The following is a 64,296-nucleotide window of genomic DNA, read 5'->3' on the forward strand; positions in this document are numbered from 1 at the left end:
TTATACTCCATTCCTAGTCATCCTCCAATAATCACCTCATAACAATAACAATAATCAACAACCAATCTTAACTATTCTAATTATCTTCTTCTAATGCAACCATTATGCTAATCAAACTGAATCCCACAAATAGAAATTAACGAAGTCAATCCCATAACTCATAACTCGACTTCATACATATCAACTCCAACTACAATTATTATAACAGACTCCCAATTCTAAGATTATGACTTCCCTCACATCATCAACAACGACTATCCAATAAGAACGATACAACAACAACATAATAACAACAACACAAACAACAATAATACCACCTCCACCACCAACAATAACATCAAATAATAACGACAACCACCCAACATTCCAACAACATCCACCACAATTACCGCAACTCCTCCACAACTACAATAATAACAACAGCAACTCAACACCACCACTACAACAAAATAACAGCCACCACAACCATAATCCCAATAACAACAACAATACAACAACGACAACAACAAACAGTAGCAACAACAAATAACAACTTGGACTTGGAAAAATAATTCCATAATCTGAAATTCAAAGGAAAAAAAAACAAGAGGTGTATACCTCTGCTCTACTTGAGCAGGGACGAAAACAAAGCATATGAAGGGAGCTGAGCTCCGCCGAGTGGTGACGGAGAGCCGACGAGGCTAAACCGCACGATGCCATCGACAAGATTTCAGCGGTTTTTCATCGAGCAACAACTTAGATCAGCAACAGCACAGCAGCGCGACAACGACGACGGCACTTCGCGCGCAGTAGCAGCACGAACAGAGGAGAGAGACGAGAGTAGTGAGACGCAACTCCGGCGAGTAGCAGCGCTAAGACAACGCACATCACCGGCGAGGAAACAATCAGATTCCAGCTACGGAGAAAGCAGGGGACGAGAGAGAGATATTGGGGTTTTAGGGAATTTGGGTTTGCTCTTTCATGAAAGAAAGGAAATCAGAAAAATAAAAAGGATTTACTAGCCTTAGATTGCAAAGATTTGTTGAATCATGAATCGAACAACTCATGGTTTGGAATCTCCTCTGGCGTTTCAAGAGGAAAACACGAAGAGCGGGAGGGAGGAGGAGCTGTCTGGCTTGCTCCAAAAAAGCCACGCTCAAAGAGAAATAAAAATGATTGAGGAGAGAGAATAAGTAAATGTGTTTCCCTCTATATTATAATTCTTAATAAATAGACTCATTTAACTAAAACTCGAAATAAACTAATTAACATTATAACTTAAGATATAAATTTAACAACTATATTAAAACTCCAAATTACTCAAAAGAATTTCGGAAATATAATTGTATTATTATTCCTTCAAAATAATTAGCTTGTGCTTAAATGCACATTAAAATATTACTTGAAATATAAATATATAGATATATTAAATATAATATCAGTAATAGTAAAATAATAAAAGATTTTCAGTAACTATAATATTTGTTTTCAGAAATAAAATAAGAGTATCCGGAACATAATTAACTTAATAAATATAATTACCATTTAATAAGCATACTTAAAAATAGGACTATTACACCAAACCTTGGTAATATGATTTTCTTGAACAAATTCATGACTACCTTAGAGTCATTGGTAGGAAATGCTATGGCTTCAACCCACTTAGAGACATAATCGACCTCAATCAAGATGTAACTATTTTCGTTGGAAGATGGGACCGGTGCCATAAAGTCAATATCCGAAACAACAAAGATTTTAACATCTAGAATACCTATTTGGGGTATCTCACACCGTCTCAAAATATTGTTGGTCCTCTAGAAAGCGTCACATGACATGGTGAAAAATTGTGCGTCCTTGAATTTTATGGGCCAAAAGAGAGCCGACTCATTAAGCTTCAACAATTTTCGAAGAGCTATGATGCCCTTCATAAGGTGAGTTATGACAGCGATTCAAAATTCCATTGACCTTCCACTGAGGGACACATTTGCGAAAAAGGCCATCTAAACATTCACGAAATAAGAAAGGATCATCCCAAAAGTAGAATTTAACATCATTGAGGAACCTTTTCTTCTCTTGGTAGGACAAATCAGGAGGTAGTATATCGGCTACCAAGTAATTGGCATAGTTGCAAACCAAGGAATCTATGAGGTGACTGCATATAGATGATCGTCAGGAAAAAAATCATCTATAGGAGTTGAGTTCATAGCATCTTCATGCCGGATCTATGATAAGTGGTCTACAACTACATTCTTTACTTCTTTCTTATCAAAAATTTCTATGTCTAACTCTTAGAGTAAGAGAATCCATCGAAAGAGCCTAGGCTTAGCTTCTTTCTGAGAGAGAAGGTAATTTAGGGTTGCGTGATCAGTGTAGATAATGACTTTAGAGCCAATCAGATAAGATCTGAACTTCTTTAAATCATAGACAATAGCCAAACATTCCTTTTCTGTAGTAGCATAGTTGACTTGAGCCTCAGACAATGTCTTGCTAGCATAATAGATAGCATGCAAGACCTTATCCTTGTATTGATCGAGTACGACTCCAACTGCATAATCAATTGCATCGCACATTATCTCGAAGGGGAGTTCCCAATCGGGAGAATGGATAATAGGTGCAGTTATCAAACCTTTCCTGATCCTATGAAAAGACTCAAGACACTCATCAGTAAAATCAAATGGAGCATCCATAAGGAGCTGGGTCAGTGGTTTAGCAATTTCTGAAAAATCCTTGATGAAACGGCGATAAAACCACGCATGACCAAGGAAACTTCGTACCCCTTTAACATTATTTGGTGGGGATAATTGCTCAATCACTTGAACCTTAGCTCAATCCACTTTGATGTCCGTAACAGAAATAATATGGCCTAAAACAATTCCTTCAGTCACTACAAAATGACACTTTTCCGAGTTTAATACCAAATTACATTCTTCATATCTTTTCACGACTTTAGTGATATTAACTAAGCATGTATCAAAAGTAGAACCATACACACTAAAATCATCCATAAAGACTTCTATAATAGACTCTATGAGCTCAGAAAAGATACTCATCATGCATTGTTGAAAGGTTGCAAGGGCATTACACAAACCAAAGGGCATTCTACGATATGCAAAAGTGTCATAAGGGTAGGTAAATGTTGTCTTTTCTTGATCATCAGGATGAATGGGAATTTGGAAGAAACCTTAATACCCATCCAAATAATAGAAATATTTATAACAAGCCAACTTTCATGCATTTGGTCAATAAAAGGTAGAGGAAAGTGGTCCTTTTTAGTGGCCATATTGAGTCTCCTATATCCAATACACATACACTATCCAGTCACAGTTCTAGTAGGAATTAACTCATTCTTTTCATTTATCACAACAATCATACGACCTTTTTTGGTTACTACTTGTATAGGACTTCCCACTTGGAATTAACAATACACTAGTGAAAAAAAGCCCACCTGATGCCGTCAAAACTGGCCTTTCAGATGCGGTGGGGTCGTAGCAACTCACTAATAATTGATGCGGTACAAAACCGCATCAAAAAACAATAATATGATGCGGTTCATAGGGAAAACCGCATCAGATTAGCTGATAATCTGATGCGGTTTTCCCTATGAACCGCATCAGATTATTGTCTTGGGCCCAAGTTTCCTTCCTCCTTTAGGAACAAACTGATGCAGTTTTCCCTAGAACCGCATTAATTATATATATATATATATATATATATATATATATATATATATATATATATATATATAAAGCTTGTATTACCTACCATAATTGGAAAACGTTCATGCACGCGTCGTATAAAGTACTCAAAATGGTATTATATATATAATATTTTGAGAATGTACCACAAATGAAGTTTTAAATAAGTACTAAAATAAAAAAAATAAACATATATAGTGTAAGTAGCTAGTAACACAACCCTAACAAAGAAGCTCAAAGTTGCGACATCATCCTCGCATGCAAATGTCGGTAAGGTAGCGTGCTAGCAAATCTCGAACCTTGTCTATCTTGAAGGTGGTGAAAGAATCCTCCATTGGCTTGCCCTTGATGAATACCTTATAAAACCAAACATAAGGAAACACACATAAGAAGTCAATAATGAGACTAAGTGCGGGAGGTTAGTGAAAGTTGAGCTAAGAAGTCAAAAATCAGCCTGAAATGGCCTTCACTTACCCAAATTGAGTTTCAAAGCATGAAAAATAATTTAACATGACTTTAATGGTTAAATATGTTGTTATTATAGCTATACATGTTCTACCATGTGACTACATGCGGGAATTAAGGAAAATGAACATGAAAGTCTAATATCGTCCCTAAATGACCTTCATTTACCCAAATTGGGTCTCAAAGCATGAGAAATGGTTTTTCTTTACTTTGACGGCCCGTTTGGTAGTTGGTCATAAATGGTGGTAATGGGAATGAATTTGTGTGTAAATTTGTAAAAAATATCATTGCTCATTCCCATGGTAATGCTAATTTATCCAAAAGTGTCCACTTTCCTTCTTGAATTTTCATTCCCATCCAATACCACCTTGTAGGTGGTAATGAGTGGTAATGAAAAATCAATTCCCTTTGGGGACAAAAACACAAGTTATGGGTGAGATTGCTTACCCATATAGAAAAAATACCTCCCCATGGAGATTTTAAGGGTGCTTCCCAAATAAAATTACACTTAAAATTCATTCCCATTACCGCAATTTATTAACGACTACCAAACTGGTCATAATGGTTATATATGTCCCAAAATGTGACTAAATGCGGGAATTAAGGAAAATGAACATGAAAGTCTAATATCGGCCTAAATGACCTTCATTTACCCAAATTGGGTTTCAAAGCATGAGAAATGGTTTTTCTTGACTATAATAGTTATATATGTTGCTATAAGTACTATATATGTCCTAACATGTGACTAAATGCGGGAATTAAGGAGAATGGACAAGAAAATCTAATTTCGGCCCAAAATGAGCTTCATTTACCGAAATTGGGTTTCAAAGGATGAGAAATATTTTTTCTTGACTCTTATGATTATATATATATTTTTTAGTACTATATATGTCCTAACATGTGGCTAAATGTGGAGAACTATGTAGATTGAACTTGAAAGGCCAAACTAGGCCTGAAAATACCTTCATTTACCCAAAATGGATTGAGAGCACATGAGTGGAATTTACTTGAATATACTGGTTAAATACGTTGTTATTATAGCTATACATGTTCTAACATGTGACTAAATGCGAGAATTAAGGAAAATGAACATGAAAATAGAATATCGGCCCTAAATGACCTCATTTACCTAAATTGGGTTTCAAACCATGAGAAAAGTTTTTTCTTGACTCTTATGGTTATATATGTTTCTATTAGTACTATATATGTCCTAACATGTGGCTAATTGTGGATAACTATGTAAATTGAACTTGAAAGGCCAAAATTAGGCTCGAAAAGACCTTCATTTGCCCAAAATGACATTTATCTTAACAAAATGGATTCAGATCACATGAGTGGACTTTACTTGACTCTGATGGTTATATTTGCTTCTATTAGTACTATATATATCCTAACATGTGGCTAAATGCGGGAATTAAGGAAAATAAACATGAAAAACTAATATCGGCTCTAAATGACCTTCATTTACCTGAATTGGGTTTCAAAGCATGAGAAATGTTTTTTCTTGACTCTAATGGTTATATATGTTTCTATTAGCATCACTATATATGTCCTAACATGTGACTAAATGCAGGAATTAAGGAGAATGAACATGAAAATTTAATATCGGTTCTAAATGACCTTCATTTACCCAAGTTGGGTTTCAAAGAACGAGAAATGGTTTTTCTTGACTCTAATGGTTATATATGTTGCTATTAGTAGTATATATGTCCCAACATGTGACTAAATGCGGGAATTAAGGATAATGAGCATGAAAATCTAATATCGGCCCTAAATGACCTTCATTTACCCAAATTGGGTTTAAAAGCATGATAAATGGTTTTTCTTGACTCTAATGGTTATATATGTTGCTATTAGTACTATATATGTCCTAACATGTGATTAAATGTGGTAATTAAGGATAATGAACACGAAAATCTAATATCAGCTCTAAATGACCTTCATTTACCCAAGTTAAGGCTATATCTTCTCAATATCCCCGACTTCCTAGCAACTTGAGGCAATATCGAACATGAACCTCAACACATAGTAGCCACACCCGGTTCCCCTGGTTATTGAGCACACTAGTTATAGAATTGCATTAAAAAATCATCTAAGAAACATACATGTTTATTTTTTGTAAAAGAAAGAAGTAGAAATATAATATGAATTACCTTCATTATTTTCCACTGAGGAACTTTTCCTATTCTCCCAACCTTCTTCAAACAGCTATAGTTATGTTAATTTCATGTGAAAGTGGACAAAGGAATAAATTAGTGAAACGTGTTATGCTAATAATAATAAGCATTTTAATTAAGTAGCAAACATACCTATTTATGCATGATTTGAGGAGTAAGGATCGTGGTGGATCTTGAGATGCAGAGTCAAACTGATATACGATGTTGTTTGAAGGATAAATCACAAGAAGCGACCAATGGGCACTAATATCACAAAATAAAAAGTTAGGAAGCAATCATGTGATTACTTGTATTGTATAATAATTATTAAGTGCAAAAAATGGATACAAAGGTTAAGAACTATACTCTTCAAAACAAGGGGAAAATATGAACTTATATTGTGCATGTTTAGCTGTTTGGAGACATAGCCAAATATACTCCTTAACCTGAGCTGTCTTTTGCAAACAAGTGTCAACTCAGACGAAATTTGGACATAACCACCCAAACTGATCGCGTCCACAAGGTGAATCTTGGAGTAATCTTCAATTCAAAGCACAATCATATACATAACATACATAGATTATTAGATATTGCAAAGAAAGTTCATACATGCATTTCATAAGTACAGATGTTATATCTCATGAATGCTTGAATTAATGAAACTTTTAACATCTCTCCGCAAAGGAACTCCTTCACTTCATCCTTGGACACCCATGTCGATGCTTCCTCATGGTAGTTGAATTCCATGGTACCCAACTTAACCTCCACAGGTGCATCATCCGGCATATCACACATATTTGCATAATGTAGCCATGAGCATGCCTTAGTGAGATATTGAAGCGTTGATGACTCAATCCAAGTGTCTTTAGGAGGGTTTTATTGGCAACTTGAACCTTTGGATACTTGCATTCTTTTCCCCTAAATCGCCTTCTTTGGGTTGCTTGAACCCTCCTTTTCCTTCGCCTTTTCTAGAGGAGGTGAGTCCGCCTTGCTTTTCTTGAGCTTCTTTATTCTCCCCAAAACGTATTGATTGAAACGAAAAAACATTCAACTTACTTAGTTAATAATTAATAGATATGAATTAAATAGATCAAGATGAATGAATACTTTAGTTGCTTCATTTTACCTCGTCTGAAAACCTCACTCATGTCGATGGCCACAACACATAACCACCACGAGCGTCGGTCAAGACATTTGTATCCATCGACGGGGTAAGCAACGGAAGAGCAATGTCTTTGTAACCAGGAGTGATGGAGACTACACTAAGCGTCAAGTGCTCATTGTCCACCGACTGATGATGGATTATTGGTCGATCACTTTATGTTTGTGCATTTCCTTCATCCACTACAATCAAACCCTCATCTTTTACATCTAGTAAAAGCAAGCAAGGCGTTTCTTCCTTCAAAAGTATATGAATTGAGGTTAGTTTATATAATTACTTAGTTTTTGAACTTATAAGAAGAGTAGTAGTTACCTCTGACTCAAGTATAGATGGTGCAGATTTTTTGTGTGTTAGGATGGCTAGCTTTGTCCTCCAAAGGACAATCCAGTTTAGGTTAACATATCGCCGGTAAACCATACTCTGAAATGACCACGTTGAAACTTTCCATGAGTTTCTCCTTCCCTTCTCTGTAATTTCCTCCGTAAGCTTCTCCCGAAGAGCTTGTGCCATGGCTTCCATATCAAGTGGTGCGGAAACATTAGAGTTACTTTGTCTAGGTGGAAGAATCTTTACTGTAGGCTTTTGTCACACCGGGACGAATACCATCAAAACCCCTCAAATGTCCATTGTGGTCCTTTCCCAAAGTCACTTAAAGATCAATTTGTTGGCTTCGAGAGTGAACTCGCCGCTAACCTCTTTTGCTTGAGCCCCATCTACATAGATTATAGAAAAACAAGTGTAAATTTTAAATGAGAGCGAGTGAATGAGAGTGAGTATGCAAAGGGGGGGGTGCAAGTGAATGAGAGCGATTCTGCAAGGGAAGGGGGGCAACAAGGGGAGAGGGTGGTAGAAGGTGGGGCAGCAAGGGGAGGAGGATGGCAGAAGGTGGGCAGCAAGGGGACGGGGGTACGAGGGTTGATAGCAAGGAGGAGGGGGCATCAGGGAAAGGCAGCAGCTAGGGGAAGGGGTGGTTGCAACTAGGGGAGGGGCTGGCAGGGGTGGGGCAGCAAGGGAAGGGGTGGCAGGGTGCAGTAGGTAGGGAAAGGGGCTAGCAAGGTGGGGACGGGTGTAGTAGCTAGTGGAAGGTGGCTGGCAAGGTGGGGAAGCAAGAGGAGGCGGGGTGGTAGGGTGCAGCAGGTAGGGGAAGGGAGGTGGCAAGGTGGAGTATAGGGGAGGGGGCTGGCAGGGGTGGGGAAGCAAGGGGAGGGGGCTGGCAGGGTGCAGCAGGTAAGGGAAGGGGTGGAAGGGTGCAGTATAGGGGAGGGGGTGGCACCAGCTAGGGGAGGGGGCTGGCAGGATGTGGGAAAGCAAGGGGAGGGGGTGGCCGGGATGGGGTATCATGGGGAGGGGGGTGGCAGGGGTGGGGCAGCAAAAAACCACGGGGGAGGAAAAAAATGCGGGGGAGCAAAAACATACGGGGGAAAAAAAACGGGGGATCAAAAATAAAGCGGGGGAGCATAAAAAAAAGCGGGGGAGGAAAAAACAAGCGGGGGAGAAAAAAAACAAGCAGGGGAGAAAAAAAACTGGGGGGAGCAATTTAAAAGGAGCAAGGGTACTTACAACGGCATTGGCTATCTTCAAGGTCCCCGGATCTGAAATGGTCATTTTATTGTCTAAATCACGCCTATGCATGGAGCACCACCAATCAGGGACACGGTCGACTTTGATAGATGCGACGTTGGAGGTAGAAGATGTCGTCGTAGAAGGATAAAATTTATCGTCAATTCACATTTGTCTCGCCCTCACATAAGTGTAGGAACCCATATGATGGTAGTGGTTCCTCTGTCTTCCACTATGTGCATGTTTCTCACGCTTAGCCTATAAGATAACATGGTTAGTTTTAATACACATCTAATTATACTAAAAGTAAATATGCAAATTCTAATATATCTTGAAGAATAATACTTACCACCATCTCCGGCGTAGTATTTTGGGTAACAAATGCCTCCCAATCTTCTCGTTTTATATGTGTCCAAATCTCAAAAGGCATGCTATCCGATTGTCGTGAATCTTCATCTCCCCCGTCCTTTTCAATTTTCCTCCTCTTTTCATTCATCTTTCTTCGTTTTGTGATCCATCCACTAACTAGTTTGCTTTAGAAGCTCTAAATCTTTCGGCCACCGCGGATAGGAAAAACGCCTTTTTAGCTTCATTATGAGTAATATGGAACAAATTATATAGAAAGAAGAAATAAACAAGTAGTTAATTTCCATATGCATATAAATCAATGAAAATATGTGGCCAAATACAAAAAATAAAGTACATGGTACATGAAAAGCAACAATTGGCCCGAAAGGACCTTTACTTACCCAAAATGGGATTCATCTTCCCAAAATGGGTTTCTAAGTATACGGATGGCTTTTATTTGACTATAATGGTTTCATATGTTGCTATTAGAGCTAAATATGTCCTAACATGTGGCTAAATGCGTAAAGTTAAATACATGGAACATGAAAATCAAAAATCGGCCCGAATTGGCTTTCATTTACCCAAAATGGGTTTTAAAGCATATGAAGTGACTTTTCTTGACTCTAATGGTTTTATATGTTGTATTTATAGTTATATATGTCCTAGCATGTGGCTAAATACGTGAAACAAAGTACATGGAACATGAAAAGCAAAAATCGGCCCGAAATGACATTTAGTTACCGAAAATGGGTTTCATTTTCCCAAAATGGGTTTCTAAGTATATGAATGGCTTTAGTTGACTCTAATGGTTGTATATGTTGTTATTAGAGCTAAATATGTCCTAACATGTAGCTAAATGCGTGAAGCTAAGTACATGAAACATGAAAAGCAAAAATCGGTCCAAATTGGCTTTCATTTACCCAAAATGGGTTTCAAAGCATGTGAAGTTACTTTTCTTGACTCTAATGGTTCTATATGTTGTAGTTATAGTTATGTATGTCCTAACATGTGGCTAAATATGTGAAACAAAGTACATGGAACATGAAAAGAAGAAATCGGCCCGAAATGACCTTTACTTACCCATAATGAGTTTCATCTTCCCAAAATGAATTTCTAAGTATATGAATGGGTTTTAGTTGACTCTAATGGTTGTGTATGTTTTTATTAGAGCTAAATATGTCCTAACATATTGCTAAATACATGAAACAAAGTACATGGAACATGAAAAACAAAAATCGGCCCAAAATGACCTTTACTTACCCAAAATGGGTTTCTAAGTATATGAATGGCTTTCATGGTTATATATGTTGTTATTAAAACTATTCATTACCTAACATGGCCTAAATTCCAAAAAATAAAGTATTTATGTTAAAAAGTAAACTTACACAAGTGTCTTCCCATATTGATTTCTTCATTGCCTCCGGCACATCTTTCCACTTGACCAAAATATTGAGTTTGCGCATATAAAACCCAATATGTTGCCCATACTTTGCATGCCACAAACCACAAGGTTGACCGAAATCATCATACTCGAGGGTCATATGGGTCTTAACATTCAAACCCTTAGTCGCACCCCTTCCTTTCCACTTCTTTGTTGCAACACTCTTTGGAGTTTTGTTGGAGACTTGCAATTCTTTCCCGGTATATTTGGGTGGCACAATGAGCAATGAGACAGGTGGATAATCTTCCCGAGCATTGTTGTTGATAGGGGGAGCATTATCGCCTTGCTCCTCAAGGAGTTAAACATTGTGTATTTCCTCATCATGTGCTATGTTTTCCGGTTCACCTTTATCCTCTTCCTTCTCCGCAACATACTCATCATCATCTAATGACTTATCATATTCATCATCGTTTTCTTCCTCCACAAACACATCAGCTAGGACCATGTTTGAAAATCCTAAAATATTTAGAAAAAGACATTAGAAACGCGCAAGATTAAACAAAAACATGAAAGAAATTAGAAACGTGCAATATTAAAAAAAATGAAAGAATTTAGAGATTAGAAACCCCCACCCTTGATCCACCGCTCCCCCCACCCCCTTCACTCCCCCCGCTGCCTCCCACCATTGCACTACCCAACCTCACCCTACATTTCCACCCAACCCACCTGCCACTACACACACTCACTGCACTCCACACACTGCCCTGCACTCCATACACTACCCTGCCACTGCACACAAACTCGCTGCACTCCCTCCCTGCCCTACACTCCACACACTGCCCTGCACTCCCTACATTCCACACACTACCCTGCACTCCACACACTTCACACACTGCCCTGCACTTCCAACCCCTCCTGCACTGCATAGTCCCCACCTCCTCACTGCACTACACTTCCCACCCCCTCACTACACTACACAACCAGTCCCCACCCCCTGCACACTTCCCACCCCCTCACTGCACTGCACAACTAGTCCTCGCCCCCTCCCTACATTGCCTACCCTCCCTGCCCTACCACAGCATCTCCCCACCCCCTCATTGCCCTCCCTGCCATAGCCACTGCCTTGCCTTGTCACTACCACTGCCCACCCCCTTGCACAGTCCCCCTAACCCACAAAAATCTAGAATTAGGCCATAAACGACATTCATCTACCTAAATCGGTTTCTTCCATCATGTGACCCAACTTTAAGTGACTCTAAAGGTTATATAGATACTAATAAGAGCTATACATGACATTACATGCGGCTACACGCGATAAATTAAAGAAATTGAGCTTGAAAAGTCGAAATTGGCCCAAAATGACATTCACATACCCAAATTGGGTTTCAAAACATGTGAAGCGAGTTTAGTTGATTGTAATACATATATAGATACTAATAAGAACTATACATGACACTTCATGTGTCTAAAAGCGATAAATTAAATAAATTGAGCTTCAAAAGCCTAAATCGGCCCAAAATGATATTCACTTATCCAAATTGGGTTTCAAAACCTATGAAGCGACTTTATTTGATTGTAATACATATATAGATACTAATAAGAACTATACATGACAAAACATTTGACTTTTCAAGCTCAATTTCTTTAATTTATCGCTTTTAGCCACATGTTTTGTCATGTATAGTTCTTATTAATATCTACATATGTATTACAATCAATTAAACTAGCTTCACATGTTTTGAAACCCAACTAGTTATTAGGCCCAAGCTATGCCTCGGGTAAGAAAAAATTTCATTTATTAATATAATACTTAATGATAATAACACTAAATACAACTTAGCCTAGTGGTTAAAACTTTAGTATATGTACTTGAGGTCTTGGGATCAAACCTTATACTATGCTTCTTAATTTTTTTTATTGTACATGGATTACATGAACTAAAACTCCCTAGGGAAAGCGCCACGTGGCACATTTTCTTGTTTTCGCACGCCTTTTAATATATTTGTATAGATTTGAGTAAGTGAATGTCATTTTGGGCCGATTTCGACTTTTCAAGCTCAATTTCTTTAATTATTAATGACATTCACTTACCCAAATTGGGTTTCAAAACATGTGAAGCGAGTTTAGTTGATTGTAATACATATATAGATACTAAAAAGAACCATACATGACATGACATGCGACTAAAAGTGAGAAATTAAGTCAAATGACCTTGAAAAGCCGAAATCAACCCAAATTACATCCATTTACCCAAATCGAGGCCCTAAACATGTGAAGCGAGTTTATTTAATTATAATCTATATATATATATATATATATATATATATATATATATATATAAGAACTAAACATAACATTACATGCAACTAAAAGTGAGAAATTAAGTCAAATGACCTTGAAAAGACGAAATCCAGAATTTGAAATTGAGAAGTCGAGCCTTTTGCCACGTTCCTATGAAGTTTCAACCAATATCCCTTCCCCATGATCTGCACGCATGTGATTTGTCGCCAACTCCACATTAGTGACATTGGCGTTGGGAATGGTGAAAGGCGGGGTGTCTTAAAACGCATACTCCTCCTCGTCCTCAACATCAGCAACTCCAAGTATACTTCTTTTTCCCGGGACAACAATTGACCACTTGTTATCAGAAGGGTCAATTACATAGAATACTTGCTTAACTTGTGATGCAAACACGAATGGCTCTTCACTATCACGCAACCGACCCAAGTCTACAAGAGTAAATCCACAAGGTTCATCTTTGGCACAGGTCTCGACGCAAATTAGTGATACAGATCTGCGTCGGACAAGGAAACGACGCAGATGAATTGCTATTTAAGTCGGATGTTGGTCACCATGCGATGCACATCGAACTCCCCAGCTAGCCTAAGCAAGACTAATTTGCGTCGCACATGGTGCCACATGCGACGCAAATTACGTCTTCTGCGTCGGATCAAGAAACTCAGGCGACGCAAATATTAGATTTTTCATTAAAAAAAATAAATACCCTCACCAACCTGCCTACGGTCTACACTAAATAATTTGCAAATATGGCATATCTAACACAAAAAACGAAATACAAAGAATGAAATACACAAGCGAATGTTTGAAATATATAGAAGCAAATTCAACACAAAAAAACGAAATAAAAAAACCCAGAAACGAAATAAAGTAAAACGAAATGAAAAAAATCAGATCTAATACAAAAAAATATAGGAAAAAACGATGTACAATAAACGAAATACAAAAAGAATCTAGATTCAAAATACAAATAAAAAAAATGAAAAAGAATTGAACCCAGAAATAAAAATTAGATCTAACACGAACCCTAAAAATTCATTTCCACACCGTCAACTCTTTCAATTTCACCGACGAGAGAGATTTCGATGTGTTCTTCAATCTTCTTGTCGACATTGTCGATTTTGGATCAGATCTTGGAAAATGGCAAAAAATGAAGAGAATTACCGGAGTTGGAGGAGAGAGAATGAGAGAAGAAAATCATTTTTCACCGGAAAATTGCACGTGTCTCCGCCTCTGTGTCACCGGAAAATCACTAAGAATTCGGTTATTGGTGTTCTTTTCACCGGAAAATTGCACGTGTCTCCTCCTTTGTGTCACCGAAAAATCGCAGAGAATTCGATTAATGAGAGTTGATATGAGATATGAGAGTTGAGAGAGAATTGAAGGTGAACGGATTTGAGAGAGAACGGTTTGAGAGAGATTAGGTTTAACAAAATGAGATATAAAAGTGGGCTTTTATATGCGGGCTTATCTGCGTCACACACCTTAACCCACGCGACGCATATTTTTAGTTCTTTTGCTTAAGTCGTGGAAAACGATTTGCGTCGCATTCCCCTAAGCATGCGACGCAAATCATTGGGTCCAGCCATGTGTGTCGCACTATAGCTGTGTCTGACGCAAATCATGTTCGTCATCTGCGTCGCATTCTCAACCATGTTCGACGCAAATGACTCTACCACCCATTTGCTGTCATTTTGTGCGTCGCACTTTCTCTTATGTGCGATGCAAATATGTTATTTGCGTCGTTGCTTCTAGCATGCGACGCACATAGACTGACGCAAATTTGCATTTCTCTACTAGTGCATGCAGATTTATGTCACACGTTAATTTTCACTCTAATCAAACCAATTAGCATTGAGTTTCACATACAATTCCTTCCTACAATTACACTATTTATCTTCGGCTTGCCTAATATAACTAATTTTAAATTTGTAATTCCCTATTAAGATTACGGCATAAGCTCAAAATTGATGTGCAAGCGACACATTAGCAAATTCTTTTAACAATCTTACACATGGTAGTCGACTGAGAAATGGAGTGGCAGAGTGCCATTTGGCATTTTTAATTAGTTGTTGAAACCTAGAATGATTTTTCTAGGTTTATTAGTATATATAGATATAGATCATACATAATTGAGATTATTATGGGAAATTAGCAAGAAAACCCATAGTTTTTTTGTTTTTTTTTTCGAGGGAACAACTCTACATGTTGGTACCTCCATGTTGGTTGTTGTCCGTATCTATCGTACACCACCCACATCTATATGGTGTTTTTTTCTTTCTTCTCCCTCCACTACTTCTTCCTCCGTAACCACCACCCCTTAGTCACCATTGCCACCGCCAGCTTCACTTGACTAGGGATGGCAGTGGGGCGGATCAAGTACGAGACCTGCGCCATTGCCGCCCAAATGAGGTGGGGATGAGTCTAGGTTTAGCGGGGATGGGATCAAAATTGTACCCGCAATGGCTGGTGGAGCGAGTGTGGATTTTATGTTATACCTGCCCCACCCCTGTGCGCCCCGCATATTTATTATTTAAATTTTATTTATATACTTATATTATTAGTAATTTTAACTTGCAAAATATAAAAATATGGGTATGACGCGAGTACGAAGTGGGTGCGGGAACCCATGCGAGTAGTGGGATAGAGATGAAGTGGGTACAACGTGGGTAGGGGTACTCATGCGGATGTTGGGGTGAGGATGTGTTCCATACATACTTGGTGAGGCAGAAATGAGGTTGTAATTTTCCCACGCAATGGGTGGTGAGGCGGGGATGAGGATGAAAATTCTATGCGGGAGCGAGTGTGGAGGTACCATCCTCCACACCTATCCCATCCGATTGTCATCCCTACACCTAACCTTGGTAGCCTTCCAGTTGCCCCCCACCACCAGTAGCCACCCCACCCCCACAGCCCCCACTCCACCCTTCACCTTCCCTCTCCCTACACACCTCTCGCCTCCGTCGTCCGCCCCTCCCCCTTGCCTCCCTTGCCTTCCTCGCCCATCCTCCCAGCCCTAGCCCAAAAGCCCCACAACGTGCACCCCCTAACAGTCCAAATCTCCCACAACCCACTCCACCGGCTTCCCCCATGTTCGCACAACCTCCTTCTTCAGTTTATTCATGGATGAACCAGTTTCTTTTTTTATTTCACTATCGTGAGACTAGAAAAAATTGCCGATTCCACCATGGTATAATTGACAATTACTTTTTAAAAAAAACGAAAATTACATTATAAATACAAAATACATGTAATATTTAACAAATACGGACATTAAATAATACTTTATCCGTTTCTAAACAAGTGCAACATTTGCATAGTGTTTACTATTCACAATTTAAACTTTAATTAGCTTTGATGATTTACATTTTAGGAAAAACATAATCATGTGGGATCTTGTTAGATTCGTCTGAATGTGAATTTTTTTAATATCAACTTTTTATAATTTTTACTTATTGATAATTGAAGATATTAATGATTAAAATAATGTATTGGCAAACGTAAAATCAAGAACTATTACACTTATTTAGAAAGGGAGGAAGTAAACTCTTTATTCTTTTGAATTTTTTCTTATTATTATTTTCGTCATTATCGTTATAAATTGTTATTTTTTTTACGGCCTAATGGTGGGACTAGGATTGTTATGACAAGCTGTAATTTGTTCTCTCGCATCAGTGATCAGACTCATCTCGCTCTCTCCCGAGACCCCGTGTCCCCGCCTCAACAGTCTCTCTCTGCAGCGGCACTAAGGTACCGGCATCGCACTCCGGCTCTGCGTATCAACAGAAAACAAGAGCTCACGGCTTCACTCCACAGCCTTTCACCGCCCTACTTCGCCGCTCGGTTTCACAAACAGGTACTAAATTCACTCACTCGCTTTTCGAATTCCCTTCATTTTCCTCTTATTTCTCATTTCGAATTAGCTGAAGTAATTTCAACCTGAATACCTAAATCCTAATGTTAATTGCTTGTTGCTAAGTTGTTTACTTGTTTGGTTGTTAATTTGTTATCTTTATTGTACATTTCTAACGGTTGGCGGGTTTTTTTATGTTAAATATAAGAATTTGTGGAGATTAGGGTTTATAATTTTGCTTTGATTGATTGTTCTTTTGATGTTATATCTAATTTAGTGTGTTGTGTTTGGTCTCCATTTTGATATTGTTAGTGATGGATGGTTGTGGCTAGTTGGTGACTACGATTGATAGAGTTGCTAGTTGAGCATTGGATTGTCTTGTGAGTTGTGATTGATTTTGTAGATACAATATGGATGATTCTTTGGTTTTATGTGTAGGAGAAAGGAATTTGCTAATTCCAAACTATAATAAGAAGAGATAGAATTGCCCAGGAAATATAATATATGTGTTTTTCTCCACTCTATTTCAAATGAGATTACATCTCTATTTATACTTTACATGAAATCAAGATAACCTTACAAAGTTAAAGGTAATCCTATATTTCTTGCGTGAATAAATTACAAGCAAACAATATCATTCCATTAGCTTAGAATAGATTACTGTTTTTTTATATAAACTAACTAAAAATAGAATAAGTTTGTTTTTCACACTCCCCCTCAAACTTAGATACTATTTTCTTTATACTTGTGACTTATAATGCCCATCATAGCTTTGAGCTTCTCAAATATGCCAGCCTTCAAAGGCTTGGTCATTATATCAGCAACTTGTTCTTTAGAAGTGCAAAAATCAACTTCAATTTCTCCATCTTTGACAAGCTCCCGAATATAATGAAATCGGATATCAATGTGCTTGCTTCTATCATGAAACACGGGGTTCTTGGCTAAAGCGATTGCTGACTTATTGTCACAATATATTGTTGTTGGAGTATCTTGAACAAAATTTAGTTTCTCCAACATTCTTCTAAGCCATACTGCATGACATGCTCCACTTGTTAATGCAATGTATTCAGCTTCAGCTGTTGATAAAGCAACTACTTGTTGCTTTTTGGAAGACCATGAAATGATATTTCCTCCTAGATAAAAAACATATCCAGAAGTACTTTTTCGAGTGTCAATATCACCTGCCCAGTCACTATCTGTGTAACCAACCAATTTTGATGTATTTGCATTGGTGTACAAAATTCCCTGATCTCTTGTGCCATTAATATATCGAAGAATCCTCTTTGCTTCCTGCATATGTGATTGGCGAGGTTTCTCCATATATCTCCTAATTAACCCTACTCCATAGACAATATCGGGTCTTGTGGAAGTCAAGTATGGTAGACTACCCACAATACTCTTAAAATAAGTTGGATTCACCAACTCACCGCTCCCTTCTTTCATCATCTCTACTCTTTCTGCTATTGGAGTTCTGATAGAAGTAGCTGCCTCCATTTTGAATTTCTTCAAAATATCCGTTGCATATTTTTGTTGCGACTTAAATATGCCATCATCAGTTTGTTGTACCTCAATACCAAGAAAATATGACATCAATCCTAAGTCTGCCATTTCAAAATGATCCAACATAGCCTTCTTGAAATCTTCGAACATCTTTTGATTGTTTCCAGTGAAGATCAAATCATCAACATATAGACATAAGATTAATATGTCACCATCATCTTTTGTCTTCACATATAACGTGTGCTCATGTGGACATTTTTCAAAACCATCTTGAAGCAAATATGAATCAATACGAGAATACCATGCACGTGGTGCTTGCTTCAAGCCATATAAAGCTTTCTTTAGACGATAGACCTTGTTCTTTTCACCTTTCTTTATGAAACCAGGGGTTGCTCTACATATACTTCTTCTTGAAGTATACCATTTAGAAATGCAGTTTTAACATCCATCAGATAAACTTTCCATTTACTTTGAGCGGCAAGCGATAAAATCATACAAACAGTATCCATTCTAGATACTGGAGCAAATACTTCAAAGTAGTCAATTCCAGGCTTTTGCTTATAGCCTTTGACTACCAATCTCGCTTTATGGCGTTCAACTTCACCGGTAGGTCTGTATTTTGTCTTATATACCCACTTCACTCCTATGGGCTTCTTCCCAATTGGTAAATTTGTGAGCTCCCATGTATCATTCTTTTCAATAGAATGAATTTCCTCTTTCATGGCTTGAACCCACTTCTCATCAGCTGTAGCTTCTTCAAATAAGACTGGATCACAATCGGCAAACAAATAGAAATTCACCAACGATTCATCAGTGATATCTTCATCTGTATCAGCATCATCTCTCGATAGTACATAATCTTTAAATTTGGAAGGCATAGCACGTTTTCTAGGACCAAGTTTATTCGGAGAGGAAGGATTTGAAGATGTTGTTCTCACAATAGGACTATCTTTTGACGTTGACCTTGAAGCTGTGGAATCAATGGTCTTACTAGCATCATCAAGAGATTTCTCTTGAGTAACAACCTCATTTGATTTGCTGAATTGCCATGCTTCGTTTTCAGCAAATTGCTCCGTTTACACAATCATATAATTTATAACCCTTAGTTGACTTACTATAGCCAATAAAAATGCATTTTCGACTTTTATCATCAAGTTTCTTCCTCTTCTGATCTGGTACGTGCGCATAAGCGACACAACCGAATATTCGAAAATGGGATACATCGGGCTTATCGCCACTCCATGCTTCTGCTGGTGTCATTCCACGAACACTCTTCGTGGGACAAATGTTTAATAGATTTGCAGCATAATCTACCGCTTCTGCCCATAATGGCTTTGGCAAAGATTTTGCCTTCAACATACTTCTTGCCATCTCAAATATAGTTCTGTTCTTTCTCTCAGCTATTCCATTTTGTTGTGGTGTATAGCTAGCTGTCAATTGTCGATGAATGTCTTCTTTCTTACAATAATCATAAAATTCATCGGATGTAAATTCTCCTCCACGATCGGATCTCAATTTCTTCAAAACAAAACCACTTTGCTTTTCAACAAATGCCTTCAAATGCTTCAGATTTCTTCTTCATAAAATAAACCCAATTTTTTCTCCTAAAATCATCTACAAAGAGTAAAAAATATCTTTTCTTATCAAGAGACTCCACCTCAACAGGTCCACATATATCTGTATGGACCAATTCCAATGGTTTTGAAGCACGCCTTGATTTCCCAATAGGAAAACAGTCTCGGTGATGCTTCCCGAGAATGCAACCTTCACAAAGGTTGTCAGGTACATCAATTATAGGCAAACCTGACACCATCTCCTCCTGTGCTAATAACTTCAAACCACGAAAATTTAAATGACCATAATGTAAATGCCATAACCAGTTGTGATCATCCATCATCACCTGAAAACTCATGACATCTTTCGGCTGAAGAAGTAAAGGAAACATTCTATTTTTTGTCATTCTCACTTTAGTTATTGTTTTGTTATTTTTTCCTTTAATTTCATGTTCAATGTTGATTTTGTGCCCTTTTTCTGTGAGTTGACCCAAACTCAATAAATTCCAAAATATCCCAGGTACATAATATACATCAACAATAGTAACATTAGTACCGTCTTTTGACTGGATATTAATGTTTCCTTTACCTTTGACAAGAACTTTGCTTTTATTTCCAAAGCTGACTTCTCTGTGCACAGATTCATCCAAGAAGGAGAATAATTCCCTCTTCCCAGTCATATGATTGCTGCAACCTGTATCTAGATACCAAACATTGCTAGTCTCAGTATCCGAACCTTCTTTACAAGCCAAAACTAAGCTCTCTTGGCTTCAACGACATTAGCTCGTTCATTGTAATTTTCTTTCAATTTGGTTCGACATTCAGATGCATAATGTCCGAAGTGTTCACACATGTGACACTGAATTTTTGATTTATCACGGCGTACAAACGGTGTCTTTTTCGAGTCTCCAGGAGATCTGCTTTCCACATTTTTATCTCTGTTATAAGAAGAGAAATTACTACCTCTTCCTCTACCACGACCTCGTCCACAACCACCATGGTAACCACCACGGTTGCTTACATTTGCTCTAGTTTGTAAAGCTTGTTCTGAATTGGAACTTTTACCTCGTTGTCTCATCCTTTGCTCATGAGATGTCAACGAGTTCAACAACCTTTCAATGGACAAGGTTGACAAATTGTGTGCTTCTTCGATAGCGGAAACGATACCATCAAAATCACTATTTAGAGATCGTATAACCTTTTGTACAACTTTTTCATCTTCAATATTTTCACCGTTAATTCTCATTTGATTGACAATTAATTGTACACGGTCAAAATAGGTTGATATTGATTCTGAGTCATCCATGCATAGTGACTCGAATTCCCCTCGTAGTGTTTGCAAACGTATCTGCTTGACACGTTCATCACCTTTGAAAGAACTTCGCAAAATTTTCCATGCCTCATGCGATGTTTCTGCCATAGATATTTTTATAAATACAGGCTCCTCCACTGCCTGAAAAATATGATATAACGCCTTTTGATCTTTTCGGCGTGTTTCCAATAAAGTATTTTTGGCATCCTGACTAAGAGCAGCATATGCCGCCGCCTCAGTAACATTTGTGAAGCCATTCTCCACTATACTCCACATGTCTTGAGAACGGAAAAACACCTTTAATTGAGTGGACCAATTATCATAGTTTTTCCCGTTCAATTTTGGGAGTTGAACTTGCACTGTGTTATTTGTAGTTGCTGCCATAATTCAAATAACAAACTTGCAAAATATAGAAACTAATCCTAGCTCTGATACCACATGTAGGAGAAAGGAATTTGCTAATTCCAAACTATAATAAGAAGAGATAGAATTGCCCAGGATATATAATATATGTGTTTTTCTCTACTCTATTTCAAATGAGATTACATCTCTATTTATACTTTACATGAAATCAAGATAACCTTACAAAGTTAAAGGTAATCCTATATTTCTTGCGTGAATAAATTACAAGCAAACAATATCATTCCATTAGCTTAGAATAGATTACTGTTTTTTTATATAAACTAACTAAAAATAGAATAAGTTTGTTTTTCACATTATGTGTTTAATGTCCTATTGATTGAATTGGAGATGGATAGGATTCGCTGAATTGGTTTTTAAACATTGATATAAGAATAAAATTGAATTGATTAAGTGAATTAATATTAGTATTATAAAAATGGACTTGGTTTTATGGAATGAGTGAATGACAATAGTTAGCATGTCACCTGATATAAGAATTGATTTTGAACTTCAAAAGTCCTAATATGGGGATAGCAAATTTTATGGCTTGCTTTGAGGTGTTTGGATGATTAAATAAAGGTATTTTTACAATTTTTAAAATGCAATTGACATATAAGTCAACATTCCTCAAATTCACGTCTTAAACATCAAAAATGAAAATTAAGTGACATTTTTTAAAGCAAACATCACCAGATTTGAAGTTTGTTCAACATAAAATTTGGCCTAATAAAAATAAGAAAGGAGCAAAAATTGATGAAACTGACCTGAATACGAGTGAAAAAACAAGAAATTTGAGCCCAGGAATCGAGCTTTCAACCCAGGACCATAAATCCGAGTGAGAAGACCCAGAAATGCGAGTGAGAAGACCCAAAAATTCAAGCTTCAACCAAGGACCAGAAACCTGAGCCTTCAAGATAGTTTCGAGCCAAATTGTTTCGATTTCTCAAAGTTCGAGCCTGTTTTTGGAGACTGAGAGAGTGTGTGAAGAGAGGGAGTCCAAATAGTTTCGAGCCAAAATTGCAAATGATCATAAATTCAAAATTGCAATTGTTGTTCCTTTCATGTGTATGTTGAAGCCCTTTTCTAGAAGGGGAGCATATTTGACTTGGATTTTATTTCCTGTGGTGTCACTAATTGCCTCTATAACACTTCTCCTACTTGGCATGATAACTTCGTTAAGAGAGGAGACACGGTGAGTCGGTGACAAAGGAACCAGACACCAAACTTATGGTACATCCTGTGATTCACATGTATCACATAAATTACATGGAAGGTAAGCCTCCTAGTTTAGATTGTTGTCAAGAAGGGTTTTTGATAAGTTCACCCCACATTAAAATATATATAAAAGGAAGAGAACCCCAATGCACATGTAAGATATCTAGTAACCTAGCTTTGTATCATCATCTATACCAAAAACGTACACATTTATTTATCCAGGTTATCTTAACAACCCTAAAGACATCAGTAAAATGCTTAAATCTGAATCGTTGTTCTGAAAATTTTGTGATGGTTTTTTCAGCAAAAATGATAGTATATTTATTACAAAACTACAAAAGCTAGTTTGTTTATAAAAATAAGTAGTATATAAAAACCCAAAGTATGACCTAATTGTAGGTATATATTATCATAATGATGTTTTTGATTCTAATACACAACTTTATTAATTAATTGTACTACCTTTTTTTTTTTACTAGAAATACAACTTTTCTTTTATGATTTAAAAAAAGAAAATGTGTAGATCAATGCTGAATTGGACAAAGCTCATTATATTAGCCCTAGCAAACACGAGCAAATCATCTACAAACATAAGAGGAGTGATTTGCATTATCTACAAACTTGACTACGTAAGAGGTGATAATTCAAATATGGACTTGGAGTTAGCTCATATGAAAATCTAGAAAACTATCATACTCCAAAGCATATACGCAAGAAGAGGTCTAACATATCAAGACATGACAATAATTGTTCTGAAACTATAATAGAGGTCTTGTGGTTTAGTTTATTAGTTCAATTTGTTTAAACGTAAATTTTTCATATTAGATTCTAATCTATGCCCTCGAATATTACCTAGTTTATTCTAAAATAATAAGTATCTCCCTCCATTTTGCAGAAATTAGTTACACGATATATTTTGGCACTATTCACATTTACAACTTTGATGATCATTTGTAATTTATACTTAAATATAGTCATGTGAAAATTTATTTGATTCGTCTCAATATGTATTTTCAATATATCAAATTTTTATAATTTTTACTAAATACATCAATATTCAATAGTGATATCAATGTTCAAAATTTTACATCCACAAACATGGAAAATGTAATGTTATTGTGAAATGGACGATGTGCTTCATATCCAGCTAAAAGTAAAATCATATAATTCATCTGAAAATGAAAGAATAGTGATCCCTTTCCAAATTTCCGTTCATGTAAAAGGAAGTATTTTAAAGGTGTCAAAAGAGTTTTCCAAGTACTAGCGATTTTCTTTTCTGGAGAGAAAACTATCTCTTAAAAGAAGTTCCTTTAGTTAAATAAAAAAAACCCACTCGCAAACACAATAATTAAAATAATAAAAAACCCTCTTCGCATCCCTCCAGAGTTCCGGAGCATAAGCTTACTAGTAAAGCCATAGGACCTTTTCTAACACTATGTTCTACCAATATCACTTTCATAAGTTTCATAAATCCAACAAATTTCATGTGATCTTCCTGGTTTTTTTTTGTTTATTTATTTATTTGGATTTGTCGAATATTTGTTCAATCTCATTTCACTTCGGTAAGTTAGTTTATTTGTTCTTAAGTTATTTCAATTTTTGAATTTTTTTCCTTTGTTTTCATTCACTTTTTCAGATTTTTATAATTTCTCATGAGTTCATATGGTATAATAGAGATAACCCTTTTCAGGAATTTCGTTTTTTTTTGTGTGTATGTTTTTTTGATGGTGTACTATTGAATTTGATTTTCAGAGGATATTAATTAATGTTGTTGGTTGAATTATCTGCCTAACTTAGTAATTGTGCATGAATAACTGATTGTTCTTTTTTGTTGTTTCCGTTGATATGGTATATGTGGAAATTGTTAGTTTCATCCCTTTATTAATGATGAGCATATTAAAGCTTGTATTTTTGCGCATATGGTAATTGTTGAGTCAAATAGTCTTGGTGCAGTGTATTGGAGCTTTTGATGTCAAACACACTAGGATTTATTTATTTATAATTTTATGAATATTATGAATTTTAGGTTTTGGTGTTTTCTGTGATGACCCATACACAAAAGGAATAGAAATTTTTATCATTTACTTTATGTGCTTGCTAGAATATTTTGATACTGATGGTAACTTGCATTTGGAATATGGGAATTCCACGTCCGGCATGTGCAGGATTGTTGTCGTGTTTAAGGTGTTATTTGGGGGATCCTAGTGTTATTGATGTATTCATGGACAGCTGAACATGTGTACAATGTAGATTGTGGAGTGATGAATATGACTAAATATAGATTGGTGTAACTTTTCCAGTTCATGTTCGATTATGTTGTAGAGTGAGAGAAATGCAATAATCCTCTAAGGTAGGATGAATGTCTTGTTGATCACAACTTACAAAATCTGGAACCTTACTTTAATTTTTTATTGTGCTAGCACCTTCTAGTCTGCTAACCTGATAGGTCAACCATTTGAGGCTTTGAGCACCAAGATTAAACTTACGGGTCATGTGGTTAATTAAATGCCAACTGGACATTAGTCTGTTTTATTCACCTTCTCTATTTCTTTTGTCATGTCTTAGTCTGCTCAGGATCTTTGATTTTTGGGCCTTTGGCTTGTCATCAAAGAAATGGGGGGAAATGGGGGGTAAAATTGTCAGTTGCCATATGCACACAATATAAAATAGTTACTTGGTCCTAATTTCAGGCAGTGGCGGTGAGAAGATATTAAGTTTGGATTAATGACTAAGGATTCTGGCAGTGGTGGTGGTTCTGGAACTCCTAGGTTCAGACGCCGTAAGCAGTCTAATGAGGTTGGTTTATTTATTAAAATGTGTTTCTCTGTACTTCTTTTAGAGGAACCTGCCTTCCTTTCTCATCTGCTCTTTTATGAATTGTTTCTCTTTTTTTTTTTTGTTATTTTCCTCCCTTTTTGATAGTTAAACTCGTAATTAATGAAAATTTCAATTGGTTTGCCTCTAAATCTGTGTTTGTTAGCTTGTATGGGCATCTAAAAAACACTCTAAGTCTCTAAATCGTCTATTATTCCCAAATCGAAAATGTCTTTGATCAGATCCCTGCTGAAATTACTAAACAAAATGGGGGCAGTTTACTTGTTAATGATCATAACAAGTACAAATCTATGTGGATCCGCACGCATTCTACGCTTTGGATGATTGGGGGTTTTGTCTTCATCATCTACATGGGTCATCTTTATATTTGTGCCATGGTGGTTGTGATTCAAATTCTGATGGCAAAGGAACTGTTCAATCTATTACGGAAGGTTCGAGAAGATCGAGACCTTCCTGGTTTTCGGCTATTAAATTGGTGAGAGTTTGAAATTCAGAAAATTTATAGCAAATTTTTTATAACTGCATTTGTTGCGGTTGAAAGCACATTATCATTCGATATATTCTTTTTTCAGGCACTTCTTCTTTACTGCAATGCTGTTTGTGTATGGTCGATTTCTCAGTCAGCGGCTTGTCAATACTGTCACTTCAGACAAAGTATTATATAAGCTTGTTAGCATTCTCATCAAGTACCATATGGTGATTTGTTATTTCTTGTATATTGCAGGTTTGTCAGTTTTTTCTTGTTAGCATTCTTATCAAGTGTCATATGGTGATTTGTTTTTTCTTGGACTATTGAGTATAGCTGCATGTGTTCAAACTGATGGTTCTAACCTTTTGATTATTTCTAAGAGTTTGAGGTGTGCAGGACCTCTTTTTGAGTAATATGTTTGTTGGATTGTTACAGAATTGGGTATTATTGATATCAGATCTAGAATGACAATATCAGATTGATATTGTTCGAATACAGATATCTTGTTAGCTTTTTATAATTTTGTCAACCAAGATTTTCTGTTTTCTGCTTAGCAACCTATTGAATTAGTTATAAGTTGTCTCTGTTTGGGCTGTTGATAAACCAGTCACTATCCATCACAAAGGGTCCAAGTCACAGCTATACTACACCCCATATTTTGATGCTCTCCTAAAAAGACCACCTTAAAGTAAAGAGATGAAATTAAGATGGGACTTCGATGGGGTGATCATCTATTCATTACCCCCAACATATTCCACCAATCCCCTCAACCTAGCCAAGTGAAACCTTGTTGTTTTCTTAGCCTTTCGGGGCTTTGTCTTGGTGGCTTGGCCCATTGCTACACTCATAATTTCTCTTTGCCACTTGAAAAATGGTTGGATGACGGCATTTGGTTACCAGTTTAGCTGCTCACTTTCCCACCTGCATATCAGCTTTAGGATTTTGGCAACATTTTTTTTTTTAATTTGAGGAACAAACTGGCAACATGACCTGGACCTTTTAGAGATGTTTAGATCATTCTAGTACTCCTATGACCCTTTTTTATTGAAGGGCAGTATGAAAGGACGATAATTATGTTCACATAGTAGCCGGGGTAGTGAAGATATAAGTGGCAGCAACAGAATTCTGTTTGGGGACGATGGTGGAGGTGGTAGCTCTATCTTGGTAGACTAGTTTATGATAAAGGTGGTAACACTTTAAGTCATTAAAAGAACAGCATTACATCACTACCGATGCTCTCGCGATTCTTTTGTGTGCAACAATGTTGACCAAAAATACTTTGAGGCATAATATTTGTTTTTCTCGTTACATGTGAAGACGCTCTAATATTCTATTATGATTATTAAATCCATGAATCATGATCTTTTTTCCAGACACGTATACCTTTTGTGTGTTTCTGTTATTTTATTTTATGATTTACATTATGTCGTATCTGGTTGTTTAGCACATAGAGCAATTGTGAAAGGACATTAGATTAAGTGTTGTGCTTACATCATAAGCAATTTTTTGTATACCAAAATCATATTGTTTTCTTAAGAAAGTTCCTTTTAGTCATCTACTTTTCATCTCTCTATAGTTTGCTGAAGTTATGCTGTAACTTATTCAGGTTTTGTGTGGTTTATCCTCTCTCTAAAGAAGAAGATGTACAAGTATCAGTTTGGCCAGTATGCATGGACACACATGATCCTTATTGTTGTGTTCACTCAGTCGTCATTTACTGTGGCCAACATCTTTGAAGGAATGTTTTGGTAAGGGAACTTATAGTACAATGCAACAGTTGCACACTAGCTACTACTCTTTGGATAAATTATGCCAGTAGTTGTGAGTCCTTTCTAAAAACTTTATAGTGATTTTCTTGATTTCTTAAAGCAATGAAGTGGTAATGATGTTTGTTTCATCCTTGATCCTTCAGCCTAATGTAATTGGTGCGTCCCCATGTATGCTGCTGTTCCTTTCATATGCATTGTTGTGGCCCTTTTTAATGGAAAGAAGGGAGTAGATTTGCCTTGCTGTCACTAATTGCCTCAATAAATCTTTTCCTACTTGGCATGATGCCAAAGGAACCAGACATAATCCTTTGCTAGAATCTGTATCTAAATCTTAAAGATCATAAAAAACTTGTCTTCATGCATTTTCCATTCTCCATTTTGATGTGTTCATTGAACTCTATCATGTGTAGTACTCTATTCCAACGAAGTTCCGTATTTTTCATTTTTAGGTTCTTGTTTTAATACTGGGAAGATGGAAAGCCTAGTCATCTTTGTCAAAAAAATATGCCTTAAAATACTTTTCTTCATGCATTTTCCACTCTCCATTAAGATGTGTTCTTCGAATGTGTAATACTCTGATCCAACCACTGCCATGTAAAGAGTTTCGTATTTGTCATTTTTAGCTTTATTTGCTAAATGTGGTGGGAAGGTAGAAAGTCGAGTCATTGTCGTCAAAAACTTGTCTTATTCAATGTTATCCGGAACAGAGTACGATATGTTAGAGCTCGCAGCGGAAATGTGGCTTATACTAGATAATATGAAATTGATACCTCACAAATAATATAATATTTTGGGATAAAATAAATAACCACTATGAAGGAAACACATGTAATATATAAAACTAAACTCTTTGATTTGAAGGAAAGATAAAATCATTTTTTAACTAAACTTTTCTGATGTGAATTAACAATGAATTAAATTTATACACTACATCCTATGCCTTTTATATAATAAATTAATGCTAAACAACGAATGGCTGAAACTATTTAACTAAATAAACAACGTAACATGTTGTTTGCAAAATATACTCCTTTCATTTTGCATTTTGCCATCACACAACCATTTTCCTCTCCTAGAAAATCTCTTTTTCATTCACATTATTTATATATTCTCAATTTAGAGAAACATATGATATGGTTAATTTTTAGCCATATATTCCCACAATTCTCCACCTCGTTCATAATTTGAAAACATTCAAATTTTGGACGAACAAATTGCGTAATTTATATCCGGTTGCACCATTATGATAATGACTGCCTACGTACCCTTCGAATAGATAAATAATGTGAATGGAAAAGAGATTTTCTAGGAGAGGAAAATGGTTGTGTGATGGCAAAATGCAAAATGAAAGGAGTATATTTTGCAAACAACATGTTACGTTGTTTCTTTAGTTAAATAGTTTCAGCCATTCGTTGTTTAACATTAATTTATTATATAAAAGGCATAGGATGTAGTGTATAAATTTAATTCATCGTTAATTCACATCAGAAAAGTTTAGTTAAAAAATAATTTTATCTTTCCTTCAAATCAAAGAATTTAGTTTTATATATTACATGTGTTTCCTTCATAGTGGTCATTTATTTCATCCCAAAATATTATATTATTTGTGAGGTATCAATTTCATATTATCTAGTATAAGCCACATTTCCGCTGCGAGCTCTAACACGATACGATTCGCAGAACGAAAAGGGGAACACAGAACACTACCAATGGTGAATCGGGAACGATTTGATACGAAATACATATATACATATGGTTCTAAGACTTGAAAAAATAAAAGAGTTCAAAAACAAAAACAAACGTTCCATTAAAAAAGAAGAGAGAGGGGGGGGGGGGAAGGGAGGGAGAAGAGAGGAGAGAGAGAAGGGGAGGGAGGGGAGGAGGGGAGGGAGGAGAGGGGTGAGGGCGATGAGGGAGGGAGGGAGGGAGAGAGTGATGGGGAAGTAGGGAAGGGGAGGAACAGGATCATACCATTCCTCCTTACTCGCCATTCAACAGGATTTCCCTAATCCTCCTTTAGAGGAAGAACGTGATATTCTTTCCAGTGGCGAACGGGTGGATAACGCGTGAACAACAGCTGGAAACGGCTGCTAATACCTTGAGGCTGAGAAGCAAAAGGAGGAATCCGCCCGAGGAGGGGCTTGCGTTTGATTAGCTAGTTGGTGAGGCAATCGCTTACTAAGGCTTGTCATTTCTGGAACCATCTTGATTTTTAGTAACATTTCTATCACTTGTAAGTATGAGCTATGACCTTGCTTTGCATTGTTGGCCCATTTAATTGCCTTTTTGTAGTATAATATTATAGGGGTGTACCTTTCTTGTCCTATTGTCCTTATTGTTTTACAGCAGCGGTGTAATGTAGATTTGGTTATTGGTCTATTGAGTATCTTTTGCCTATCTCGGCTCTCTGGGTCTAATTCTCCATATGGCCTTCTGAAATTCTCTTTGGAATTTGACAAATATTACTTAAAATATAGCTGCTGTACTTATTCTGAGCATAGCCCATTGTATTTTAAAACAAGCTTAAATCATGCTTTTCCAATTTGTTTTGCTTTTTTCATCAATCAGTATTTTAAAAGGGATGCACTAGAATATAAGGGTCTATATTATTTTTCTTTTCACCAAGGAGTATGATAGGATCACATATTATAGAATATGCTATAAGGTCACTGAATTTTTCATAGTTTGGGTTATATTACCATATGCTATTAGAAATGAATTCTAGGGTTCATTTTTCATGAAATCCTTAGAGGAGGTTGATTTAAATACTCCTGGAGGCATGCCTTTTACTCAGCACCTCTAGGCTGTAGAGGCTATCGTCTTCTTCAGCTTCTTAGCCTTGGCATACTTTCTCAAACATTATAAACAATAATGATTCTAGCTGTTTGCTATTGGTTTCTATATGGGTTTCACACTTTCCCTCAGTCATATCCATTGAGATGAGACTTCTGTAACCTGTATTCTTACTGTATCAGTCTTGAGTATCATGTATGTGTGTCTATAGGTGAATGCCTTTTCTACATCCTGATTTATTTCTTTCTCCATTCGTTCTTTCTTTTTTCAACCCCCAGCCCCTTAACCGCTTGCTGTTTAGAAGGAATTTGAAGCTTTAGATATTCTGCAGAGCTTTGGTTTGTGGATCCTGTATACATTTCTGGAGTCTGTATTTCTAATGGACAAGCTATGAGCACAAAAAGTAGAATACTGAATGGTAATATTTGAAAACAGTCTTTTGAATCTGAACATCTTATCTTCATGGAGTAAACAATTGTGCTTCCAAAGAATTGTCTTTTCACCTTAGTTCACATGATGTTTGAGGTTTTACATGAGTCGAATTGGTGTTTATTCATCGTATTGTGTTGAAGTACAACTCCTTAGCTGTCTTTTGACCTTGTCGGACTCACTCAAAGTAGACAATGAATTCCACGTTGGCTGCTATGTTCATGCTTCTTTATATCACTATAATAAATCGAGGTTCCGGAAAACCAGAAACCAAGGACAGATGTGGGGACTTGGAAGCATAACCTTAAGGATTAATAGGCATCTCTAAAAAATTTGTGGCTTAGACTCTTGTTTTGTTGACTTGACACCAATGAAAAACTTTAGTAGTTTTTTGTTCTTGATATTGTCTTCTTTGTCAATAGCTTCTACCTTCTACATACGTATTAACCTTTTTTCTTAAAAAAAAGTTTTGAAGGACTGACTGAGAAAGATAGCATTAAAAAGTTATCCAACAAATACGTGGAGTTGAGAGGAGATCTGCACATTGCGCTGGCATGCTTGATAAAATTCCTGTTGGGCTAAGAGTTATGACAACCTTGTTCCTACGATTTATAAAAGTTTGTTTCCAATTTGATCCAAAATGCAATGACAACATATGCTACTTCACAATGCTTAATGAGCCATTATGATTTGTTCCATTATAGTCCAACAAACAAAGAAATATGAATTTTTGACCTCATGAAATGGATAGATTTTAAAATAGAACTCACTTCTTTGTGGCTTTGCGCATAAAGGAGGCTTTAACTAAATTTCTGAATATTCTAATATGTATCCTAAAAAATCTGAATATTAGAAGATTCCAATAACTTGCCATGTCACTCAAACTGTCGTTTTTTTTATGAAAATGAACTTCAAGGTAACAGTATATATCTCTAATGGTATCCCATAAAGAGGTTTGAATGATCACCTTAACCTGAAAATTCCAGATACTAGGAGAAAAAGATATCCTGACTGATATAGAGACCATTACTATTACTTATATCCACCTTGAATAGAGAAATTCAAATTAACTAAGCTTTTAATCATGTACCCTCTCATAAACATAAAGCTTCAGCGCATTAGCAAAAGCTTTGAAACACCTGTCCTAAATATATGTTATCTAATATGTCTATTGTACAAGTGAAGAAAACCTAATATTCCTTTCTTACCACTAGTGCACAGAAATAGAAATTATGGCGTTTAATGCTTTAATACTTCTGTTTAGCCAGAAAACCAATTTTTTTATATATATTTGTACATTTGATAGATTACAAACTTTATTTTGTGCGGCTAAAGCTCTGCTGTGGTAGTCTGTCCAATAACCTCAAATGTTTTTGGGACTTAGTGAGGACAGGTTATCAGCTCGTTCATTTTTGTAAAAAATTTACGGGACACTACTGATTTTGATGCTGAAATTGTAATCATGTAGTCCATTTGGCTTTTGTGTATGTTCTTTTTGCTTATGGAAGTGTTCCTGGGTACGATACATTATGATGTCCTAACTCCTATGTTAAGTTCGACGCTTTGTGTTTTCCTTTCTTTGTAAGGCTAAGATATGAATTTGTGATGATCTGACAAAGTCTTTCTGACATAAGAGTCACTTACTAGCATCTATGTGATACTTTGAATTAAGATTCCAGATTATAATCAATCTCCTGATTGACTGCAGGTTTCTTCTTCCTGCATCACTTATCGTCATAAACGACATCGCGGCTTATTTATGTGGGTTTTTCTTTGGGAAAACTCCGTTGATTAAGCTTTCTCCAAAGAAAACCTGGGAAGGTTTCATTGGGGCTTCCATTGCAACCATAATTTCAGCATTTTTGGTACATACCATTCTACTTGAAGTTTCCACAACTATTTACCTTTTTGATGTTTTGGGTTTCGTTAAACTTTTGATCACCTTCAAGTCTCTAACATAAGAATTTATTTTGAGGAAACTTGCCACAAGGTGATTCTAAGTATATTTGAACCCTGTTTACTCTGGCATAAATTGGATGTCCCTTGAAGGAACTCTACTATCCTTTACCTTTTTTGCATGTATAGATTGTTAAACTTTGCATTTGATTGCAGCTCGCAAATGTCATGGGTCGGTTTGAGTGGCTAACATGTCCAAGAACGGTATATCTTTCTGTTGTTTCAAGCTAAAGGGTTCGTTCGACAAATTAATATCTGTCCTGACTATATGTTCTGGTTGTCTTTGCTATTATGTAAGGATTTATCTACTGGTTGGCTACATTGTGATCCTGGACCGTTGTTTAAGCCGGAGTACTACAACATGCCAAGATGGATTGCGAACTCGGTGAGATGTGTATTTAATTTTTTTAAGTATGAAATTTTCATTTACTTTTGTTCTATGGTTTTATGTGCTTGTTCGGTCCATTTTGACTGTCCTATTTGCTGAAGATAGTTCTGTTCTCAGTGTCTCGTACGAGTTTGGTCCTATATATGCTTATCTGATGCAAATCAGTTACTATACACATCCATATAATCATTAAATTGTCTGACATTGGAAACTTATATTGTGCTGTTGCGTGAAACTTGGGCTCTTTATCCAACTGTCAAGACTCAAGCATCGAGTTACATAGATGTTATGGTGTCTCATTAACTCTAGTGCTGACTATTGAATAAGCTATTGATGATGTCATCATAAATATTCATATAAACATAAGTTCATGCTAAATTTTGTTAGGACATGAAACTGATGACTTGTAATCAGCACGTTAAGAGCATCAAGTTTCTAGATTCTAGCTTGCTTGTTTATTCATTGTTGCTGCTTATTTTATGAGTTACTCATTACAATCTAATTGCAACTATATCTTCTCCAAAAACCATGGTATATTGCATCTTCTGTGAGATGAATAGCAGTCTGGGCATTAGTGTTTGTCTTCTGTTTGTTTGTAGTTTGATAAGGGGTCTGCTACATCGACAGATTGTTTGGTGAAAATTTTAACAGAGAACATAGCAGAGGCTTTATATGTAGGTTCTTTGTAAGGATTATCCTCCTGGGCCATTTGTTTCAATTCTGAGTTGCTATCCTGGGAAATCTTTCGAATATTACTAGTCTTTCGTTTGAGCCATGCTCAAATATTGTTAAAAATCAAATGTTTGCTTATACTTCCTCCATAACAAAATAGATGTTACACTTTGAAATTGGACTATTCACCTACTACGTTTGACCATGCATTTTTTATTTTTAGATAAAATCAATATGATATGTTGTTGGATTCGTCTCAATGTATACCTTCGTAATATTACCTTCTTATAATTTTATTAATGGTTCTGCGTTGACAAGCACGACAGTCAGTGTAAAATCTATTTTGTTATGGAGGAAGTAGATGGGTGTTGGGTAAAAATAATAAAATATATATGGCTTTTAAAGTTGTACCTTTATAGGTAATCTTCTTAAACTTTTTTTGAAGAATATTTGTGACATGTAGTTACAATTCTTATGACAAAGGTAATAATTACAAGTTTACAACAGAATTCTATAGCTTTGATTTTTTTTTTTTTCTTTCCTTTTCTTCTTTAACTCATACTCCCTCCATTTCACCAGTATAATTTACTCACTTTGGTTTTCATCAAACTAAGGAAATGGGGGCAAAGTTGGTGAGAGAAATGGAAAAGATGTCAAGGAGAGAAAATTCATAAAGTAAGGAGATATGAGTATCTTAAAGTAAAAGGATGTGGTATGCCTCATGTCTCAAAATTGAAAAGGCAAAGTGTGTAGTCCATGTAGATTATTAAAAGGAAAATGAGTAATTACTTGTAAAATGGAGGGAATATTTTTGTAAACCAGTCGTATCTTGTACTGAAGAAGATTTGTTGCAATTCCTTTTCTATTTGTAATTATGGACATCACATCTAAATATCGTGCATGACATGCTTGAAGATCTATCATCGCAAGCTCTTCAAAAATTTCCTGTCTTCTTCAAAAAAAACAAATTTCCTGTCTTCTTTTGGGCAGCTTTAATTTCTTGACCATTGAATTGGTAGTTAATGGATATTAGCATGGCATGAGTTGCTTTTCAATATATTGTTGAGAGAAGCTCACTATAAACAAGTGAAATTTCGAAGTCCCTGATTTTGGGATGATACATTGCATTTTTAAAAACAAATATCGTTCGTAGAGCTCAATACATACTCTGTTAACTCTAGTTTTTTTTTCCTTGGGGGGGTGGGGGGGGGGGCTTGGATTATTGGATTTCTAACACCTTACTTCTGGCTACTTTAGCTAGATATGTAATAAAATGTGATGTCTTTTTTCTTGTGTTTGATGAAAATTCATTTGTTGTACCTTTTGTAGTTGGCCTGGAAGGATCTGCCCGTCATGCCAGTTCAATGGCATGCTTTAGGACTAGGCCTATTTTCTTCAATCATAGCACCTTTTGGAGGGTTTTTCGCCAGTGGATTCAAAAGAGCCTTCAAAATCAAGGTTCACTTGCAATACTTTCACCTCGCGCAAAGACAGAGTAAAGCCTCCATAGTGTGCTTACTTCTTTCCTTTTTGCTCCACGCAGGATTTTGGTGATAGCATCCCTGGGCATGGTGGAATCACTGACAGAATGGATTGTCAGGTATAGTCCAAAACATATTTGCGGTTCCTCTTTGTTCTGTTTTAGTTAAGCATTATGACCTTATGCTATGCATGTCATGGTCGCAGAAGTTAGTCTTGAGTTTCCCATGATTTTGTCTACTCTCTAATATACGGGTAGAATGAAATGTTATGGTAAGTCATTTACCAGGCACAGCAAAATCATCTATTTGAAAAGCTTTTAACTAAGGGGTGCTTCTTTCTGTTAGGCTTTATCTTTGCCTTGTGTTTCATTGTCTCATCATCTTATCAATCTATCATTTCTGCTATACTCAGTCAGTCATCACTGTATAATTTGTTTTCAGGACACGGTGTTTTACTAGGTTAAGCTAATATTAAATGCCAAATTCGCATATGAAGTGTATTATTATTTCTACAATAAAATGAATATTCGAAGTCTATTTGATATTATCTGTAAAAAAAATATTATTGGTGGTTGCATCCATGTAGAGTAGGTTTAAAATTTATCAAATTGAGTTGAACTTGCTTATTATTATTTAACACCATTGTTTTATTTCAGATGGTAATGGCCGTCTTCGCATATATCTACCATCAGTCCTTTGTTAAGTCACAAAGCTTATCAGTTGAGTCTATCTTGGACCAGGTAATTTCCTCTTTGTTCTGATCTTGATTTCTGGTTTCTTGTGTTCGCTTGTAAATTTGAGCATATCAATTTTAAGCTAGTATTCTAATGTTATTATTGTGTTAGATATTGATGAACCTTACATTTGAGGAGCAGCTAGATCTATACCGGAAGCTTGGAGAAATCTTGCAGCAGAAATGATTTGGACAAAATTAAACCCATCTCTGATATATGCTTTTGAGGTTTGCTTTCTAAATGGCATCATGTGCTCTGTTTTTGTAGTATGACCTGCCATCAAATTCAGTGGTCAAGAGAGCATTTCTTTTTTATTGTGCTTTCTGTGAGCATTTTGTACGAGGCTGCTGAATCTCTTCAACAGTTATGCTAAGATATATTGGGTTTTTCTCTCGTAATCTTCTCTGATGGACTTCTGATTAAACTTCATTTGGAGATTAGCGGGAGAAGCTCTTGGGTGATTATTAATTAGTGAAATTCCTATCCAGCTGCGATCATGACGGCTGGTATTGGTCGAGATGAGGCGTCTAGAAATGAGATTGATCTTATATATGCTTGGCCTGCCTCATGTTTGGAGAATATTTGACAGCGGTGGCATTTCTCTTGTACATGTGGGAAGGACTTAAGGTTTCTTTTGTTAGTTGAGTGTATCTATTTGAAATCCATTTTCTGCTCTTTTGTTCAAGTTTCGTTTCAACAGTTCTATTTTTTGATTAAATATTCTTTCAGATATGCATATTCGATTGCATCGAGACCGTTGTAGAGGCAGCGGTACTTAAAACCTTGTATCCCATGTATGATAATTTTCATTTGAGTAAATATCTATCGGAAAGTTTTCTCTTCTTAGTCACTTCGGTGTCGTTTTCCATGTAATTTTTCAATTTTTTGCTCCCCATATACAACGATGTGCAAATAGGGATGGTAGGGATTCAAGACCCGACCCAAACCTTGTTGGATCCAAGCTTTTCAAACCAATGCATTTGGGTGAAATTTGGGTCTAAATGTTGTTGGGTCAGGTTTGGGTATGAATCTAATTAGTCGGACTTAGATCCGTCACATGCTCTTAATATATGTCTCTATACAAAAATAAAAATTCACTATGGAATAGAAGAAGATTACCAAATGTATCTTTAAAGTCCTGAAGTGATACTTAATTACTTATGTAAGTGTTTAATATTATCAATTTGTCTTTAGTCATGTAAGTGTTTAATATTATGAATTTGTTTTGTGCAATAAACTTTTGAATTGAAATAGGTTTTTAGATAGTAACTTCTTTTTTACACTTCCTCTATTTTTAAAATAGCACTATCTCGTTTTTGGCGTTGTTCATCATACGACTTTATTAAGCTATCTTGTATAGTCGCATCACTATATAAGAAAAGACATAGTCAAATAAGATATTATTAGATTCGTCTCATTGTAAGGATTACAAATATCAATTAGTCAGACCTAGATCCGTCACATGTTCTTAATATATGTCTCTATACAAAAATAAAAATTCACTATGGAATAGAAGAAGATTACCAAATGTATCTTTAAAGTCCTGAGGTGATACTTAATTACTTATGTAAGTGTGTTTAATATTATGAATTTGTCTTTACTCATGTAAGTGTTTAATATTATGAAATTGTCTTGTGCAATAAACTTTTGAATTGAAGTAGGTTTCTAGATAGTAATTTATTTTTTACACTTCCTCTGTTTTTAAAATAGAACTATCTCGTTTTTGGCGTTGTTCATCACACAACTTTGCTAAGCTATCTTGTATAGTTGCATTATTATATAAGAAAAGACATAGTCAAATAAGATATTATTAGATTCGTCTCAGTGTAAGGATTACAAATATCAATTATTTATGATTTTTACTTATATGCAATCAGAGATACTGAAAATTAAAGAAGTTCTTGACAAACGTGAAAAACGAAATGGTGTAATTAAAAAAGAGGAAGTATACTTCATTAGTAGTTAGTAGAGATGACCAATAGTGCGGGCCAATCTAGCTCAACCCGCCTCTTGGACTATGTGGGCCGAGCCCAAGAAAAGTTCGGTCCATCTTAGCTCGAATCGTGAAATTAGTGGGTGGATCGTGGGTCGGATTTTTTAGCCCAGCCCACGATAGCCCGTTACTAAAACTGCTCAGCCCGGTCTATGAAAGCGATCTAGCCCAGCCCATGAACGAGACCAGCCCAACCCAAGTAATTATTCAACCAAATTGTGTATATTTTAATCAAATTGTATATATTTTAATCAAATTGCATATATTATAATTCAATCAAATTCAAAAATAATGAAATTATTCATTGATATTAATTAATATATATATTTTAATTAATATTAAAGGTTCCATGTAACAATAATAACTGATTATATAACTTTTGCAAACAAAAATCTCATGCCGGCCCGCTAGGCCCACAAACCGCCAGAAACGCTCCCGAATCGTGAAAAACAGTAACATACCGGTGTGGGCTAATATTTTTATGGCCATGGACCAACCCATCTAAACCGTAAATTTCACGGTTCGGTCTTGCGCTGTGAAATCTCAGTCCGGCTCACTAGGATTCACGGACCAGCCCATTCAGCCTACATCAGTGACCATCTCCAGTAGTTAGTATTCAATCTTAGAGTCGGATAGACTGATATCATTATATATAAGAAAAAGTTTGGTCGAAAGAATGTATATATCTCTATTATATAAGCCAAGGGGGGAGCTATGGTGTCCCCCAATCAAATGTCTTTTTTAGCCTTAGCTAAATATATATATTTAATTGAATATTCAGAATTTGTACAATTATTTTCTTTCCTAATTTACAGATGGGTCAAAATTTCTAATAATATACTAAATAAGCATTGACAACGTAACTTGACATAATGAGAAAAATGGTTACTCAATAAAAAAAATTACAAATCTAATTTGACTACAAAACTTTACATCTAAATGTTTATCTCAATTTCTAAAAACTTTATAAATTATAGTAGTTTGTATAACAATGATTATAAATCACACTTCTATAATTATATTTTGATGAAACTTATTAAGAATAGACCCAAACAATCAACGCACGCATCGCGTGCATAAATGTCTAGTAATTATATATCAAAGGACATGGACTTAGAGGATCCATTTTCAAAGGGTTTTGTTAAATGCCGCCCTATTTTTTCCAACTAACGTTCTGTATACATACTTCATATGTATTTATACTCATATACATTTCCTCACTCCCTCTTCCACTCTCATACATCCTCACTCTCTTTCACTCTCCCACTCTCATATTTCCTCACACTATCTCATCATCCAAGGACTTCTCCGACCACTTGTCCGGCCAATTTTCCAGTCACTCTCTTTCATCACATAATGAAGGAGGTTGAATGATATCATCACGCCACCCCTCCGGTAACATATCCGGCAACCTTTCCGTTTACGATACGTGCAACTTTTCCGAAAATTGAAAATGCCTAAAAAGTCGTCAGTCGCCCCCAAACCTGTGGTCAGGCGTCTAAAATAGGCGTCCAACTACAGGTACAGGCGCCTAAAATAGGCGCCCAACTACAGGTACATGTACCTTAAATAGGTGCTCAACCACAAGTACATGCACCCAAAACAGGCGCCTAAAATAGGCGCCCGAAACTGTGGTCAGGCGCATATTTTAGGCGCTTATACATGTGGTTAGGCACCTGACCACAGGTTCGGGTGCCTATTTAAGACGCCTGTTCCTGTGGTTGGGCGCCTATTTTAGGCGCCTAGGTCCTTTTTCGGCATTTTCAAGTCAATTTCTGATAAATCTTACTGTACTCTGAGATGTTCTAATAAAGTTAAATAAAATAGACCAAAATAGGGACGTAAACAAAAAATGATTACATTAGACCCCCGTGCTAAGTTTTTCGAAGTGCCATGTTCAAGACATTCTACCAGTTTTATTCGATTTTTTTTTAATTACATAAGCTTTTCCCTGTCATATAACGAGATGGTAAAAAAAAACTTGAAGTCGTTGGAAAATGTGAACTTTGTACTTTAATAGAGGAAATGGAAGGGATGAGAGAGGAAGGAGAATGAATAGTTAGAAAAAGTAGTGGGACTATACTGATGTTGCTAAGTAATGGAAAAGGTAGTGGAATTATGCAGCAGGAAAAATATTTTTTGTTGCAACTATTTGTTCCAAGTTATGAACTTTACAACATTATCTAAATATATTACAAATATTTACAAATGTTATTTACAGATTAATGCTTCGACTATTGCTGACAAGAGTGGTGGAATGGGAGTAACATTGATGAATGACCTAACTCAGCACATGTTGCGGTGTACTCCGATTGAAATCAAATCACTACTTCAACAGGTTTGTCAAGTGTTCCAAATATTTCTTTTTTCATACTTCCTCCGTTCCATAATAAGTGAAACACTTTTTCTAAAAAAGCTCTCACATAAAAGAGAGAAGTGTTTCACTTATTATGGAACGGAGGAAGTATCGTTTTGCAACTAAAAACTAATCTCTTTATTAATTGCAGCCTAATGGAAGAGCAATAATTTTTCAACAAAGTTATGAAAGTTTTCGGTTGCAAAGAATACTCATGGTTTTTATATCCACCAAATAAGACCATGGAGATTAATCAGTTCCATGCGGTTGATTACGTATTTGAAGTTGACTGGGATGATGAGTGTGCGTGGATTTTCAAAAAAATTAGTTAAAGTCAACAAAAAGTAGTTATATATGCAATTTTATTACTTATAATTATTTATTAAAGTATTTTTAAATAAGGAAGGGGGGAGCAATGGTGTCTTCTTTTTGAATGCCTATTTTGCCCCCCTTCCTTTTCTAAATTACAAATGGAATGTCAAAATCAAAATCGACACTCAAAGAAAACTAAACGAAAATTAATTTACAACACTCACTCACAAATCACTTAAAAGAAGAAACTTTACAAATCACTCATACAATGAGAAAATCACGTTATAAAAATCACGCAAATCACTCAAATTATCAGGAAACTTTATTAAAACTTAAAACTAACATACAAACTAAAACTAATAACCTCGAACGTCAATACATACAAAAACATTTACAAAAATTTACTTAGAAATCACTATTCTCAAGAACCATTCACAATTAATGGCGGGTTATGATAAAAAATAGAGATGTATTTGTACTGAAATCAGAAGTTAGAAGTTAGACAAGGAAAAAACTTATTTACTTTTTTATAGTGTTTCCTATATATAATGAAACTTTTACATATATTTGGACCTATCTTTTTCTATTATATAATAGCGATTAATTATCAAGGTAAAAAGGTCTATGTAAAATATCATTCAAGAATTAAAGTACAACATACTTCTATTATATAAAGAAAGGGGGGAGATATGGTGTCCCCGAATGAAGAGAATATGTTATCCCCTTCCCATTCTAAATTACAAATTCACTTACAAGTCAAAGGGGGCTTCAAACAAAAATACCAAAAATATAATTATAACAATCACTCACAAGTCAACTAAAATCATAAAATTGCATAATTTACGTTATGCAAATCACTAAAATGAGGAACTTTACAAAACATAAAAATTCACTTAAAACTACAACCTATGAAAAGATTGACTTGAAATCAAAGTGTCCACTTTCTTTACAATTTATGAAGTACTGTACTTAATTCAAAAATCAACTAAAAAATTATAATATTATAAATCATATATAAATTCAATAAAATCTTTGTTTTGTTCATATAATTTAACTTTGAAAAGTAAAAAAAAAAATGAATGTTGAGAGACTTAAGTGACATAAACTGTTCAAGTTTTGCAACTGAACACAATTATACTTCATATGTCTAATGTTCAAATTTTGACTCTTATGCCGAAGGAAATTGAGTTTCTGTTTCGAAAAAGATTCAAGCATGCATCGCGTGCAAAAAATTCTAGCATTTTTATTTTGATAACTATTCATTTATTTTTGAAATCTTGTAGCACTTCAATAGAGGAAATGGAAGGGATGAGAGAGACATTGAAAGATGAGAGGGAATGGAAGAGGTGAGAAGGAATGGAGGGGGAGATAGAAATAAAATGAGTGAGGGAATGGAGAATAAATGGGAAAGAGAAGGAAATACCTTTAATTTTTATACAAAAATACAGAAAAAAAACAAGACGACATTTAACAATCCAACTAGTTATTAGGCCCGGGCTATGCCCCAGGTAAGGAAATTTTTATTTATTAATATTGTACTTTGATATGATAACACTAAATACAACTTGGTCTAGTGGTTAAAACTTTAGTACATGAACCATGAGGCCATGGGATCAAAACCTATACTATGCAATTTCTATTTTTTTTATTGTACATGGATTAAATGAACTAAAACTCCCTAGGGAGAGCGCCACGTGGTACCGTTCCTCGTTTACGCATAACTTTTAATATATTAGTATAGATTTAAAAATGAAATAATAATTAACTTCCCCTACATTTTTACACGAATTTTAAACTAATTTCTATTTATATTTCGTAATTTGGGAGATGTTTAAATCACATATTCCTTCCCTATGTGGCTACTAGCTTTTTATGCACGCGATGCGTGCGATGATATTTTTAGGCCTAATTATTACTAAGTAGTAAACAAAAAGAAAATGCAAGTTAGTATTTTACGGTCACCTCTATTTTGTGAATAAGATTCTTTTAAATACAATCAAATAGTACTCCTTCTACATTATGTTATTTCTTTTGAAGTCATTAACTCTTTGCATTTAAGTAGCATTACAGTATTACTCCCTTAGTTAAACTTATCTATTGAACAAAAAAAAAAAAATTGAGTCCATATTATCTGTTCCGTTGAATTTCCAATGCAACAATATTATAATTGCTAATCTATACTTTGATCTACACTTGTATTTGAAACCCATATTATAATTTAGCTAATTTATACTTCGATCCACACTTGTATTTGAAACCCAAAATTTTGAGTGACGTGCTGTAGCCTGTAGGCATATCCTTCTAGAATTTTAACAAAAAAAATTTCACTACCTTTTCCACTACTTGGCAACATCAGTATAATTCCACTACTTTTTCTATTCATTTTCTCTCTCCTCTCACTAGAAATGTACGAACCATATTTTCAAGGAGCCTAGTTCATCAAACTATACACTATACAATAAGAAAATCAGCCTTTTCAAGTATTAAGCAAAGCAGTAGATCTAATTCATCAAAAATCCATCAGCCATATCAACAACTTTTGAGGGAAGTAAACCAACTTCAGTTTTTTCTGAGGTCGATTTTCTAACAAAGAAAGGTAATTTCTTAAATCAACTTCAGTTTTTTCTTGGGTCGATTTTCTATCATCCCAAAATTTAATCCGAAAAGTATGAATCTATTTCAGTTTTTTTTGAAAACCTATACTATGCAATTTCTATTTTTTTTATTGTACATGGATTAAATGAACTAAAACTCCCTAGGGAGAGCGCCACGTGGTACCGTTCCTCGTTTACGCATGACTTTTAATATATTATTATAGATTTAAAAATGAAATAATAATTAACTTCCCCTACATTTTTACACGAATTTTAAACTAATTTCAATTTATATTTCGTAATTTGGGAGATGTTTAAAGCACATATTCCTTCCCTATGTGGCTACTAGCTTTTTATGCACGCTATGCATGCGATGATATTTTTAGGCCTAATTATTACTAAGTAGTAAACGAAAATAAAATGCAAGTTAGTATTTTACGGTCACCTCTATTTTGTGAATAAGATTCTTTTAAATACAATCAATATAATCCTTCTACATTATGTTATTTCTTTTTGAAGTCATTAACTTTTGCATTTAAGTAGCATACAGTATTATCCCTTAGTTAAACTTATCTATTGAACAAAAAAAAAAAAAATTGAGTCCATTATCTGTTCCGTTGAATTTCCAATGCAACAATTTATTAATTGCTAATCTATACTTGATCTACACTTGTATTTGAAACCCATATTATAATTTAGCTAATTTATACTTCGATCCACACTTGTATTTGAAACCCAAAATTTTGAGTGACGTGCTGTAGCCGTAGGCATATCCTTCTAGAATTTTAACAAAAAAAATTTCACTACCTTTTCCACTACTTGGCAACATCAGTATAATTCTACTACTTTTTCTATTCATTTTCTCTCTCCTCTCACTACAAATGTACGAACCATATTTTCAAGGAGCCTAGTTCATCAAACTATACACTATACAATAAGAAAATCAGCCTTTTCAAGTATTAAGCAAAGTAGTAGATCTAATTCATCAAAAATCCATCAGCCATATCAACAATTTTTGAGGGAAGTAAACCAACTTCAGTTTTTTCTGAGGTCGATTTTCTAACAAAGAAAGGTAATTTCTTAAATCAACTTCAGTTTTTTCTTGGGTCGATTTTCTATCATCCCAAAATTTAATCCGAAAAGTTGATGTGATTCTATGGATAGTCGAACTCTTTTGTGATTTTATGAATTTATGTACGAAAGCAATAACAAATAAAAGATAAACTCTATATGTTCCCTCAAGAACTAGAGGATTTCTACCTAACCTCAATTAGGAGATTCACATAAACCACGATCTATGTGTTCTTGGTACAACGACCAAAATCAATGCAAACATGCACTTGATAAACTTTTACTCAAAGGAAAACGAAAACCAACAACTCTATTATGATGGCCGAAATAGCCTATATATACTACAAAACATTTCCTAAACCTACTAGGACTAGTAAAACTTAAAGATAACAACTAATAACCTTATCTATCTTTAGCTTAAGGATGAAGATAAATAACAAACTAACATTATCACACGCCTAACATAATCACACGCCTAATATAGATAATTATTAAGACTCAATGATAAGGAATTAGACTCCTAAGTATAATAGGATTCCTTTTATCACTCAAACACTTACTTAAAATAAACACCTAATAAGATTAAATTACATAGTCTCCTAATAGAACTAGGACACTACGTATGAATCCTAACAGAACTAGGATTTGTAGAAAATGACCATATCCCATATGCATCAAAAGTATGAATCTATTTCAGTTTTTTTTTTGAAAACCTATACTATGCAATTTCTATTTTTTTTATTGTACATGGATTAAATGAACTAAAACTCCCTAGGGAGAGCGCCACGTGGTACCGTTCCTCGTTTACGCATGACTTTTAATATATTATTATAGATTTAAAAATGAAATAATAATTAACTTCCCCTACATTTTTACACGAATTTTAAACTAATTTCAATTTATATTTCGTAATTTGGGAGATGTTTAAAGCACATATTCCTTCCCTATGTGGCTACTAGCTTTTTATGCACGCTATGCGTGCGATGATATTTTTAGGCCTAATTATTACTAAGTAGTAAACGAAAAGAAAATGCAAGTTAGTATTTTACGGTCACCTCTATTTTGTGAATAAGATTCTTTTAAATACAATCAAATAGTAATCCTTCTACATTATGTTATTTCTTTTGAAGTCATTAACTCTTTGCATTTAAGTAGCATTACAGTATTACTCCCTTAGTTAAACTTATCTATTGAACAAAAAAAAAAAAAATTTGAGTCCATATTATCTGTTCCGTTGAATTTCCAATGCAACAATATTATAATTGCTAATCTATACTTTGATCTACACTTGTTTTGAAACCCATATTATAATTTAGCTAATTTATACTTCGATCCACACTTGTATTTGAAACCCAAAATTTTGAGTGACGTGTTGTAGCCTGTAGGCATATCCTTCTAGAATTTTAACAAAAAAAATTTCACTACCTTTTTCACTACTTGGCAACATCAGTATAATTCCACTACTTTTTCTATTCATTTTCTCTCTCCTCTCACTACAAATGTACGAACCATATTTTCAAGGAGCCTAGTTCATCAAACTATACACTATACAATAAGAAAATCAGCCTTTTCAAGTATTAAGCAAAGCAGTAGATCTAATTCATCAAAAATCCATCAGCCATATCAACAACTTTTGAGGGAAGTAAACCAACTTCAGTTTTTTCTGAGGTCGATTTTCTAACAAAGAAAGGTAATTTCTTAAATCAACTTCAGTTTTTTCTTGGGTCGATTTTCTATCATCCCAAAATTTAATCCGAAAAGCATGAATCAATTTCAGTTTTTCTTCCCTTGCCTAACATCTAAATTATGATTTCACAAACTTATATTTAAATTTTCATCAGTCTCATATTTAAAATTATATTTGAGATAAAATTGTAAATTTTCATACACAATTTGATATTGGAATTTTTTTAAAAAACAAAATCGTTTCTTTTATCTTGTTTTTTTATTTAACATGAAAATGAATTAATTTAAATTGTATAAAAGCCCTTTTTTTCCATTTCAAAATTTTACAGTTGTCTTGGTGCTTAATTTCACTATTTGTTTTCGCTAAATAATGTAATTTTTTTTTTCTGAAAATGGTTTTAGCAAATTAATTTAATTTTTTTTCTGAAAATTGATTTTTGCAAAAACCTTTCCCGAAAACTTTGATTTTGGTTTTATTTTTCAAAATTTATTTGTGAAAATGGTTTTTTTGCAAAAGTTATGAGCAGAATTTTTAATATTGGAATTTAAAAAAAAAAATAAATTTGTTATTTTTATCTTGTTCTCTCATTTCATGTGAAAATTAAGGGTTAAATTTAAGTCCTTTTTAACTAATTGCTATCATCTCCCTTTTTTCTGTTAGTCGCTACATAACAATTGCTATTGTTTTTTCAACTAATTTGAAATAACTTGGAAGATTAAAAGAATTATGTACCTTTTTGGAAGTTTGCAAATCGTCGATGGACAAATGTGTGAATCCCTGTCGAAATTTTATGTTTTTTACAGATTTTTATGCATAGCGTGTATAGGTAAGGAATAATTTGTAAGTGAAATTTGTGAGTTCTTGAGAACAATGATTTGTAAGTGAATTTTGTGAATGTTTTTTTTATGTATTCACACCGTACTATATTAGTTTTGGTTTATAAGTTAATTTTTAGTTTTTTGTAAAGTTTAGTGATTTGCAGGATTTCTTGAACGTGATTTAGAAAGGGATTTGTAAAGTTTCCTAACATAAGTGATTTGGGAGTGATGTTGAAATTTAATTTCCGATAGCTTTGTTTGAATACCCATTTTGGTATTGATATTATTTTTGTAATTTAGTAAGGGAAAGAGGGGTAAAATAGCCAGTTCAAAAGAGGACACCATAGGTCCCCTTCCCTTATGTAATAGAGATGTGTAACTTGGCACTCCTCGAAATCGGCCATCACGTGGAAGAAATACAAGAGAACACAGATTGATCAAATATTCAAGTCAACTAAATCCCATGGTTTTATTACACAAATCTAGACATCTCATTGGTGGAAGCACGTCACCTAGGACCAACATCATTTACTCTCCAACACTTCCTTTCAAAATTTAAAACCACCCACCAAACACCATTCTCCAATGCAACAAAACGCCAGTCACCTAGTTCTTTGATTCTCTTTTATGGGTTTTGATATACACAACTAAACGAGTAGAATTTCCTGGGTTTTTGAAGAAATTTCATTTTTGCATTTGCTGGGTAAGAATTGGGGTTTTAATGGTGGGGGCAAAGAAAATGGCGGAAAAAAAGAGTGAAAGTAGCAACAAATTGCTGTGTGCGGCAATGGTAGCTGTGATGGTTGCTTTACTAGCAATTAACACCAAGACTAGTTGGAATTCTTTTCTTGGGCTCAATCCTTGTAAACAAGTGTGTATTTTTCTCTCTTTTTCTCATGTTCAGTTTCTTGCTTTTTTTAAGCTTACATTTTGTAGTAATTGATAGTTATATCAAGTTTATGATGGTGGGTTTTGATTATAATTAGGATGGGGTTTGCTCATTAGGATCATTTGATTGAAATTTAGGCGAATTAATTGGTGTGATCAGCTTACAATGCTAATAAAAAATTTTGTGGCAATGATCAATTATGGGTAATTGGTTGTACATTTTCTATTGCAGGCTTGTATGATTTAGTTTACTTTGATAATGTTAGAATCAATTGTTCAAATTGAATTAAGATGATTGTAATTTCTAGAACACAAAATCTTGGTCAGGCTACTATTGTGTAAACAAAAAAAAATTGATATAATGTTAGTTTATTAAAGAGTTATACAGATAAACCCTAACTGTTAAAAGTAAAATACATAAAATCTGATATGAGACTAGCTCTTCATGACCATTCAACACTTTTCAGAATATATCAAGGCTGCTTAGAAAATTTTGCGAATGAGAATTCAAAACCATGTTACGACTAGTGGAATTTAGCTGTTTAGAATAGGTTCAAGGTTGACTTGATGTTTTTAGATCTGAACAAGAGTAAGGGCACATAAAAGACTTGTGAAAGATATGTTGCTAACTAAAGGTTTTATCTTGTCGTGCTTTTATTCTTTGCTAATGTATTCATTCTCTTGTTTATTTATCCTGTAAGAGGCGTTTTTGTAAGGCCTGAAGAACCTTATGTTATTCTTTTGAGTCAAGAATGTGCAACCTGCCAATAAAGGCTCTTCGCATTCTTGAAAATCTGTAGATTTAAGTTGCTCCTGTCATAAAAAGGGGCTCGAGAAGACGATGCTGCCTCTGAAGTATAAATTAATGAATCTACTTGAACATTGTGCCATATAAGGATGCTTTCAATCAGACTATGCTCTGATGATCAAATACTGATCAAGTTTGAACTTTGGGATGGACGTCTGTCAAAGAATACGTTTGTGAGTTTAGAAAAGAGGATTTATTGTGGTCCGTTGATGGTTAGAAGTAGTTGTTCTCCTGTGCTGTTCATAAGAGAACAGAAGACTGGCACATAAAGATTGGAGTTAAATGAGGAAACAGGAGGTGTGTCTGTGTAAACATTCTCTGATAGATGATTAGGTTACGAATTTGATCTGCGTGCTATTAGCTTATTTTATATCTATGTATCTAGTTTTCTTGTTGAACTGATAATAGCTATTAAGTGCTGCTCTAGGGTTTGGGGAGTTGTAATTTGTTTGGCAATGATACACTGCCGTAGTGAGTAGTGACACACTGATTGCTGTATTATTAAATGTATTATTCATTCCCTTCAAAAAAAAAAAATGTATTATTCATAATGTGGATGCCATTCATGTCAACGGTGATGTAGAAATTAGGAATTGGGCCTCAGCCATAGATTCTTCCGCTGCTCTCCTAAAAGTAATTCTTTGGTAATTGTGGTAAAGTTTTGCTTCTATCTATCCCCTTTTGTTATGGATATTTCCTTTCCGTTACCATATCCTTGTGATATCTCTTTGTCTTCTATTTGTTTTACTTGTGCCTTTTAGATGATCTTTATGCTTCTGTTTTAGGCAGTTTATATTGTGTACTGAAATCTTTGAGCGAGTATTTTGCATGTCTGCTTGAACAGGACCGAAATTCTGGAATTTTTCCATTCATAGCCCACAGGTCTTATAGAATAGTTAGTTGACTAGCTTTGGAAATAGAATTCCTATATGACCTGAAGCGTACCCAAAGCCAATCTTTGGCAGGAGACGTTGTTGTATGCTTCCATGTTTTTGGTGGTGAATTGAATTTTGGAAATTTGAAGTGGATTATAGAAATTATTCCTTGTACTTTAAAGAGTGCAGCATTTGCTTTTATTGAGGTTAAATTTCGAAAACTTTGGCTGGATGTATTGTTCCTAATGTATAACTTGTAATATTACTATATGGGATGTTGTTAGATTTGTTTCAGAATGTATTTTTAACATATCTATTTTATATTTTTTACTAATATGTAACTAAAGATATTAATGGTCAAAGAGTGCATTGGAGACCATGAGAAGCAGACATTGCTCCATTTTATATGTTTTGAGAATGGAGGAAATTTACAATAAATAAAGGCTATGTTCTTTGTTGAAGATTGTCCAAAGCTTGAAGGAAATCCTTTTAGCTCTCATTGCTCCATTTAATATGTTGTTTAGTTCATGATTAGGTGATCAAAATCATTAGAATAATGGTATTGGCATGTGATTGTCTTTTTACAGGAGTTGTGTAAATTTACTGGGATGGTGGAGGATTGCTGTTGTGATTATGAGACAGTCAACATACTAAATGAAGAAGTTTTGCATCCTTTGCTGCAAGAGCTTGTTACGACACCTTTTTACAGATACTTCAAGGTATGATTCAATTTATTGTGGTGGATGGATCCTAGTTAGGGATTTAGTGGTATGTTAATTTGACATGGTTTATACCATATTTAGATTATGGATTGTATGAGTTAAATTGTCAATATAAGCAGTGGGGAATGCTGTATGAAAGATTAAATTTGAATCTATTATGGTAAGAACTAAGAAGCAAACTTCCTCTTGCTGATTCATTCTAAGATTTAGTCATTGCAAATATTACTGGAATATATATTATGTCCGTGTGCTGAAGTATGCACCAAGGAAGGCAAACGATATCTTAAGAAGTTCTCAGGGATGTGGTTGGAACTTAACTCTCCATTTAGATAGTGGAATGTGATTTATTATTCATATTTTCTTTCTAACATGTCTTTTAATGCTCAGTTATATTGTTTCATTTGGGACCTTCACAATGTGCATAATTTTTTCTTTAAGTGTTGAGAATTCGTAAAACGCCATCTGTTTATTTTCATATTGTTTTAAATACAGGGTATGTTTTGGGGACGACCAAATGGAAGTCTATAAAACTATGATGGATCAAATCCATTTTAAGTAGACTTATTGCTCGTAGTTAATTTTCACGCAGCATCTCAAGTTCTTGAGGGATGGCATGGGAACTTCAATTTTGTAAAACCAAGATAATTGTAATTATTTTAATAATTTTTCTTAGTAGCTCATTATTCAAATTTTTTCTCTAATTTAAGTCAAATTGTGAATGTGATAGGTTAAACTGTGGTGTGACTGTCCTTTCTGGATTGATGATGGGATGTGCCGATTGCGTGATTGTAGTGTCTGTGAATGCCCAGAATCTGAATTCCCAGAAACTTTTAGAAAGCCATCTAATGTCCTTAGGAAAGAAGATTTGATGTGCCAAGAGGGGAAACCTCAAGCTGCAGTTGATCGAACATTAGATGAAAAGGTGTTTAGAGGTTGGGCAGAAGTTGATAATCCCTGGACAAATGATGATGAGACTGATAACAGTATGCTCTTCTCTTTTTTGTTTGGATGAGTGTTAATATTCCGCATTGCTGGTTATCTTCTCTTCGGCCTTATGTTGAGTATCCAGAGTGCTGAATAAAATTCTGATTATTGAAGGAATCGGAAAAAAAACTTGCTCAGCAGCACTGCTGACTGTGATTGTGTGATGAATAGCTTTCCTGATCAAAATAACTGGTTCATGTGTTGTTGCCTTCTAAAGATTGATATTTCCATGCTCAAATTTTCATTATAATGATGCCATGATATCCTTTTCTCTGATGTCTAAGCTACCAAATGATTGCTTGATTTCAGGTGAGATGACATATGTAAACCTTCAGCTCAATCCAGAACGTTATACAGGCTATACAGGTCCTTCAGCCAGAAGGATATGGGATGCAATATATTCAGAAAATTGCCCAAGATGTAAGTTGATCAATTCATTTATGTTGCATTCATCATGTATATAATGACTATATTCAGAGTTGGAGTCCTTCACAAAAAAGACCTACTTTTAATTTGTAAGTCACTAATGCGTTAGAATAAAAGCTGGTTTTTTTTTTATAAATATTTGGATTGATCCTTTTCATTATTTGGCCTTTGTTTGATTCAGAACGGTCTTTTGAGTTTGTGGATTTCATGAAAGCACCAGCAACAGTTCTGTATTTAGTCAAAAACTCATAACCTGCAAGTGGTGTCGCTGGCTGTCATACAGTTCGAGACATCTAGGAGTTTATTGAGAGATTGCACATATTAACTAAAATTGTAGTATTTTTTAGTTTGTTGAGTGATTGTTGTAAAAAAAAAAATTTCCCTTAGATTAAGGATGTTTTAGATTCAGTAGCAAAAACTAGAATTTTCTGTGCTGGAAGAGCTCCCTTTAGAACATTATTAGGTAAAAAGGCCTTGATGTTTCGTGCCATTTTGGAGTAGCATCCACAAGACCACAACTAGGTAAGCAATGGAAGTGTGTGGTCTAGGGGTAACTTTTCCGGGAGGCTTCTTGAATTTACTAACTGGAGCAGCTCTAAACTTAATTATCACCCAAATTTGCCTCTTCATCCTCTCATGTCTGAATGAGAAGCAGCAAGGGTACTTACTAATTATGGAATACCTACACTACCCTTTCCTAGTATGCTTATTCACTACTATATATCAGATTTTTATCTAGTTTGCTAGTGCACTACCTACTAACATTTGAACTCTCTTTAATCATTCGGATATGCCCTGGGGCATGCTTTGCAAATACTTCTTGTGTATTTATAGCAATCCAAGCTTTTCGCATTTCATTTTTGGCATCTCTTGATTCAAATTTTAAATTATTGTGGTGGTGTAAATAACAAATTGCGTAGCAAATACATGTGACATCACAGCATATTCTGATATCTTATATAGGCAAATCAATGCATTCTTGTGCATAGCATGCATTGTTATGTACAGGCCAGACAAAATAACGAATAATTTGAGGCTTCGGGAGGATATGAAGATAAATCATAATCTCATATTGACAGTGTTGATATAGTTTAGATGTTGACCATGTAAATATTTATCTTAGATTCTTAGCCATCCATTTTAAGTAGTTAAGTAACATACTTGGTGCCTTGGTGGAATTTAAGCGCAGAGTATTTCTGGCTTGAAATATCACAAATAACTCATGTTTTACGATGATTGATTTGAAATCTGAAAGTTCTAGACATTGGTTCTTAGGTCTGGAATCCATCATCGAACTCTTCATTGTAGAGTAGTAAGCGCCTGAATTGTGTGGTAAGGTTGCATAGATCTGAACACCACATCACAGCTCTATCTTGCCTAAGTGTTTTGTTCAGTATTGCAACATTAAACAGTGCACAATAGTTGGGAGAAAACCTTTTTCAAAATTTTCTAGTCACTGTCAGGTGTTGCAACATTAAGCGGGGCACATTAGTTGGGTGATGTTGCTCCTATCAAGTGGAGGAAGTTTAAATTATTCTAAAGAAGAGAGATGGTGTTTTCATTACTTGTCATATTTCTTGAGTTTGTTGGTTAGCAGGAAAGAGGATAAACGTATGGTAATTGGTAATTCAGACACTATGCAAGTGTCTTCAATATTACCAGCTACAAATATGGTAACTTGTGGATTAATGTTTCACTCATGAGATTCTCTTTCTAATTTTGGTGTTTTTGTTTTTTTTTTTTGTCTTGCAATGTTTCTTTGCTCGGTGTTATATATATATATATATACATACATACTCATTAAGTCATTAAGCCTGCTCCTTTCTTGTGTGCAGATGCATCTGGTGAGATGTGCCAGGAGAAAAAGGTTCTGTACAAACTGATATCTGGTCTGCATGCCTCTATTTCGGTTCATATTGCTGCAGATTATCTCCTTGATGAAGCCACCAACAAGGTGTCATAATTTCTGCCAAGCTACTGATCATATTTTGCATTATGAGATGTTATCTAGGATAAGAGAAATAGGTGCTGGTGTTTTAGATATCTTTCTAAGTAACATCTTGACCTTTGTATCCCATCGGATCTGTAGCAGTGTCTTGGCCTAGCTGCTATAAATCTATCCCTCATACTCCAATCTCTGAGCTGAACCATTTTTCTTATTTCCTACTATTATCTATCATTATAGAATACCAATGCGAATGATTATCCGCAACTTACACAATTCCATATTAGATACTTGGTCAGTTTTGAATGTCAGCACTATAAATAACAGGTCATTGCCCTTAGACGACAATCATTCAAGTGTGGAAGGAGCATATTTTAAAGTGTGTCAAATACACCTGTTTTTCTGCTTTAGTTAAATTTGTTGAAACTTGGCTTGCTGCTCATGATTTTTTTGAGTTGTAATGTAATACCAGGACAACTTTTTTTTTTTTTTTTGAATGCAGTGGGGTCAGAATTTTGACTTAATTCATGATCGGGTGTTGAGATATCCAGAGCGTGTTAGAAATTTGTATTTTACTTTCCTTTTTGTACTCAGAGCCGTAACAAAGGTAATCTTTGCCATCTATGTCTTTACCTATATTAGTTTTGGTTTGAGAACTTTGTTTTCCGGAGAATTAAGAGGACAGAAATAGATCCATCATAGTACGACATATATCCTTTTGGAATGTTGCAGGCATCAGACTATTTGGAACAAGCTGAATATGACACTGGTAATCATGAAGATGACTTGAAAACTCAGTCCTTGCTGAAACAGCTGCTTTACAATCAAAAGCTTCGGGCAGCCTGTCCACTTCCGTTCGACGAAGCTAAGTTGTGGCAAGGGCAAAGTGGTCCTGAATTGAAGCAGCAAATTCAAAAGCAGTTTAGAAATATAAGGCATGTCTGGTTATTAATTTCTTAGTATCTCGGCATTTTTATGTCCGTTTCCAAGTGACTATGCTGTTTAACGAAATTTGACTAACATTTTGCAGTGCGTTGATGGATTGCGTAGGGTGTGAGAAGTGTAGATTATGGGGTAAACTACAAGTTCTTGGTCTTGGCACAGCATTGAAGATCCTATTTTCAGTTGAGGGTGACAACCACTTTAATCAACCTGTGAGTACCGACATTGCTAGTATTTTGAGTTGGGAATGTGTTTGGATCAATGGATTTGAGGGAAAGGAAGCGGAAAAAGTGATGGATTAATCTTTCTTCATTAAAATATGATTTGAGGGGAATTGAAGGAACCAACTTCCTCTCTTTTAATAAGCCTAATCCTTCCCAAGTTTGAAAAAGTAGGAGGGATAACACAAGCCCACTTCTCCTTAATTTCTCTTTTCCCTCCATTACTATTCAAACGCACTGTTAAACTTTGCTCAATGGAATCACATGCCTCTATGTTTCACTTATATCCGATTTATTGTGCAGCTGCAATTGCAAAGGAACGAAGTGATTGCACTCATAAACCTGCTCAATAGACTCTCCGAATCAGTCAAACTAGTGCATGAGATGGCACCTTCAGCCGACAAGATAGTTGGGCAAGTTGCAGGAGGACCTCCTTCACAAGAAGTCAGCACGATGCGGAGAATATGGCAGTCAGTGAATTTTTTCAGGTAATGGTCTTCACATAAATTGGTTAATATGAAATTTTATGTCGCTGAACACTGACACGAGAGAAATGGTTTCCAGGTCGAAGAAGACTTCATGATATATTTGGATGGCAATTCTTCTGCCATCGCTACGCAGAGTTATAGATTTGGAGATATACAAAGTACAAACACACATTACGTAGAGAGCTTCAATAATGTTGTACATTTTGCATACAAATTTTAGTGAATGTGACATGTTTGGTGATGGGTCGGCACTAATTCAACTTAGGAAGTATTCTCAAATCTCACCTTTATATTTGGGTGAAGAATACTAGAATAGTTAAACGTTCGTTACCTTTCTGTTCGGTGTTCGAATTTTGCCGTGTAAATTAATTAAGACTATGCACATAATTTAAGGAACTTTTAGCTATATATCGCATTTATATTCTTAGGGTGACACCTTTTTTTTTTTTTTTTTTGTAACTCAAGCGTCCCCGGTCTTTTTGTATTTCACTTAGGGGCTGTCATGGATGATTTCATTCATGATAAGCCCATTTCCCCTTTTATTTTCAGTAGTCCTTTTCTTGTCTTGTTGAATAAATTAGTATCTTTTTACGAGATTTGTTTAGTCTCTGTCGTCGAGATAGATCTCCTTCTCCTCTATGGGATTTGTGAGTATGTTTTTTTTGGTTTTAGGTATGAGAAATTATTCTTATTGGTTGAAATTCGAGACTCAACATGAAGGTATTGAAACCTCGGATGTGGTAAACGTGACTTGATCAAGAATGTTTTTCTCAATATATGTCAGAATGATAGACTTCCTAATCAAGAGTTGTTTAATTCAGCAAATACAAGTGGGATGTGTTGTATTGCTCAATCTGATTCATTATAGTTGTTTCGAAAACGAATTTGATTTAACCTTGTTTAATTGTATCTTGTTTTTCTTTAATATTTATTGTAGATGTCGTTGGCCTTCAATTAATGAAATTTCTCTTCAAAAAAAAAAAATCTTAGGGTGATATTTCCTCTAAATTTTTAAGGGAGGGTTGCAACATGGAACTTTCATATGCTTAGCTTGACACAAACACACCAAAAACTCACTAGCTTTAAAAAAGTACTATATGAATTAGCCAAAATTGTCAACAACTATCGAATATATATCACTTTTCATAAACAAATACCTAATGTAAACTTTTTCTTATACAACTACCTAAGTTAACAATTCCATTAACGTAACACTACCAAATACGTTAATTTTTGAAATTTCTGTTACATGGGGCCCACCTTTTCTAATTTCCCACCAATTTCACTGCATTTCTACTTTCCTCACATGGGCCCCATTAAACTTACCTTTGCTTACCTTTGTTTGGCTTTTCATATTCATCCTCTAACTGTAATTCTTCAATTTCTCACTCATCATCATCAATTCTCACCTACCTTACTGTAACTCTTTCATCATCAGTCACCATCTTCCTGAAAAAGGCTTCACATTGTCGTTTCTGCTTCCGTTAGTATCTTCCTTTTTTAGAAGTACCTTGGTGGTCCAAAGAGCAGAATAAATGGGAAAAAAGAAGGGGTAAATTGCAAATAAAGCATCAACTGGAGGTGTAGAAAGGTATCTCAGTGTTCTCTCACTCTTACTGTATATGTAAAAAGTTGTGGTAATTGTTTATTTGCATTGAAATTTGAGAAACCCTAGTTGAATGATTAACCCAGAAATATATTGAATTAGTTTAGTTTTTGCTGGCTAATGGGATATTTAATGGGCCCTATTTATATTAAAATAATTCTAGGGTTTGTAATTGCAATATGAACTGTGTAAATGTGTTTTTTAATTTTTGTCTTGTACTGAATTTGGGGATGCTGAAATTGAGTGAATTTTTTAATTTTTAGGGTACCACCACTGTATGTTGATATGAATATCTGGTTTGGGGGAAAATTTGTAGAAATTAATGGGGATACTCAGTATGCGCCTGTGGAAATTAGTGGAGATACTCAGTATGCGCCTGTGGAAATTAATGCGGTTATGAGGTTTCATATTCAGTGAATGAAACTTCAATATTGGACTTCAACCATAACCATTGACAGTTCAAGAGAAGTTGTAGTGAAGCAAATGCAATATGCACGACAACATTTGGCGAATCTCAGTGTATGGTTTATGTTAAAGGGAAAGACATTGAGTGATGGAGGAGTGAAGATTGAAGGGGAGAGGGAAGTTAATTTGCTGGTTGATAGTGCAGATAGATGGAATAGGGTTACTGTTTGGGTTTTGGAGGAGCCCATTGTGTTAACAGGGCTAAAAACAAGGAGCAAATATGTGAATCGGGCTCCAACTAGAAGGCAGGTTCAAGTACCAGGCTTAGTACCTCCAACAAAGAGCCTAAGCATAACTATACCAACCAGTAACCAAAAACACCCATCCAAGTCTCATATTCAGCCAAAACAAAGTTGAAGGAGCCAAAGACTAAGGTAGTTTTAAGGCCTATAAGAAGATGAACTAGGCTTGAATCAAGTAGTCCTATTAAAAGTGATGAGGGGGGTTTTGCCTATAACCAAAGCCCAATTTTATTCTAAGGTCACTAAATCAAAATCACCCCCAAGATTCCCTTCCTCTATAACTGGTTCTTCTGCCATCATCTTAACAACTTCTCCAAAACCTAAACATTAATCTAATCCCTCATCATCAACTATTGCCTTAGCATTAACTTCCCCAAAACTTATAGCTTCAAGTTCATCCTCCCCTCTAAAAAGAAGCACCCCTAGAGTCAAGACATTTGCAAGTAAGGGTAGATTGGCCTTAGGAAAAGCCGAGTTAGGTCCAAAAAAGTAAAAAGTCGTCTAACCTAATTCCAAAAAGAGAACTTTAATTATCAGATGAGGAAGGGGAAGGCTCTAGTGATAGTGAGTTCTCAGATTTAGATGTCCAGTTTGAACCTGAAGAAGAGGATGAGGATGTTGGGGAGGTGTTCACAACAGCACTAGGTGGTAATATCACTAATGAAGTTGCAGTGGCAGTAGGTGGTGTTAAGACAAGAAGTCAAGCAGGTTTGGAAACAAAAAAGTCCAAGGAGAAGGGTGAGCCTGTTGATAGGGGTGCTGTTGGGGGTAAGGTTGTCGAGGAAGAGTGTGACATAGACTTAATTGAGGAGCTTGAGTATGATTATGATGAGCTAAGGAGTTTACAAGGGTCTGATGATGAAGTGGATCCATACCCTACATTCAACACAGAAGTTGAATTCAAGAAGAGAGTCAACCTGACAAAGGGGCTGAAGTTCAAGGATGTTTATGTACTGAGAAAAAGACTTGATTTCATGCTATTGAGAACACTTATGGCTACTATTTGCTTCACAATTCTTCTAAGAGACTGACAGCTCATTGCAAGTATAAGTGTAGCTGCCCATGGGACAAGCAGCATGGAAAGATTGTGAAGTGCATGTGTGTGTGATGATGAAGATAAGTGTAAGTTTAAGGTGTATGCAGTGAGTTTGCCAAGAGAGATCACAATGCATATAAAAGGCCTTGACCTTGAGCATACTTGTGGTCATGTTGATGCAAATAGTAAGGTGTCATCTGAGTGGTTGGCAGAGAAGTATACAAATTATTTTAGAGATGACCACGGTGAGAGGCTAAAAAAATTCATACATAAGGTGTTCATTGACACAGGGTCATAATTGGGTACCATAGAGCTTGGTTTGCAAGGGCTAGGGCTAAGCTAAGCGTATATGGTGATGCATTTTTTTTAATAAAAGAGGGTGTATGATTATGCTTGTGCAATCCTGAAATACAATCCTGGTTCATCAACGAACCCTTGTATTAGTGACTGGAGCACAAAATCCACCTCCAACATTTCAGAGAATGTATGTATGCATGGAGGCTTGTAAGCTAGGATTTACAGAGTGTTGCAGACCTCCTATTGGTATCGATGGATATCATCTCAAAGGAGCATACCCTGGCATGATATTGGCAGCAGTGGCTAAGGATGGTTACAACAACATATTTCCAGTGGCATGGGCTGTTGTTGAGGTTGAAGATAAGCAAAGATGAAGATGGTTCTTGGAGGTTTTGATCAATGACATAGGATTCCACAATGGAGAGGGCTTGACTGTTATACCTGACAGACAAAAGGTGAGCAATTAAACTTCCTTTTTTAGCCTAATGTTGTTACTTTATATATTTTGCTGACCTATTTCTAACTTATTGTTGCAAGGGATTAATTGATGCTGTTAAAACAGTTTGCCCAAATGGTGAGGTCAGATTTTGTGTAAGAAACATTTGGGCAAACTTCAAGCTTCAATTTTCTGGTACAACATTCAAAGAGTCATTTTGGAGAGCAGATAAGGCAAGTTCAAGGGTTAGTCTTTATGTGTTAAGTGTAATTCATAGTATATTTATTCTTGATAATTGTATTGATTAAGTTATTTGTTGGTTGAATGTTGTTGGTTGTTGGTTGTCGTTAGTTTACTTTCATAGTTGAAATGGAGGCTATCAAGTTCCTCTCCCAAGATGCATATAACTACTTAGCTGCAATTCCTCCCATATATTGGGCTAGACATGCCTTCCTTACTAGGTCAAAGTCCAATTTGTTGCTTAACAACCTTTGTGAGACTTTCAACTCAGTAATCAAGGAGACAAGGGACAAACCAATCATCACATGCCTTGAATGGATAAGAAGGTATGCACACTAGTGGAAAAAACCTTATATGTCACTTTGTACCGGCTGCGGTTTTTGTAAAACCGCATCCGAAAATGAACAAAAAAATGCAAGGGAAACTTGGCAAAGAAAAGCGGATGCGGTCCAAAAAAAACCGCATCAGATTTAATATCGGATGCGGTTTTTCTTGAATCTGATGCGGTTCAGGGGACCGCATTCGAAACTCCTATGCTAAATGCCTTCGCTCAAAAAACCCGCCTAATCTAAACACAAATTTTTTTCCTCCCAAGCAAAAAACTCACTGCACAAACAACTTGCGCCACTACCACTGCCCACGCCGGCGACTTGCGATGCCACCACCACCAACTCCAGCGACTTGCGCACGTGAAGATTCGCCACCACAAGCGGGGCTATTTTCGCCCTAATTTCGCACCACCACTCCCCTTCTATTGCGCCACCACTGTCCTAGTTTGGCGCCACCACTTATGCCCTAGTTTTGCGCCACCACTGCTGCTCCCTAGCTTCATTCCTCCTCCTCCCCGTCCTAACCAACTACATTACCACCTTTTCCTAGCTGGTAACTAAAAATTTCATAACTTTTATTTTAATCTCATAAATTTATAATTCATTGTAATTTTATGAATAATTGTTAGTGAAATTAGGTTGTATAATACTTTAAGGGTTTAAATTTTATTCATTTGAGTTAATTTAATTTGAATTGGAGTAGTTAGTTTGATTTAGAGGTTAAAAAAATAGGTCTTTGTGGTAGGATGAGTATGATTATTATTTTTGTAGTTTACTTTAGTTTAGTTTAGTTTAGTTTAGTTTGGTAATTTATACTAATTTGAACTTTAAACTTTGTTGTTGATTATTGAAGCTAGCTAGTGACAGAGTGCTAGTGACGGAGTGTTGAGTTCCATTTCCCTATTTACAACCTTGATATTGGTATATTATCGCTCATACTTAACTTTCTTTAATTTCATATATTACTAAATTGGTTTATATGTGTAAATTGGTTTATATGTGCAAATATGTATCGTTGAATTAAGATTAGATGTAAGATACTTAACTTTTAGCCGCATGTAATGGCATGTTTAGTTGTTATTAGGATCACTATATGTATTGCAGTCAACTAGACGCAAATCGTTCTTTTTCTACTAGTGATTGGCGCATTAGCTACTAATGAATCAATTGTAACATCCTGCTACTAATCACTACTGAACTAATCATATTTATATTTAATCAGTAGAAGCACATGAACTAAATATAGTGGAGGTTGTTACCTGCTAAAGTCCGATTAAATAAATTGCATAGGTTTAATACAACAAGGATATAAGAACTCATTAAAACACCAAAACATCACAAATCAGATTTAGAAATCGTTAAAGAAAATATTATGTTTGAGGCACCTGTCTTTCCTATAACACAATCTCATGTCAAAGTCCTAAAGTTGCTTGACTGTCTACCACGGAATTCGTGCAAAAATTAAGATTTTATCTCAACCACCATAGGTTCAAAGAACAAGATTAGCTTACATTGGTACATAATTCATTCCTTGAAAATAGTATGGTGGCTGCAAGTAAAGGAATTATATTCCATGTTCTTTAAGAAGTAGCTAACGATAATCGATATATCTACGACGACTAGCATTTCCTTGGTGGCGGCGTCGCCCTCTACTTCTCTAAAGTATGCACCTTGGAGAAATGTGTAAATATCACAGAGCTAAACATCAAGTAAAAAGAAATGAAAAGAAACCAGAGTTAAATATCAAGTAAAAAGACACAACCGGTAAAACACTTGGTGAAATAAGAAAATCAACTTACCACATCCATGTTATGACCATGTGTGGAAGCAGCAGCCTGAATCTTCTCCAATGGCATATTGTACATAAGCTTCATGCCCTTCAAGAGCCGATAACTAAGATTGTCCTCTTCTAGAGGGTGATTCAGCAACAAAGACTCATCGTCTAGGACGTTGAGTTTTGGATGGGAAAGCTCGCCATCAGGAACAGGCGATCGAGCCTATCTCTTCAGAAGGATCTTCAATATTTCAACCTCAGCCTTCTCAATGAAGTCGGACTTTTGTAGTTTACCAAAAGATTCGCCTCCATCCTCCCCAGCATTGGTAGCCAATCTGTAACCCGGTATCCCTCGGATAACATCACCAATTCATATAGGTCCTGAAAAGCAAACGCTTAAGCCCCTCTACTACAAAACAAATTACTCAAGGTCATTTTCCTCCAACTCTTGTCGACCTGTACAAATGAAGGATTGCCTTCCTCGCATGGCGGCATTTACAAATCATCCAAAATCTCGTCATCATCTTCTGGGATGACCTCCGGAGGATTCATCATCATCATCGACCTCTAGAGATATTGACTTAGCATCCGACATCCTGTCACATAGTTTACTATCCAAGTCTTATGAATCAACTGAAGATACATCATCTTCCATGTCGTCACCTTCAGCCATTTTGTCCTCAGACGATTGAGCACTTGATGCACCCTTCTCCAACACCCTTGTCGGTATAGAGGACAAGGACTTAGCAGGGGAAAAAGCAGTTGGAAGCACCGTTCCTGCGAGTAGATAATGTTGACAAGGAATAAGTCAAACCATAATACCGGCATCTATATCATGCCGGCCATACGAAATACCTTACCGAGACCAAAAGAGTTGGGAGTAAAAATATACGGATTCAGCAGGCGACGGAGTGGAAATTGATCCCTCTTCCAAACAACCGAGAGTAATTAAGATATACGACAGAGAGAGTCTAATCATAATTTAAATAGGAAATACAAAAAATAATAATAGGTGAATATGAGTGTTACCCAAACGATAATTCTAGACTGGAGAGAATTCTATTCTCTATCACTCACATATTTTATATATATACTTCTGAATCCGTAGAACTTAGAAGTCTGCTAAAACATAGCATCAAAGTTTTTTTCAGTAGCACCAACAAGAATTGAAAAACGCAGAGACATAATAGCATTTTACCGTTATTAAACATGACGATAGCAACTTTCCAATTATCCAATAGAAGCATGCGAACAAAGTAAAAATCAAAATAAAACAATTGAAATAATAAAAAGTCATACTTTTCTTCAAATTTCCAAAAGAAAATCGTGAATTTTCTTGTCACACCAACTATCAATTTGAAGTGAAGCAAAACACAAGATGCTTATGAGAAGAGAATAGAAATATAATACTTCATTTTGAATACTTATGATTATACCTATTTTATCCCAAATAATTATGTAGCAAGATTGAAATAATGATCTTGAAAAACAGAAAAAAGGGCAAGTAATGTTGAGCAAATGCTAGTAGAAAGCAAAAAAATTGATACCATTACTCCTTTCACCTTGCCAGGTTGGGAAGAAGCATCAATCTCAAACTCTTTCATAAGCCAACAAGTCTTTTCACGATTAGGAGCATTGCCTCTGTAGTAAACAAATGTTTTCTGAACATCAATTAATTTATCAGAATCATCGTCCTCAATATTCTTACTAGGTCCTCTTTATTTCCAATATCCATTTACTATCCTTCTCTTTGCAAGCTTCCCTTTGTTGAACTTATCCGTTGATAAGAAGAAATACCATATCTTATCACCTTTTGCTTTATATCTTGCCACGTTCACAAACATTTCAAATATTTATATAATTAAATTTAATCAATGTTCTTGAAGTTTAAGATATGAGTAACTGAGTTTACGTAATACATAAAATTACTGGTCCAGTAATGTCATACTATATTAAATTATGAATTTACGCTATAAAGAATTAGTAATAATCAAAATTCAATCATTCAAGAATTGTATATGAAAGTACTTAAATTTAAGAATGCCAGTCCAGACCAGGTGTAAGCATTAATCAACATCCAGTCACCCATAAAGGCATAAACCTAAAAGAGGTGCAGAAGCTGACAGATAGAGTAGCTGCGCTCAACCGCTTCATATCTAGATCATCAGACAAGTACCACCTATTTTACCGTGTGTTGAAGAAGAACAAAGGGTTTGACTGGATAGTAGAGCATGAAAAAGCATTGCAAGACTTGAAAGCCTAACTGGCGCAACCCCCACTACTTTCAAAACCAGCTATATGTGAGATGCTCCAGCTTTATCTAGCTGTGAGCAGCA

The 64,296-nt window shown here is 35.4% G+C and overlaps 3 protein-coding genes across 6 annotated transcripts; 2 read left to right on the forward strand and 1 right to left on the reverse strand.

Moving 5' to 3' along the window:
- The first annotated feature begins 16,667 nt into the window (after positions 1-16,667).
- Positions 16,668-37,255, forward strand: LOC104907582 (phosphatidate cytidylyltransferase 1). 3 transcript variants are annotated; one of them, XM_057394241.1, is made up of 13 exons: positions 16,668-16,900; positions 25,570-25,675; positions 25,936-26,189; positions 26,287-26,438; positions 27,790-27,931; positions 32,883-33,039; positions 33,287-33,334; positions 33,429-33,515; positions 35,520-35,648; positions 35,734-35,790; positions 36,328-36,411; positions 36,517-36,632; positions 36,847-37,255. In XM_057394241.1, exons 2-12 carry the CDS (start codon positions 25,604-25,606, stop codon positions 36,589-36,591), a joined length of 1,257 nt encoding a protein of 418 aa, XP_057250224.1. In that variant the 5' UTR covers positions 16,668-16,900; positions 25,570-25,603; the 3' UTR covers positions 36,592-36,632; positions 36,847-37,255. The 3 variants fall into 3 exon arrangements, with proteins under 3 accessions (XP_057250224.1, XP_057250225.1, XP_057250223.1); XM_057394242.1 differs by having other exon boundaries at positions 36,894-37,255; XM_057394240.1 differs by having other exon boundaries at positions 36,517-37,255.
- On the reverse strand, positions 20,705-21,646 carry LOC130591088 (uncharacterized). Its single transcript, XM_057394001.1, has one exon. It carries the CDS (start codon positions 21,644-21,646, stop codon positions 20,705-20,707), a length of 942 nt encoding a protein of 313 aa, XP_057249984.1.
- A 10,476-nt stretch (positions 37,256-47,731) lies between the features above and the next one.
- LOC104907583 (endoplasmic reticulum oxidoreductin-1) lies at positions 47,732-55,941 on the forward strand. 2 transcript variants are annotated; one of them, XM_010696535.4, is made up of 10 exons: positions 47,732-48,107; positions 50,395-50,526; positions 51,257-51,512; positions 51,823-51,933; positions 53,775-53,893; positions 54,387-54,491; positions 54,617-54,819; positions 54,915-55,038; positions 55,351-55,535; positions 55,612-55,941. In XM_010696535.4, exons 1-10 carry the CDS (start codon positions 47,958-47,960, stop codon positions 55,628-55,630), a joined length of 1,404 nt encoding a protein of 467 aa, XP_010694837.2. In that variant the 5' UTR covers positions 47,732-47,957; the 3' UTR covers positions 55,631-55,941. The 2 variants fall into 2 exon arrangements, with proteins under 2 accessions (XP_010694837.2, XP_057250226.1); XM_057394243.1 differs by lacking the exon at positions 47,732-48,107 and adding an exon at positions 51,022-51,176.
- The last annotated feature ends 8,355 nt before the right edge of the window (positions 55,942-64,296 follow it).

The sequence above is a fragment of the Beta vulgaris genome, chromosome 4 (genome assembly GCF_026745355.1).
Source record: "Beta vulgaris subsp. vulgaris cultivar EL10 chromosome 4, EL10.2, whole genome shotgun sequence".
Taxonomy (NCBI): Eukaryota; Viridiplantae; Streptophyta; class Magnoliopsida; order Caryophyllales; family Amaranthaceae; genus Beta; species Beta vulgaris.

Bases quoted from the DNA above. Each gene is read 5' to 3' on its own strand.
- LOC130591088 (XM_057394001.1), bottom strand. From the start codon at position 21,646: ATGGCAGCAACTACAAATAACACAGTGCAAGTTCAACTCCCAAAATTG.
- LOC104907582 (XM_057394240.1), top strand. From the start codon at position 25,604: ATGACTAAGGATTCTGGCAGTGGTGGTGGTTCTGGAACTCCTAGGTTC. The intron at 25,676-25,935 runs GTTGGTTTATTT...GTCTTTGATCAG, and splicing joins GCCGTAAGCAGTCTAATGAG to ATCCCTGCTGAAATTACTAA. The intron at 36,412-36,516 runs GTAATTTCCTCT...TTATTGTGTTAG, and splicing joins TTGAGTCTATCTTGGACCAG to ATATTGATGAACCTTACATT.
- LOC104907583 (XM_010696535.4), top strand. From the start codon at position 47,958: ATGGTGGGGGCAAAGAAAATGGCGGAAAAAAAGAGTGAAAGTAGCAAC. The intron at 51,513-51,822 runs GTATGCTCTTCT...GCTTGATTTCAG, and splicing joins TGATGATGAGACTGATAACA to GTGAGATGACATATGTAAAC. The intron at 51,934-53,774 runs GTAAGTTGATCA...TCTTGTGTGCAG, and splicing joins TTCAGAAAATTGCCCAAGAT to ATGCATCTGGTGAGATGTGC.